Source organism: Frieseomelitta varia, unplaced genomic scaffold (genome assembly GCF_011392965.1).
Source record: "Frieseomelitta varia isolate USP_RPSP 00005682 unplaced genomic scaffold, Fvar_1.2 scaffold_663, whole genome shotgun sequence".
In the NCBI taxonomy this organism is placed as follows: Eukaryota; Metazoa; Arthropoda; class Insecta; order Hymenoptera; family Apidae; genus Frieseomelitta; species Frieseomelitta varia.
Window position 1 is genome coordinate 1 of NW_025110438.1, and position 58082 is coordinate 58082.

The 58082-nt window shown below is 32.4% G+C and overlaps 2 protein-coding genes and 1 long non-coding RNA gene across 6 annotated transcripts; 1 reads left to right on the top strand and 2 right to left on the bottom strand.

The window, feature by feature from the left end:
- Window positions 1–519: 519 nt before the first annotated feature.
- Window positions 520–4861, bottom strand: LOC122535035 (putative fatty acyl-CoA reductase CG5065). The gene is made up of 5 exons (XM_043666195.1): window positions 4719–4861; window positions 3142–3415; window positions 1918–2234; window positions 1542–1789; window positions 520–852 (listed from the first exon to the last, which is right to left on the bottom strand). Exons 2-5 carry the CDS (start codon window positions 3385–3387, stop codon window positions 611–613), a joined length of 1053 nt encoding a protein of 350 aa, XP_043522130.1. The 5' UTR covers window positions 3388–3415; window positions 4719–4861; the 3' UTR covers window positions 520–610.
- Window positions 4862–14268: 9407 nt separating this feature from the next.
- On the top strand, window positions 14269–27500 carry LOC122535034 (putative fatty acyl-CoA reductase CG5065). 4 transcript variants are annotated; one of them, XM_043666190.1, is made up of 8 exons: window positions 14269–14427; window positions 18462–18747; window positions 19677–19993; window positions 20078–20325; window positions 20775–20958; window positions 21994–22179; window positions 25207–25467; window positions 26389–27500. In XM_043666190.1, the coding sequence occupies exons 2-8, from the start codon at window positions 18502–18504 to the stop codon at window positions 26465–26467; spliced, it is 1521 nt and encodes a 506-aa protein (XP_043522125.1). In that variant the 5' UTR covers window positions 14269–14427; window positions 18462–18501; the 3' UTR covers window positions 26468–27500. The 4 variants fall into 4 exon arrangements, with proteins under 4 accessions (XP_043522125.1, XP_043522126.1, XP_043522128.1 ...); XM_043666191.1 differs by having other exon boundaries at window positions 18468–18747; XM_043666193.1 differs by lacking the exon at window positions 26389–27500 and adding an exon at window positions 25543–25658.
- Window positions 27501–39400: 11900 nt separating this feature from the next.
- Window positions 39401–47152, bottom strand: LOC122535036. Its single transcript, XR_006308063.1, has 3 exons — window positions 47058–47152; window positions 46531–46533; window positions 39401–39412 (listed from the first exon to the last, which is right to left on the bottom strand). It is a non-coding gene; the product is annotated as an uncharacterized LOC122535036 (long non-coding RNA).
- Window positions 47153–58082: the final 10930 nt, after the last annotated feature.

A 58082-nucleotide genomic window follows, 5' to 3' on the forward strand; every position in this document is an offset into this window, starting at 1 on the left:
GAAAGATATGTAGAAATATATTTAGAACATCGTAAACATGTCTGTTAGCTACCAGGAAGCAATATGGATACCAGAACACTTTGTTCAACGGCATTTCTCTGTTACATTGCACTGCAATGTTTATCATTTGACCCCATCTTAAACAATGAAACATTTAATTCAATAAAACTTACAGAGTTTACATTACATTCGAAATTGGAAATATTATATTACTGAAAACTTGTACGGGAGTATCAAATAGTATCTATATAGAACTGGTATGATTATAGATTTGATTCGGAAAAAAGTACAGACACTTTTCTAATTTAAATGTACGCACTTTGTTCTCACAATCAGTATCTTTTAATTTTATACATTCATTTCTTAATTTAATTATATGTTTTGTTTCTTAATTAAAATAATCTATCTTTTGTTTGTTAATAAACTAAAGATTCGGGATATACTAACAGATTATGTTTACACTGCGGATTTCTATGCAAATTTATATTTTTGGGAACATAATTAATAAACATTTCATATACTCTTTCATATTATATGTACTCTGGAATTTTGTGCCATTAAGTCTCCCAGAAATGCATAAATATCTGTAGTGAGCTTGATAATAATTTGCTTAAGCATAATCTGCTAATCTGCTTGATAATAATAATGAAATCGATAATAAGTAGTACTTGAGCGGGTGTGCGTTATTCGTACAGTTGTAGATTTTAACTTCATTATTAGGACGTAAAGTGACATGCCATGCTGCACACAGTATCGTGTCAACTACGAAATCAATAGGTACTAGATCCACGCTTGCGTTTTCCTTAGCTGGTATTACCTCTGTAATACCCATGCCGACTGTCATAAAGATAGCTGTAACGGAAATTATTGATGATTTTCGGTTAATTGAAACATGGTTGCAATTATTTAAATTTAGCATATGACGTTTTTCTTATGAAGCAGAAGCGTAAAGAAATCAAAAATAACCCAAATCTACCCTAATTTACACAAAAACTGAATTGGATAAGACGAGTTCTTCATTCGTGGATGCATCACTCCATGATGTACAAATTGAACTTAAAGAAGCTTCGAAGCTCTTCACAAACAGTCGGAAATCGATATCTCGCGTTCATGCCTTATTAAACGTTTAAACTCTTTAAACTTGTATATGTACATATACAGTCCAATCATGCAATCACGCCATCAAAAAGTCAACGACAAGAATTAATAACGAAAACGCTTCAGAAACTAACAAACACCAATAGCTAAAATTTTATATTCGTGGTACTCTCGCTGTCACATTCATATTTCATTTCAAACGATCACTGGGGCCTTCCGAAATTACCCAACAAACAAATAATTTGGATACTGTTAAAAAAATAAAAAAATAAAATGTGGTGAATTACAAAATATATCAAAACATATTAAATAAGTCAGTCATTCTCTTGAAAGAAATAATCAGTTTAAACATATTAAATAAATTAGGGAGATTATATTTATAAAAAACAATTAATTGTTCTGTTCGAATTAATATATCAATATATATTTATCTATAAAAATACCTGTAACTCCATAAATATTGTCCAGCCAACCAAGACACGGTTCTTCTATCGAGGCACCAATTATACTTGGTCGCACTATAGCAATAGGTAAACTATCACTATTACTGCACACAATTTGCTCTGCTAAATTTTTGGAAAACGTGCATGTGTTTGGGTATATTTTTAAAATTTTTTCTTCAAACAGATCGATCAGTGTTTTGTCTCCTCTTACGCATAAATCTATCACCATAGAAGTATTAAAACTTGAGCTGCAAAAATCATTAGTAATAAGTGAACACATCAGTCGCACACCAATCATTACCAATTGCAAATTACAGGCTTTTATGAGGCAGGCATTAACGAAGGATTTGGAAAATAATATGTAATATATTCTTACATGTAAACTTTTTCATCGATCTCTGGCAAATGCGCATTACTATAAGCTGTGCTAACGTAGGTAATGCTAATTACATGCTTCAGTTCCTTGCACAATTGGATAATGCGTGCAGTACCTGCTGTATTTATATTGACAGCCACGTTTAACGGTTCGTTGAATTTCATAGTAGCCGCGATATGAAACACTATGTTCACTCTCTCTATCAACATATTTCTGTCTTGTGAAGAGAGACCCAAATCTGGCAGGCTTACATCACCTTGTACGGGATGAATTCTGCTCAAAACCAAAGGATGCTTTACTCTGATGCTATCATAAATCTGAAGATATAAAATTAATTCTTGTTGTCAGATGTTCATAATATATTATGTTATATTAGTTTATTAATTTTTTCGGACGTTCTATATTTGCATTGCATATCAAGTATGAATTCCACATAAAATAAAAACTTGTATTCAGTTAATTTCCTATCAATTTCCACAATTTATTTAGTGTATTGCTTTATTAGTATTTGTTTCATTTTCCGAAGATAAACTTCTTGAATAATCTCTATTCCTTTTTCTCGTTATATATTCCTTTCTATAACGAAAATAATATTTTAACATCTCAGGTACGAAACAAAAATATAACTTTAGTATCATAAGATTATTTGGTAACGCAGAGATTGAATTTGAAGGTAAACGACTAACGTGCGAGAAATCTTACTTTAATTATTTAGTATTAGCAGTTAGCAATAAGAAAATAAATAGACAATTTTCTCAGAAGCTATATTAATTAATTTCACATATTGAAAAATAGAAAAAACTGTTGCTCTCGACAATTATACATAAAATTAATTGTTAATCTCTTTGGTACATGGCTGTGTAATGATACCTCACAGCCGAGGACAAGTGAACTGCAAAATATCCTCAACAAATACTGTTTTACAATAAAATATTACTCTTCAATATAACATGTTTCTGATGTTTAAACAAGTGTACATTAAAATTCAATCAAAGGAGAGAAGCTATATTTTTGTTTCAACTGCAGTTGTCAACTCGATAGTAGCAACAAGTATAGTCTTGATTACACAGCAAATAAGCTAATAGAAGTTTATGGAAATATGATCGTTTATCGAACTTTTATCATTAAACATAATTACGTAATGAAATGAAGAATTATTTAGAAAATGAAGTTGACTTATAAGAATTCAAAATGTAAATTACAATGACAGAATTATTTACGAACAGGATCATCTATGAGCTTCTTAAATCGTTGGTCTATCGTTTGGTTTTTCTTCGGTCGAATAAGGATAAAAATGGCGGCGATCTTTGGACACACACGTATCAATTTCTCCAAAATTCCTTTGCCTACAAAACCCGTCGCACCAGTTATCAAGATTCCCGTATTGGCGTAGAATCCTTCAATGGAATTCGCCTTATTCAGTTTTCCACCGACAGTGTTTTTATTAATTTTTACGTTCATTGTATACATGCTGTATGATCTTCAGCCGCAACTGTAACTGCACAATAAGAACATAAACGGGAATATTGAGAGGTGAAGAACACAAATTTTTTACTTTAGATTTCTATACAGGGTAAAATTTTCATCATGTTAAATATCTTTGTTGTTGAAGCATTGTAGACGAAAATTGTTTATAGAGAACAGGCTATGAAATGGCGGCAATAATTTTTCTGCAGCATCATTGGACCATAAATATAAAACCGAGTAACATAACTTAGTAGTGTATTACTGCAACATTGAAACATTCGATTCCAACTTAGGACGCTTGTGCTTTTATTGAATACTGTTGAAGTTTCCAAAACAAAAGAAACACATTTACTTAGTCAGTAAATGAGAATTTCTACTTATTCTCAAAATGATTCAATGTTCTCTATTAGAAAGATCTTTTAGTACTAATAGAAAGAAGTTAGTAATTTCTTACTAACATTGTCATTATTTGTATTTCTTATTATTTCTCGGCATCGTATACTAAATACCTACATTTTACAATGGATGCTCTTGGTCGTACAAAAATGTCGTACAGAAAGCCGTAGAAAAATGTTTATGTTCATGGAAATGAAAGAAATTAATATTTTTGAAAGAAATCAACGTTATGGTCATAATTTCTGTCCCTTGTACAAAGAATTCTTCTTCTTAGTTCGGGAACAACATTGTGCAACAACTTACTTCACTCAAAGAATCTTCGATGTCATTATTTTGTGCAAATTGCATTAACTGATACGTATTCTCATCTGTATCTTCCTACAGTAAAATTTTCGTTTATATAGCTTTACCGTTGAATTATGAAGAAAACATACAAAAAGAATGGTGTAGCTTTGAATATAGCAGGTAAAAAAACTGTGAATCGTTAAAAATAGTGCTGTATAATTTGAGACCAACGTGCATATTTAACGACCAACAAAAAGAGAATATTGCAGGACATCAACATTATTTTGAAAATTTATTATAACAGAGTCTGATTCAAATATAAACTGAACAACTTTTGTTGACAAAGATTTTTCAAATCTGGTTGCTTCGTGTAACGTTATTCACATTGAGTACAGGGTATCAAAGAAAGAAGCGGTCAAACAATGAGTATTGTGCTGCTACATGAAAAGGACAAAGTACATGTACAATTCATAACTCTACCTGAAATTTTGCATCTGATAGTTATTCTACTGAATTTTTCATGTAAAGGAGGAACGTCTGTCCCTCGGAAAGAAACACTTTGCGGATCTGAATCAATGTAACCTTCTTCCTTTCTTTGGAGCAGTAAGGTATGGTATCAAAATTTGAACATGAAATCCACGATATTCACTTGCCTGTTATTTCTGATGTATCCAGAGAATGAAGAAGAAAATAAGATGTGCTGTTACGGTAATAGTTCCTCCAACAGATTTCCTTTGAATTATGTTCTCTATACTACTCCTTTGCACATTTATATTGATAGCACCACAACACTACCATTACCATAACCGATCACTAGCAGTACCATTATTATTAATACTACCAAGGTGAAATCAACATATTTACGCATCGATGCTACAAAAATACAAATAAAAACAATTTTGATGAGATGAAACAGAAATAATTATCAAAAATTATTTGTCGTGTGATGTATTTAGGTTTCAAAATTAATTCATACCTCAAAAAATGACATATATATTGTGGTATTAACATAGATAAGTATCTCAACGTATTGATGTTGTTGACGATAGTGTCATTGTTTCTATTTTCATGCTAGTTAGTTACTACTTCATCAGTAGATTTTTCGATATTTGGAAACAATTTGGAAAGGGCGATAGCTTGTTTTGGTCTGGCCAATTTGAATTTGTTTGTATCTATGTGAAATGTTATTGACATCTGTACATGATATTCTAGAAATATATAGCAATGTTTCTCTATATTTTATAGGTTTTATTATATTTTATACGATATTATTGTACTAACGCAAATTTTAATGTTGATATTTTCTTCTGCAACAGAACTTATGGCTTGGCCCTTGGTAGTGTAAGATTCAGATTTAGTAACATTCACATAGGATTTAACCCTCCGACTTGTGAAGTTCGCAGTTCTGTGCCGAGGTCACTTCTGACTCCCACGGATATTCCACTAGTTACATATTTAGGGTCGCCCGAGTTGGCTCACCGGTACTGTACTAACAGTGACGATCGCTCGAGACCGAGATCCTCGCCGATATTATACCATCAACACAATGACAGACACCCGACTCATATAAGAACAAATAATAATCATCCGATACTATACTAACACAGAGTGACAGTCGCTCGAGACCGAGGTCCTCACCGATATTGACCAACACAGTGACAAACACCCGACTCCTATAGGGACATATAGGAGCATATAGGAACAAATAATAGTCACATGAGTAATAAAATTATATTTACTTATATTTATACATTTATGTATTATTGCAGGGATTACATAAAATTTGCCGGTTTTGTGTAGAATGAGCACCGCGATTATATACAAACATAGCGATTACAATTATCGCAAATAGTTACGTATTTATTGTTATTATCTATGCAAAAGCAACACCTAGCTCGCTTTTGCCCCGCAACTTTTATTTTCTTTACGATTATTTTTATTTTCTTTCTGTCGCTTCCATCGCACTTACAGCATTTTTATACAATCTTATATGCTTTTATTTATAATTTCATCATTAATGAACAAATGGAAAGATTCATCTATCGTTTGAATATGTTTACTTTTTGTTGTCAGCGAACATTTTAATTCCTTGTTTTCTAGAACTAGATTATCCACAGTTTCTGATATATTGTCTTCTTGCATTTCGACTTTGGAATCTTGCATTTCGGGTTCAGCGTCACTATTTGATACGTTTCCGTTGTCTGAGGATTGTTCAGTGTCAGGAATGTCTTGTGCAAATTGAGCGAGTAAGAAACAAGCAAACAAAGAAAGATTGCTCGTTGGCAATGAGGACATTGCGTCAACAAATGGAAACAACAAACAGAAACAACGGAAAAAAGTAATAAAAAGAACAATAATAATAATAAAAAACAGTAAATTAATAATAAAAATTGTAAAATATTAAAATAGTGCTGAAAACTAAAATCTAAATAGTAAATACAAAAACTATTAAATACTAAATACTAACATACAATGCTAAAATACTAAAACAATAATAAAAACACTAAAATATAAAATAAACTTTGAAATAAAAAATTGCTTCGATTTGCTGCACACGTCGTTCTTCCTCAGAGCGTTACCAGAAACTGTTATTTTTCCTCTTTAGTCTTCGTCACTTCGGCACTTTGGCAGACAGGTATTACCCACATGACTTTCTTTTGTTAGTGAGATCACATTTCACATTACTGTGTGCGTTATTGCATTCGAGTAGCTCTCAACACGGGTCAAAAATGATTCCGGCACAGTATGCGGAGGGTTAATTTCTCTAACCGAATGCTTGTAATGTATCCAAATAATGTGTAATTAACCGTCACGGATGTCATTTCTAATACAGAGTTGATCCTCACTGGTTCAGAGAACATAATTTTCATGAAAAATTTACAAACAGTTTCTGTTGATTAAACCTAAATTTCTGAAGTCAAAGACATCTAAAGGTCATAGTATAGTAGGTCGTTGAATTCGTTTCTTCAGAAGCAACAATCCTGCGAAGTCAAGAATACACGGTGCTATTTTGAAAAATCAAAGTGACCTTGATTTTTTATCGAAAAAAAAAGTTTTTGGAATTTTTTATATTGTACTTTGTAATCAACTAGATACTGCTTAAAGTTTTGTTCAAAACATTTTTTGTCACACAATCAGAAGTGCCTGAAAAATCGTGGCGATAGTTACGTGCCACATCCTCAATATAAGCTCAATCGTTCCACACATGGAGGGATATGCACACTGCGAAAAAACCAAACGTTTCATTTCTATTCGGGTATCGTCGCAATCTTCCACGCAATGAAAGAAGTAAGAATGAAAAGGTGGTCGTTACATATTGAATACCATTAATCGAAAAATCAAATTTTTAACAGTAATCAACCAACTTGCTGCATCCATTCTGAGAGTACCAAATCAGATTCAAGAAAAATTCAGGAAAGCGCGAAATAAATATCAATCAACTTTCGAATAGTCAAAGATCGAATAGTTCTTATCACATTCAATTAAAATACGCTCCTGTTCCTGTTAATACATGCAAGCAGTTTAAGCCATGATGTTCGTCCATACTTTAACAAATTAGCATTACAACTCTACATTTTATATTATGTATCTACCATCTTTCCTAATGGTAGGAGAGTACCAAAGTTTGGCCACATGTTTCTTTGACTGTTTGTACACAAGGTGAACGATGTTACGTGAAATAAGATAAGATACAAAAAATTCTTGTCAACAGAAGTTGTTCAATTTGATTCTGTATATAATAAACATTCATAATGACATCGACGTTATGTAACATTCTTCTTCTGTTAGTCACTGAATACACATTTGGATCCTATTTTACCCAGCACATTTTTTACACGATCAATAGTTACACTTTTTTTTTTACCTTTTCTATTTACAGTTGTATGATCCTTTTTATGTTCTTTCGTAATTGCTGGATTAAATGATACGAGTTAAATTACAGTAAAATACAGTCGGAGCGACTTCCATAAGCTATAATACTATAATACTAATTAACCTTTGTCACACATCGAATGCGTTCGTGTACTATTGGTCGTTAATTAACGTCGATCAATCACACATGAATTAATAATATCATTTTTTTCTTTTGATTGGGATTTAAAACGTTTCTTTCTTCGGTACAAAAATATATACGTATATGTTATACACATTGATTATATCTTATTAGGAAACGATTTCGCTAGACATTTATCCTAGATATTTCTTGGCTTAGACCTACGTATCAAAGAGTTTAATAATAAACTTTATGATTTCAATATACACATATACAATATATCAACATTAATTTTCTTCACTTTTCCACTTACGACGTTAATCAATGTAGCTTTTGAACGATTAATTCATTATTATTCACTATAAAGAAATATCTTTTACAAGGCAGTAATTTTAAATTGCAGTACTTACCAATTAATCTCATGATATCAAAGTTTTATTTTGTTCTATATTAAAGATACTAAGTATTATGTATCGTAACAATTAAGCTATTTAAGCAGAATCCATTTTTAGAAAATAAAATGAAGATGTATTAAATGGAAAAAATTAATGAAAGGAAATGATTTGAATAAAATAAATACATTATTATGATAAAGTTGATATGAAATGTGAAGATGAAACACTTAAAATGTACTTTTTCGGAATATCTTTTCTTTTTCTCTTTCTTATCTTCTGTTTCAGATTATATATATTTCCGTGTGTAGTTCTTTATCAAGAAATTAGAAGAATGGAATCACTATAATCCAGAAATTAGAAGAATGGAACAATTGACTAAACAATATGTGTACTGACCAAAAATTTCAGGCATACTTTGTCTATCAATAAGATCTTTGCACTTTGGTACAGGAAATCTATGGTCTGCTGTGACGACAAAGTTGATTGTGTCAGCATCATTAATCTGTACTGTAACAAAAGTTTTTACATAATATTTCATCTAAAATTTTATATTTGACATCCCCCCTTTTTCTACCTCTTCAAAATTTCAGTTTATTTGGACCACCATTTTGTAACACCATTTTATAACCAATTATTCTCTGTGATGAATATAGACTGTAGATAACTATGTGACCCGATTGTTATTAGCTGTGGGACCTACGATGATAAAAAGTGTTCCAGAATTGGACGTTGTGGATTGTTCCTCTGATGGGCAATCAAAGTGCTAAGGTATATTTATACTATATTTATCTATAAACAGACAGTCGATGTTAAGTAGGTAATGTGACCGCTACAAAATACGAATTATACATAATAATACAAGTTTATGTAAAGCTTAATTATGAATATACATACATAAATAGTTCCGAGTTACATATAAATAATATAAATGTAGTATTTATGCCCGAGATATGCATGTATGTACATGCGGACTGTGCGGAAGTCTTGGGAATGTAAAGATGTATCTCATGTTAGTAATGCCAAAGACCATAGTTTCAAAAGCATCAGTTGTAGATCACTTACTCCTATTTGTAAGTTCCAAAATATTAATAAAAAAGTTTCGATAAAATACATTGAGTTCTGCCTGTATTAATCAGCAGTGTTCGCTGTAGTTATCATCGCGATGCATTTTCACCGAGTATCGAGTAACTGATGACGTAAAAATCATACCTTATGGCCTTAAAATCTATAGGGTGTCCTACTCAAAAGGATTATATTTTTATTTAGGAATCAACAAAGACTGTACTGTTTGTACGATTGAGTGTGAATTCTGAATATTTAAAGGTGTGTTTAATTTCACAGCACTGAGAACTATGAACTATGAACTTGTCTTGTACAACTGGCTGATGAATTTTACTTGTAAATGAGACTGCTTTATTTTACAATTGATATAATGTAAAAATTCCTTACGTAGTGAAAACTTTGGAGAGTCTGATTCGATGAAAAACTACAGAGATTCTTCTTCGTTGAAAACTGTAACGTTTCTGTACGACGTGAAAATTGTAACGATTCTGAGACGCATCCGCTCGCGAGCCTGTTTTTGTTAAAACAGGCTAGTTCGATCTAGCCAACCAGATTTGAAAAACGTGCTGTGTAATTGCTGTATTATACGTCACCTAAAAACGAAGCGACAAAGTGATTGATGCCAACCGTTTCTAGAGGGCACTACAAACATAACAGCCTCGCGGATCAACGATCGTCTTTACTTGCGTGATGCTTCTGAACTCTGATCTAGTAAATGTTAAGAGAAAATATTCAAAAGAACTTCCAACTGAAATATAAACTAGATCGTGATTCGGCGCAAGAATTTGTAATATTCTCGTGCTAACACCTATGTATGTTGAAGGACAGAAATATATATCACAAGCCCCAATGACACAGTACATAACAAAAAGCTTTCAAGAACGAATACAAAAAGAGTTTCTAGTATGTTCGATAGAATAGTTAAACATTAATATATTCAATGCGTATTAAAAGTATAAAGTATACGACATACTTAAAATTAATGTAAATTGTTCCTTGAAAATAACTTATTTTTATGAGTAGTAAATGTATTCATTGCAAAACAGAAAATGGAAAAAAATTTACATTAATTTACATTAATATATTACAAATTATTATTATAGACTCAATGAATATACATTCGCTGTTTCTTACACTAATTGATTTGTTTAGACAGAGAAAATTGATTGTTTTGACAGAGAAAATTGTTACACAATATGTAAAACTTGATCTAAATAAAAAGTATTGTAGTGTACAGCACATACGTATTGTCTGCCTACTCAAACTTGTAGTACATATGATACGGAATATAACGTACTCAATACGAATGCCAAATATTTTTAGCAGAAATGACAATAACCTACCGAAAATGCAAAACATTGATGAAAATGCAAACGAAAAAAATAAATGATGAGAGCTTCAAACAGATCTCTGTTGAATTTTTTACATTTACAACGCCATAGGTCTCAAATGTCCCATACACATTTCTTTTGGCTTATTCCTTGATTTAAAAATGTTCTTAACTGAATGCTATGTTACTATTTTTTAGGTCTCATCTTTGGACACAAAACGATCATTATGGTTAGTAATGACGCGTCCATTGTTTGAAAGAATATTATATGTTTTTCAAATATCAATATGCATTTCTGTATCCTCAATATGAGCTATAGCGAGTATCAATATTTCATCTTCTAAATTCCTGAGTAATTCACGGCACGAATATCGGCAGGATATTTTCTTCGCCCAATATTCATCAGTACGACCGCGACTGCACTTTCTTTCTCCAAACTTACTTCTATTGCTCGATTTGTAGATTTTTCAATTTTGCAAAGCTTACTAATTTTTCTAGACTGTGAAGGAAATTTTTCTTGATATAGATTGTCAACTATTATAACCAAAACTGTACAAGATGGCAGATCATGCAATCGCTTAGAATTTCTAGAACCTTCTATGGTGATTGGTATGTATGAAAGAGAAGACAAGAAGATGACTGATCAATTAGAAAGAAGAATTTTAAAAACTTATCCCAACACATATACATACGTTCACAAATATGCCAGGGCAAATTATGTCCAGTAATAGCGACAGTTTGTCATTTGCGACCAAGTATAATTGGCTTCTAGATAGAAGAATTGTATAGTGGTTGGGTGGACAATCCTCATGGAGACATTGGTATCTTTATAAATAATTACCAGTGGTTATTTTAATATAAATTAATATATAGTAAGCGCTCGATTAACTAATATAATTAATGGATCAGCAGCCTTGATAAATTGAGGTTCAGCAAGGTACGTCGATAGTCGTAGAGAAATAACTAAGAAAGCTTCTTCTATACAAAATAAGATTTTGTTTTTCTCCTCTGTAGAAATATAAATATGTAGGAATACATACATTTACAATGGTATATTTACATATCCTTATTACTATTGATAACACTATATTTATACTGTTCGTTCTTTTTATTCAGTTAATTTTGCATGTAGAAATTTTTTACTACGCACGTCATAATTCATATTAAATCATGTTTTATTGCATTCGTCTTATTCTAAACGTTATAGAATTTGATATGAAATCTACTATATAGCTTATTTTTCATTTTCCTGAGTTCCATTACTATTGCTCATTGTAAATAACGGTAATAATGACAAGAGTGGTATGTCGATGATTCTTGAATTTTTATTATTTTAGATAACCATTCTTATACGTCTAATTAATCAATTTTTTATATTTTTGGTCATTTCTGAAATTTTATTCTTTTATTTATACTAATCTCATTTGTATCAAAATATTCTGGATTAAAAAGTTCAAGTTTTCAAAGATTTCTTTTTATTTATTAAGTATATTAGCAACTTGAATACAGTTATTATATGTATATGCTAATTTAATCACTTAAGGAGCTGTCGCTCTCAATCGTGTGATGTGACATCTTAGAATTCAAAGGTCTGCCGGCCACTTTCATCGAAGTCTTTTGTTAAATATTTCATTTGTAGCGGGTTCAGTAAATATTTGTACACACTAATTTTTCATGACGTTTTCTGCTTCTATCTTTGATGATATCTTTTGTGTAAGAAACACGTATTCGTAGAGAGTTTGATTTCTGAGGTACCAAGGTGCATTCGTAATTATAAGAAATACATACATTGATCTGACATCTTTGTATGATTTCATTTAGTAGCACATACCCAAAGGCCGATTTCGTATAAACAAATTAGTCTTACATATGATAGCTTTGTATAAAAAGATTTTTTTCTATGAGCATTTTCTAATAGCTAGTACATGTTATTTAGGTGGAGGAAAGAACGAATGAGAGAGTATATGCGAGAACAATTGAGAGCGAGTAACGAAAAATAGTTGTGACCTGGAAGATACCCCAGACGCGAATCGTGAGTGACGATAGCAAGAGTGAATCAATGGGTGACAAATATTATATGCGTTTCATAATTTATATATATATATATATATATATATATATATATATATATATATATATATATATATATATATATTTTTTTTTATTCGATCCATTAACAACGGTAACAATATTTTATCAGTTTGTGTAGATATATATAAATAGGGTAGATATATATAAATAGGGTAATTTGTTTCTCAAAATATAATGAAATAAAATTCAAGTGCAACGCAACAAATTCTTTTGGACAGAAATACAAGATTATAAAGTATACCGATATACTGTCTGTAAATAAGTTTCAATCAAAATAAATAAATTTTTATTAATAAATCTTTGATTTTCTAATAAATCTTTGATTTTCAAACGCAGTGTCTGCTGCTTTAATCGATTCTATTTGCCTTAAGGGTATTACTGCGACATTTTCGACATATCATCAAGAATCAATAAGATACAAAAAATTTATCGATAATCGATTATCAGACGACTAGATTCTTGTTATTATTAATTTTTAGATTCTTATACGTAATCATTAGACCAATAAAACTGTAGTATAGATCAAATATTCTGACTACATATATGTAAGTAACAGTATTAAAGAACCTATAGAAATAATTTATTTGTGAAAAAAATTTTACTATTGCTGAGAGCTGCCAGAGTCCATTTCATAAAACCACACTTAAGCATACAAATATTAAATTTTGCCTCAGTGTGCGATTTTAAATAACATAAGTCTTTAGGACTACAACGAGGAATTGAAAATAAACCAATTACGTATTCATAACAAATTCCACAACGAAAATTATTGCTTAAATAACGTCAATATTTATAATTTTTATAGTCGAGCAAAACACAGAAAGTAGATATATTCTAGAACATAAGCATCGTTATCATTTCCGTGTAGTCTAAATAATGACAACATATAACTGAAATGATACTGCGGGAAAATTAATTAAATAAATTATTTTCAAAATAATAGCATGTGCTGGTTTTACCGAGTATCTGAGTTTAGCTGGATTTCTCCTACGTACCTTACACACAACATATTCCGTACATACATAGATATATGAATATTTGAAAAAAAACCAAAGATTAAAAAATTACTATCTCAGTTTTATAAGAAACTCTGGACAAAGTGAGCTATTTTAATTTAAATTTCTAAGTCGACTGAAGCAAATACATATAATTTACATACAAAATGGATTTATTAATCTTGCTAACAGATAAAGATCAAGAGCTGTTATTATTTGCATATTTATAGCAAAGGTATATTATGAAGATTTATTACTGCTTATATATGTATATGGTTATCTTTGATAGCAATGGTGGGACGAAGCATATAAGTACCACTTCCATAGCTAAAGGAAATTATTATTTGTCTTACTGTCGTGAAATCGCAATTTCTTTGATTTTCATTTAGGGTGTTGTGCGGAAATAGTAACAGACAATTTAAAATCGTAGACTTTCTAGCATTGTATGTTTAGTCGTGTTTTCAATTAATACGATTGGAACTACAATATTTTAAAGTAAGTTGCCAAATTTTCCTATATTTTGATTTTGGGTATAATTATATACTTTATGTACAATTTTCTTTTCCTGTCTATTTTGATGCGTATAGTTCTTTTTCGCTTCATGTTTTATTATATTATTAAAACGAGAAATCAGTTGGGAAGAATGTAGAATGTAATATATTTTTAGTAGATTAGACGATACATTTTTTTTATAACTTTAAGAAGAGAAATTCATTCATGACTAAAATATCTCAGTGGTTAAAACAATCACCTTAAAACGTGCAAGGAAAAAATTGTAAAGTGCATAATTATTTTATTTTGCGTTCTGCATTCGGTAGAAATAGACAATTGTTCCTATCAAGTGAAATTGCAAGAAACGAATTAAAAATGTTAATGCATCGTATATTAATCAATCAATTTTCAATCAAACGACAGAAAACGGTTTAGATTAAATGATAGTAATGATGGAACTGTAAATGTTCTATGCATCTTTCATCATCTGTTTATTTGGTAACAAAAATATTTAATGCATAGTTCAAACATGCATATTATATATACATATGTGTATGTTTTTTTAATATGAACTTGATACCTTGATCAATTCGACGAAATATATATTCGTAAAGTACTGCATTTGGAAAAGAGTAATATATAATAAAATATATTTATATTTTATTTAAAATATTATGTTATACTGTCCTGGCGTATCAAATGCTTATTCGTTGATATCCCCATCAATTTTACAATTCTGACACACGAAACACCCACGGATTCGTCTTGATCTGCATGCTATTAAAATTTTATTTATTTTTCCACTAACAAGAATATGTACGTTAAAAATGTCAGAAATGCCGAATATCGAACAATATTTGCTACTTTCTTAATACTTTACTTATTACTTATGTCTGAACTCGTTATATTCTCTGACTGTAGTACGGTATAAACTCATTTATCAGAATAAAACGAAAGTTTGTTAAGAGAAGGGAGAGGAGATCCTAAGAACGCAGATTTAGATGCAGAGCTTTACTAGTGTCTGAGATATTATTAAAAACTTTTGGTACAATACATTAAATTTTACGTCCAGACGATAATAATAATCAAACTGTCTTCGTTAAATTGGTCAGTGTGATATGATAGTCACTGTAATCGGCACCTTTAACTATCGAGTAGTCAGTTAATGTATATAGGCATAAGTATTGCATTTTCTTCCATGTTCATGAATATATATTGAATATGTGATAGTAATGAACTCAGTGACTGGTTATTAGTAACTGCCACATCCATATTACTTCACTTCAGTGCATCTCATTGTGGAATGGATTCTGACTAGAAACAATCCACCTGTATGCTAGAATACTATTTCGCATCAGAGTCGTGACACAAAATTAATCAAACCAAAGTTTTCTCTCAATCAAAAGTTAATCCTACAACAAATTTCGTATACAACTCTGAATCTCAACATTGTCAGAGCGTTAAAACCAATACGACAGCTGACTTCCCTTTCATTTACCCGTGACATAAATATTTTACTATAAAAAAGCAGTAAGTAGTGAACAATAAGATATTTTCAGACTAAAATACAATAGCATTTAACATTTTAAAACATATTTACCAACAGAGAAAAATTCTAGCATACACTCTGCTTTGCACGTCTAGCAAGAAACATTTGAAAATAATGAATTTTTTTATAATGCAAAATTCAAGATTCCATTTTATCCGTAATCTGTTTGAATATATAGCATTCAAAAACAAATATTCAAGAAAATTTGTTAACATTTATCTTCCTCTTCTTCTGTTCTTTTTCTTTAATGTCACATCGACAGCGAGGCCATTAGTGACGACGGTGCCATTAAAAATGAGTGTAGTAGTTTATGTTTTTGAGATATTTTAGTACTCTTTGTACGTCAGAAGTAAGATATATGTTTGCGTTGATTCTGTATTTTTGTCTTTGGATTTCTGTGGTGTGGCATTCGTGCAGAATATGGGTGACTATAATAGATGGTTATTGCAATGATTGCAGGTAAGAGGTGTAATTTTTTTAATTTTGTGTTCAGTCAGCTTCGTATGATCGGTTCTTAGGCGTGTGATAATTATTCCTGCTTTCCTGTTGCTAGAGTTTGGTGTTTGCTGATGAAAGTCTTGGATATTTTTGTGTAGTTGGGTGCTTAGTTGTTTTCCATGTATTGTTCGCAGGGTATTGGAAGATGGTTGCTATTGTTAGTAAGTGTGACTTCTTACGCTGCTGCGTTGGCTTTTTCATTTCCTTCTATTCCTTGGTGAGCTGGAATCTAGATGACTGTGGCGTTTGTGTTAGGAATTTAGTTCTTGGATGGTGGTTATTAGTTGATTTTCTTGATCATATGATTTCATTAAGGATTTTGTAACGCTTATGGAGTCGGTGAATATGACGATCTGGGCTTCGTTATTTGAGTGTGCATGAAGAAGGGAGATTTTGTGTTTTTTTAGCTTTTTCTGTGATAATGACGTATCCAGCTCCAGTGTCCGTTTTTAACCCATCAGTGCAAATCTTGCTGTGTTGGGAGTAGTTGTTATTTAATTCTAGGAATCGAGTTCTGTGGTCATTTGGACTGAGGATTTTTTTGGAGAGTTTGGCAAGACTGGTGTTTGTTGGGAATGCTTTTATTGTCCATGGAGGGATTTGTGGTGGTTTATGTTCAATTTTGGGGTGGATTTTGAAAGTGATGGATTGAAGGATTTTGGTAAGTCTGATATGGAAAGGGGAGGGAATTTTGGGTTTATTGATGTAGAAACACACAACATTTGTCCACAGACTTGTATGTAAAAAATAAATATTTATAGTTTCAGGAATCCATGCTCGCAACAGTATAGCACTTGTTACGTTAGTTTTCATACTTCATTTTCAAGTCATAATCAGATATGAAATAAATCAGACAAATTCAAATAGCCGGGATAAAGTATCGGTAGTACAAATTATTTCCAAATACGAAGATAAAAAGAACCTGGTGAACCAGCGAGTGAAAAAACAGAGTTAAGGACAAAACTTGCTATATTGACCTCCAATTGTTGAATTAATTAATATTGGTTTATATGCCACAACATATATGTTAATTTATGTATGAACTAATTTGTAAACTTGTCAAAATAAATCCTTGATGACAAATCCTTTACTCATTTCGTCTCATAAATTTGCATATTTGATACACTGAGTTTCTTATTATACAATGGGTATTATGTTGGAATATTATCTGCAACGGATAAGTTGAAGTACGTGAACATGTTTAATGGACTTACTTTACTAGGGGTCACCGATGATCCCCACGGCGCTGAAATGCATATCTTCGACTTTCATTTATTTTACGATGTTTTATTTTCAAGTTCTAGTGAAATTGAGAGTTGCATTTCTTTATGTACAAGCCTATAGAAAGAAACTGTGCCAAAATGAAAAAGAATGGCAAGAAACCCAGGATCGGGTGACGATATTGTAGAAAATGTTATGAAAAAAGTTCAAAATAATTAGAAGTTGAACAAAAGCGAGAAATTGTACCAAGCAATACAGTCGTCACATTGTGAAAACTGTATTAATTTATATTTCTTCGTTTGGCATATATAATACAATATGCGCGAATAATATTTACGCATACATATTATAAATAAAATAATTTTTGTATGCTTTGTACTGCATTGATTTCCTCACACTATCGTAGTAATGAAGCTAATATTGAAAAATTGACAAGTATTAACATTAACTCGAATTATGTGTATTCACTAATCTTCGATTTGCCGGTCACCGGTGATCTTCATGGCCTTCAACGTATTAAGCAGAATTGTGATGTAGTGCACAACTATAAACATTCACTGTGTCATAAACGTTATTACGCGCTCCACTATTCGTGCACTTTACAAAAGAAATTATTGCTGTTACATTGTAGCCCTTTTACACTAAATAATTTTTTTCCACAACTTTCCAAATTTCGACAAAAGTGATTAAAATTACATTGTTTACTCTATACAGAGATCAAAGTGACAAGTTTTTTCTGGTCGTATTGTTCATTTTTTTCATTAATCAGTTGCAGATATTCGCAATATTGAGACTGAAGAGCCTGCAGCATGGACAGAATGAACATAAAAGTTAATGAAAATAATGTTAATGTAAAACCGAGTAAAGCGAATTCCATCGAAGCATTCTACGATAATACTGCGATCTTTGTGACTGGAGCGACAGGTTTTGTAGGGCAAGGCATCTTGGAGAAACTAATGCGTATATGTCCAGGTATAGCAGCCATTTATATTCTCCTTCGTCCGAAGAAGGAGCAAACGATAAAACAACGATTTAAGAAGCTCATTGATGATCCAGTATGTAAATAATATTGTAACTACTTTTTACATCTTAGCCTTTCAGCAGCGATATTGATGAACTTCATTTTTCGTATCCTTACTTCATTTTTTAGTTTCATTACATAGATTATATACAATATATTTACTAGAATAGTGATTAACATTTTCGGTACGAGCATCGATTAAACTCAACAAGCATCAAATACATACTAAACGTAATCCAATTATCAATTAATGCCGAAAATCATAGTTGCAATACAATTTCTTTCTCTTGAGTTTTTCCTTTGTTTTAAGACACATTTTTCCTAAATATTAAAAACATCGAAAAGACAATATTAGAGTATTCGTGTCTTGGACGAACATATTTCCCACTCCACTTGTTCCTAGTCGTGGAACAGTTCTATATGAAGTAGATGAATAATTAACTTTATGTTAATTTTAAAAGTGCTTAGAACAACATCAGCTTTACCACTGTTCAATTTATAGAGAAAATCAATTTAACTTTTGACTACTCGCTCATTTATTCCGTTTTCATTTCATTAAAGATTTTTCGCAAGATAGTTCTAAAATTCAATCTCCACTAGGATTGTCAACTAATCTTGTGATGATAAAGTTATAATTTTATTTCGTACTGCAGATGTTAAAATATGATTTATCTTATCACTCTTATATCAATGTAGAAAGAAATATTTTGAAAATAAGAATATTTCGAGAAGTTCATGTCGAGAAAATGAAGTGAATATAAATGAAAAATGAGTAAATGAAGTGAATATGATTAAAATAAAAAAATAAACAAGAGGAAATGAATTGAATACAATTTTTTATTGTATACCATATTTGATATAAAATGTGAATATGAAACGTCAGAAAATTTAAAAACTAGATGAAAGCAGAACATTATAACAGTATACTTTCAGAGAATTGATTTTATATGTTTTGATCTTCAGATTTATGACAACGTCAGAGTAAAGCATCCTTCGATTTTGAGCAGGATTCATCCCGTAGAGGGTGACGTTAGCCTGCCAGATTTAGGTCTTTCATCGGCAGATAGAACTACGTTGATAAAAAATGTGAATATAGTATTCCATGTTGCTGCCACAGTGAGGTTCAACGAACCTTTGAATGTGGCTGTTAATACAAATACAAAAGGTACTGCTCGTATTATGGAATTGTGTAAGGAACTGAAGCATTTAATTAGCGTCGTTTACATTAGTACAGCTTATAGTAATGCCAATATACTTGAGATCGAGGAAAAAGTTTACACGTAAGAGTACACAAACTATTCTTCAACTTTTCCAATCTGTTACTGCGCATCATTTACTTTCACTTGTCATTAATGATTTTCCAGCACGAGTTTCAAACCATCTACAGTAATCAATATGTGTGAAACAGGAGACCAAAAATCGATCGATTTATTAGAAGACGAAATTCTAAGAATTTATCCCAACATGTATACGTTCAGCAAAAATCTGGCAGAACAAGTTATATCCAACAATGCCGATAGTTTGCCAGTTGCGATAGTGCGACCAAGTGTAATTGGTGCTTCGCTAAAGGAACCATGTCCTGGTTGGGTGAACAATATCTTTGGACTTACAAGTACTTTTATAAATAATTAATAATATATTTTAATCTATTCTAATACATTTAATAGTAATATAGTTAAAAAAGATGAATATATAATAGTTATTATTTATTAAAACATACTAGAATAATTTCTTAATTACTTAAGAGAGAACCCAATTGGTGACAAACTTTACCCAAAAGATCATTAGTTTAGTGTGAAAATGCATGTTTTATTTATTCCAATGTAGCATTTAAATTAGCAATATTGTAATATAAGCAGTGCTTTGTCAGTCTTTATGTACAGTACAATAACTTTTTTGTTAATGGCTTAACTTGTTTAAGATTAGAATCGGTTTTTCTCAACTAATAAGGTGTTATGACGTTTACTATCTTTATTTCTAACTCTTTGCTGACAGAAAGTGAATCATCATTCAAGCATTTCTAAAAATCAGGAATCATTTTTGAATCATTTTGAATTTAAGGTATCTTTATGCTAGTTGGCAATGGTATTATAAGAGCGATGCTAGTCAAAAGGAGTAAAAGACTGAATCTAGTACCTGTTGATTACGTGGTCGACATGATAATATGCGCCGCATGGCACGTAACCTTATACCGAAACAATGAAGTTAAAGTGTATAATTCTACGAGTAATGCACACCCAGTGAGGTAATATCAATACGGATTTTTATTTAACGAGTCTACTAATTAAAGTAGACTCGAAGCTTAAGTTTATGTAATAATATAAAAGACTGCACATATTGAGATCTTCCACAAATAGTGGTATATACGACAAATAACAAATTCCGAAATAATTCTACAAGCAACAATAAGTAAAGAAACAGAAAATAAAATTTTTCCATACGACGCCTGATTTTCTAGAAAATCGAATTTGAATATTCATTTAATACATATGCATTTAAAGAAACACATATTGTGTGGCGTTGCCTCTGCAATGAGTTCTCATTTGTGCCTATAAGGAATGTCAATCAGGATTTCATACAATTGTGAAGAATGCTCAGCCTCGTTTAATTAAATCGAATAATTAATTTAAAAATTTTCCACCCATGTTCTGAATCGAATCTGGCTCTACAAATTTGATAAAACGTGAACCGATGTTAACGTGTTTGAATTTTTCAATTCTTAGAATACCTATATTTTTGAATTGAAGATGATTATCATTACATAGTAATGATGTCTTTTTAATATAGCTCCACAAATAAATATCTATAGAAATACGTTCTGATATTCTCAGGGTCAACCAAATGCTAGTACCGTTGCGTTGGTTCAATAATTTTGTCACATTTCAAAATTGGTTTTTTTGAAATAATAAAGATTGAATTCGTTTCTGTTAACCTATTTTTGCAAGTATAATCCCTCCTCCTAACTAATTGTATCATAATTTAGGGACCGCCTTTAAGATTCACATCTTTTCTGGATACTAGTTTATATTACTGATTTATTTCAGTACGCGTATTTACACTACTTTACGATGAATTCATATAATTTTTAAGTCAGATCCATAACAAAATAAGTTGTTACACGAAATAATTTAAATTATACTGTCATTAATGTTTGTTCTTAATAGCCCGATTTAAAAAAGTAGAAACGTATCTGAAATATGATATAGATAATATTTCTGGAGATATTCTAAACAATATTTTTTATTTAAATCTACTAAGTGTAAATATTTCATTTTTCAAGATGGAATCAAATGAGAGATATTCTCGTGCAGTGTAGTAGAGAAACGCCGATGAACAACATAATGTGGTACCCCTTCTGTATATTGGTACCTAATCAATATGGTTACAATGTTTTGGATATATTTCTGCATATTTTGCCTGCGTTCTTCATGGACATCTTTCTGAAACTTTCCGGTAGAAAACCAATGTGAGTACGTTTTTTGAAAACAATGTAGTCGTAACTACAACAGTTGCAGTTATTAGCGACAACTCGGAAACGACAGTATGTACATTATAATACTTTGTTCTTCTTATTAATTTGATTTCTTTGAAGAAACCTAAGTAGCCAGAAAACACTTTCTGATTTCCACCATTATTCTTTCAATTTACATTTCTTACGGAGAATGTTATGTTTAGAGCGGTGTAAGTTAGTTGATTGCCTATAACTATAATAAATTACTCGTCACATCAAAGAACTGAAGTTTCATGACAAAATGTGAATGTTTTATATGTGAGATTTTTATGCATGGCTAAAACGATATGGTATTAGTTTTATGACTGCTGAAGATTTCTTCAATAATATTTGTGATGTGGAAAGGCTTTTTTCAGCTAGATTCCATGACATTAATTTATTGCTCCTTTTAACAAATTATTTATATATACACTACTGTACTCAATTGTTGTGCTTTGTGAGATTACTTCTTTGACTACTTTTCATTCCTACAAATTATTGGGCCAATTGGTTTGTACAGTGAACTGAGGGATAATCACTCCTCGTATAGGTCAGTTCATTAATATAATCTTTGTAGTGTGTCACAACTACGACGCGGCGTACATTGCTACATACTATCAGTAGTTTTAATTGCTAAGATACTTTCTGCTTCATATTCATTATGTTAAATTCATATTAATAACAATTTGGTGCGTCCAGAATGAAATTAATCGGTGGTCTAGATAAGTTTAAAAAAAATGAAATTTAATTCTTATTGATATTTATAAAGTATTATCTAAAGTATAATGATGACCATCATTGGTGTGCTGTTTGAGTAAATTTATTAAAGACACTAGAAATTTCGATTGCTTCAGTGACACTAAATAATTTTCATGTGGAGTTTGGAGAAGGTATGCTTGAGCTTTTTAATATATTTAAAATGGAATTTGTTTCACCATTAGTCTGCTATTAACGCGATAAATTGCATTTGTTTAGAAATTTTGTAATGTATGTGTGAAATTGAAATGATTTCCTTAAAATTTTAATATAATCCGATATGTTAAATTCAGTGCTTCCAAGATACAGTTTAAACTATCATGGATTATGCTATCTGAAGGAAGTCACGCATTTAATTTTTGTATTCAAAAATTTTAAACGAGGTTTAATTTAAACCATTTCAGCAGAAAAAGTTTTTCTTTGCGTTTTCGTTTATTCTTCTGAATACGATAGTTATAAGTAAATTTTATTGATGGTATAATTTCATTTACTTCGACTAATAGTAAAAGTGTTAGATAATGCATTCTTTTTTCTTACCTTTATGCGTTTTGTTTTAAGCTAGTTTTCTACAAATACAAGAATTTTTTCGAAGTGGAAACTACTTTTTCCAAAATTTCCATTGTAATTAGTCGTTTCTTATATGTCATAGCCTTTTCCAATAATTTTAAAATCATTGATATTAAATTTATGTTGTTTATTAATCAATCTATCACAATGATTCCACATTTATTCACTGGTCCACAATATTGCAGAACACATTGAATCCTAAACCACTTTGATGAAAAAGTATTATATTAACAGATTCGAGTATTTAACACATTAAAGTCTATAGTTAATCATCGTCCATGTTTATGTTATCAGTTGTCGTTTTTAAATAGCCACAGACAAGATATTTCATAGAAGAAATCAGTAAGAATAATGAAAATTTTATAAAATTCAAGTCTAACTCAAACTTTAACCAAGGACTAAAAATTTTAAGAATTTCAAGGTAGATTGTCTCATATCAGATGCTTTTAAGGAATTTAAACCAAATATAATCTATTAAATTTAACATTGAAAATATTTTATCTGCGTATATCTGTATCATATTAATGTAGCTTGGTGGCGATCAAAAATCTAGTGGCGGAAAATCTAGTTCAAACTCTGCTTTCATAAATGATCAGTTCATTTTAAAGAAGGATATCAGTACTGGTTTGTATATAAATCCTCGATGAGAGACACTACCACAATTGTGAAGTAACCCTTAATATCAATAAATTATCTGTAGAATTCAGTAAAGGCAATGCAATATGTTTCAGATGATTGAAATCGACGAGGAAGCTCGTTTTTCTTATAAATACCATATTTCCGATGATCGACTCTGCACTTATGATTTGATACATGTGTACTTTTTGGATAGCTGTGTGATCTCGTCACCTAAAACAACTTAATTTATCACATGTCACAAATATTCTACATTGGATTTTCTCATAAACAGTGATAGGGGATTGAAGTACTTCTTGCAGATCTTCTGGATTGGCGAGTGTTTGTTATCTAAAACTCGTGATATAGAAGAATTTCGGGAAATTCAATCAACTCAGTTTAATTTTGTTGATTGTTTATCAGAAACTATTCAATGGAATTACGTATATGTGGAGATATATTGGATGAAATAACGTGTTACGATGCAATAACTAGTGGTTTTTGTTCTTCATGACTGTTATTGATAGTAATATTTTTTTAGATTGGAAGCTCTATCTACAAGATTAAGATATATAAAAAGTTGTAATTGTAAAATTATAGTTTCAGATTTGTGAAATGAATCAATAGTAGAATTAGTTACTTGGGATTGTATTCGCATATTTCATTATTCAATCATTATCGTTTCATTTTTTTTTTTTTTTTTTTTTAAGACATTACCTGCATACACACAGTTTTTGTCTCTCCCCTGTTAAAAGTCAAAATTGTAATTTATATAGCATACTAACAATAAAATATCTTGTCTCTCTGATGAATGTAGAAATCGTTCATCTATTATGTGGAATAAGTGATCTGAAAATCGCTTGAAACCTAGATAAAAACTGTTTTATATTTGTAACTTTCGATATATATACATGGTAAATAAACATCTTCAAACAGTGCGAACATTCCTACGCTATTTGAATATTATCTACTAAACACTACTCGTAACTATTAGTAATTACTTGAAACAACTATATAAATCTCTGTCTTTATTTGTAGTAATGATATTTTAAAATGGCTTTTCAGGATAATGAAAACTAGTAAGTTCTTCAATCAGGTGGTTAGATCTGTAAAATTCTTTGGCCAGCACGAATGGACTTTCCACCAGGACAACGTCACCGATATGATACAGAAAGTGAAACTATTGAAAGACAGAGATATCGTTAAACTGGATCTATGGGATATGGATTGGAAGAAATACATGACAACATACGTGATGGGAATTGAAAAATTTATTCTAAAAGAGGACTCTAAATCTATAGATGCAGCCCAAAAACGATTATTATTGTACGTCAAAAGTATAATCATATAGAGAACAAGTATAGTAATTACTTGGATTACTTCGATTTCGATGATTTTCAGATATATTGTAAAATTCAACATCTTGAACAAATTTTGTTGAATCCTTACATCGACCACCGATTTTTTGACCGATAAATTTCGATAAATTTTAAATATATTAAGAACGTTGACAATTTGGACAATTTCTTCAATTTACATGAGGAGGATTTACTTTATTATTATATTAAATTAGAATTTATTTATTATTACCGATAGAGTTTTACAAATATCTCGAAAACTAAGAGAGTGATGTAATACATGTACTATAAAAAGAAATTAGGTTATTATTCCTGAGATCACCAGTCGATTTGATCGACACGAAGTTGTAAGGGAATGGACAGGATGCGAACTGGACGTTGAACATAAAATTTTAATTTCTGAATTTTTATTGATATCCGAGATATCGATAAAAAATTTTTGGTGCAATACATTCAATTCTACAGACCCGTGTTACTATATTAATTGTTTTTATTAGATTCAGTAGCTATTTCGCTCAACAATCGTGATCACGGTGTGTCAAGTATTCGAAAACACAATGGCAGTATTGGCCCCAGATTAAACTTCGTTTCCGAATATCACTTTTTTTTTATTTTTATGCATTATTCGACAAAAAAATAATAGTTGACGGTGCTGAAATTTTATATTTCAGGTCTTCTGTCTCCCTCATCCATCTCTTCAAAATTTTATCTATCGGCAAGAATATTCAAATGTTATTCAAAATATTGACTTCTACAATTGCATATTAAAGTCAACCATCCGTAATCTAAATAACTATAAAAATATAATTATTATATTAAAATATTACAATGTTTTACTAGCATACAAGTATTTCTGTAAATTCAGCTAGTGATTTTTTGTCTGTTTCAGTTTATATTGGGTACACCAGATAACTCAGGTGTTTGGTGTAGCTGTCCTTTTAGCAATCATGTTATACGTTGTATACTGACTGCCTGAAAAATATCTTTCTTGCTAAAATTAAAACTAAAGTAAGTAGAATTTTACAAGTCGGCAACAAATCTTTATGTACAGTGGGTGTAGAAAGTATTCGTACATCGATCGATTTCAAACAAAACTTGGTGAAATGGTAGTTTATTAACAATTTTTTTATTAAACAATGAGTTTGTACATATTTTCGGAAATCTCTAGAATAGATTGCAATGCAAAAGAAAATGTTTAATTTGCATAATTTCTGCGAAATTAACAAGGAAAAACAAAATAATGAAGGCAGAAATGTACAAGCAATAAATATTTGTACAGTTTCTATTTCGATCTGCTTACAAGAGAATTTATAACGTAAACATATTTCACCACTGCTTCATAACTGTGATTAATGTTGTCAGTATGTTTGTATACGTTATCGGCATCAAACAAGTTTAAAATTCTGCAGTATTTAAAATTATCGTTAAAAAAAATGGGACGAAAACGTGTGGAAACTACGATAGAAGAAAGAAAAGTGATTGTTAATTTACATAATCATTGTAAAAGTTTATCGGAAATTTCGCGGATTATAAGCAGACCTCACTTATACTATACAAAGTATAATTGATAGGTATGAACAAAAAAACAGACTACAAAATAACTCAAGAAATGAACGTCCACGAAAATTTAATCGGTATACTGGACGAGTTGTTATTAGAATGATAAGGCAAAATACAAAAATAAGTGCAACAAAAATAGTTGACCATCTTAAATATAATTTAGACATTAATGTATCTGTTAGTACTGTGCGTAGTTTTTTACGAAGCCAAGGGTATCACGATCGAGTGACCGGTAATAAATATTTTGTATCTGAAGCGAATAAAAAGAAGAGATCGCAGTTCGCAAATAATAATATCAACACATCACATGGAGTACTGGAATAAAGTAATTTTCACAGACGAGAGTAAATTCAATATTTTCGAATCTGATGGACACTGTACTTTGTTTGGAGAAAAAAAAAAAAAAAAAATGAGGAATTGAAACCAGCAAACTTACGGCCTATAGTAAAACACGGTGGAGTTGGTTCCTGTGGGTTTGGTTTTATATTTGAAGATTTGGTTTGATGATTGTAGATCTGACTTTAGATTGTATGTGCGATTGTGCGTGAGGTGTGAGACAATGGTGAGAGTATTGCGCAGTAAGTATGCCGTTGTCCCAGAACGAGGAAAAAAGTGTCCATACATGCGAGTCAGAGTTACGAGAGTTAAGAGAGTAATACCGACGCGCGAGAGTTGTTATACATATTGTTCTATTTTCTTATATATTATATGTGTTTTCTTATATATTATATATTATACCAAAAGTGTGTATTTCATTTAATTAACCCACAATTGGTAGCAGAGAAGAGTGGTTGAGAAAACGGAGAAAGATACTCACAGTTCCGTAATCGTTTCGTGCTGCACGAGTGCAGCTGGTTTCGGCACATTACAATTTATTGATAAAATAATGATCCACCGAGTTTACATTGACATTTTAAACTCTAATTTTTCTTCCAGTGCAGAAAAAATGGGCATTAAAGATGATTTAATTTTTATGCAAGATAACGATCCAAAACATACTGCGTATAATACCAGAATGTGAATACTACATAATAGTGTGGCATAAATATTCGGACATTTGAAGAACTATAATATTTAAACCTAAAAATTGTTAACATAAACAATAATTAATATTTTGTTGGATAGCCCTTAACTTCAATTACATATCGCAGACGTCTAGGAATATTTCCACTAATTTTCTTTAATTAAATAATTGAGCGGAATATTCTTCCGTTCTTCGATTAATCGTTGTTTTAACTCGTCTTTCGATTTATTGACGTATGACAATTAGTTATTTTTCACCGAGAAAAAGGAAAAACGTATCGAGAAATCGGTCATCTTTTGAAATTAAGTAAAAGAATACCGTGGCTGATATTGTACGGAGATATAATGATGAAGACCGAATTGAATCAATTCCTCAGAAAGGTCGGCCACGAAAACTTAACGACCTAGACGAACGCATTATTCTAAGAAAAATAAAAGTGAATCCTAGTTTAAGTGCTCCTAAGTTAATTTATATATTAATGCGAAATACATTGTATAATATTGGGAGACAGTTGGATATGTTTCGCCAATTTATCATTTGTTCTGTAACATTTACTGGTTTCTGCCTCTGTACATATCTGCACTATGCTTATACTTTAAATGACGACCAGGGGAACTCGTATTGCTGTACTTGATGTAATCGAAGTAATCCTGACATCTATTGATCATGTGAGTGAGTACTATGTACATAGTCTTTTGTTTCTCCGATGTCCTGATTGGTATACATATTCACTTTATGAAGAATTGTATTAAGAATCACTTTATTAATCATTTAATAAATAACTTTATTAAGAATTACTTTATCGCTGCTTTTTTTCTCTTCTCCCATTTCGACACACCGTGACATAAGCATGGCAAAAGCTATATATTTCTGGAAGAGACCACTTATATTGTCTATAAGTCTCTTTCATGTAGTCCTCTAAGAAAAAGAATCCCCATCGATGTAGTGTTTATATCTGAGCTCGGGCGTGAAAGAGAAGAAGAAAATATTGTATAAACATTTGATAAAGACTTTGAAATGTATCGTTCTTTGGTTTTCTGACTTGAAATCTTCTTCTCCATCGTGAAAGTGACGCTTTGCAAGTCACATCGGAGAGTATTGTGTTCAGTGATCATTTCTGTGATCATTTTCATTTTTGTTATCATTATTTTGCAGTGCAATAGTAATTTGGAATCTTTTTACAAATAAAAAGTACGTTTACCACTTGAACTCCCTTTGTTTTTTACATCAAAATAACGTAACCAACGAATTTATGGAAAAAAACAGGTAAGCATTTTTTGCACCGATTTCGTCAAATTTGCGGAACTGGCAAGGGGTTAACGAATATATGTAAATAGTAACGCAATCAAAATTTTCTGGAGTTTATTTTTAAAACGTATTATTTATTATACGCAGTACAGGTATGCGTGATAGTGACAGCACCGAAGATATCGCCGACGCATCTGGTATGAATGTGTGTGACGAAAACATAGAAGCAACGTATGGCAGCATTTTGACGTGAAATAATTCCAAAACTGTATGAAAACTATATTTTCACGTGAAATAATTCCAAAACTGTATGAAAAGATGAAACAAAATCTGAAGGACAAAATATCTATAGACTTGAAAGAAGGTAAATTATACTTTTCTTTAGCATTATTTCATTAAGCATTATTTTTTGATATTATTCTTTTATATGTATCTTCTAACTCCAACGCATATAATTTTCTAACAGGGAATACCGCTGTAGCATTTACTACTGACGGCTAGACGTTATATGTCTCTAACTATACACTATATAAATAAAAATTTTGAACTTTGCCATTATATGTTAAATTTAAAACATCTTCCGGAGAAACATACGTATAAATATATTCAAAACGCTATATTGCACTGTTTACAATTATGGGATACACATACTGAGACGCCAGCCTTTATCACTAATGGACGAAATATTGTTAAAGCCATTGATAATTATAATAAATGGAGCAGAGTTCCTTGTTTCGCTCATTGTCTACAATTAGCAGTTAAGCAAATTTTGAAGAATTTTGAATTATACGATCATCTCCGGAAAATATGCAAGAAAATAATTACGTTCTTTTCACGCTCCACAACCGCAAAACACAAGCTTATAACTGCACAAAAATCTATCAACGAACAACAAGAACCACTGCAATTAATACAGGATATCGATACAAAATGAAATTCAACATACGAAATGTTTAAACGGTTCGTTCTTTTGCAAACAACACTAAATATAATACTGTGTGAAGATAATATGCCGGATAATTTAGATTCAGTAGAATGGAATTTCATTATAGCAATAACAGATGTCTTGAAACCTATTAAAGATATTACAGACAAAATGAGTGGTGAAACATATCCAACTGTCTCCCAATATTATCCAATATATTTCACATTAATAAATATACTTCAGCCACAGCCAACAGCAACTACACTGATAAGAGATATGAGCAATAGCATTCGCGAAGCATTAAAGGTCCGTTCAATTATTTATTTTTAGTTACACAAGAAAGAAAGAAACTATATTAAATAAATTAAATAATTTTATTTTTAGGAACGATTCGAGCCTATTGTACAAAATAATAATCTGTACTTCACTACCATGTTATTGGATCCTCGTTTTAAGGATTACTTATGGCCGACAGAAGAAAGACATAAAGCAATAGAAACATTAAATGCAATTATTTTAGGTATATTTACAAGGAAACATCAAACTCACATGAAAACATATTGGACAAACGCAATACCAGAAAAAGTAATAAGTTTATATAACAATAAATATAATTTTCCTATTATTTAAATATTTCATTATTTATTAATGATTTATCTGCACGTGTTGCAACTTATAGGTACAAACAAATCACAACTGGACCAATTTTTCGACGATACACTAGGATATACAAACGTCGAGGAACCGGAGACCTTTGAGTCGCAGCTACATCGAGAGATACATACGTATTTCGCCGATGGTCTTAATGCCAGAAACATAGATATTATTAGCTGGTGGAAATGCAATACAGCCAGATTCCCCTATTGTCTTTAGCAGCAAAAAAATTTCTTGCTGTACCTGCCACTCAACAAGTGAAAGATTATTTTCCTTATTCGGAAATCTAATAACACCAACTAGAGCGAAATTACTATCACAAAATGTAGAACAATTATCTTTTTTATATTATCATTTAGAATAAATATTATTACATTTGAAGAAAAAAAATATATATATGTTTATTAAATGTTATGAATAATTGACGATAACGCAATATAATCCCTATCCTATTCAGAGTTAGGCATATTTTATTCGAACGAATAACGAATAAAATACTGTCAAATTTATTCGTAAATAACGAATAACGATTTTATTAGAGGAAAAATTATTCGTTCCTTACGAGTAACGATTTTATTCGAAGAAAAATTATTCGAACAACACAGTTGGGCATTATTCAAATAAAATTTTATTCAAAATATTTACTGAAATTATTTAAGAAGAAGAGTCAGGATACATTTTTTTTCAATTTTGGTTTATTTAATAAATTTGCTTTGCTTTTAACATTTAATAAAGTGGAATCTACTTCAACGACCAACATTTACAAACAAATGATAACGTAGAAATTCTTGTACTACAATTTCTTACAGATAATAGAAATGATTACATATCTCTGAACGCATATCCCATAATTAAAAATATATTTTTGAAATGTAACACTCCTTCGCCACCTTCTGCTCCAGTAGAACGTTTGTTTTCATTTGCAACAACAAACTCGCCTAAAGCAAACAGATTAACTAACAAAATGTTCAAGCAAAAAATTGTACTAAAGGCAAATTTATTAAATGAACCATAATTGTGAAGAAAGGACTCTTGATTCTTTTTCTTTACATTATTTCAGTAAATATTTCGAATAAAATGTTATTCGAAGAATTTATCCGAAATTTCATACGAATAAAATTTTATTCGAAGAATTTATTCGAAATGTTATTCGAATAATGCCCACCTCTGATCCTATTCCCCTTGAACATTTTCCAACTCGATTCGAAATCATCAGGCTACCTGAAATCGTCGGGCTACCCGAAATGGTTACATCATATAGTACTAAGTTTAAGGTTAACAAACATATTATAACGTAATTTGGCCATATCTCTCGTTACGAACAGTAAAACTCTATGCCCCTCATTTACGGTATTACGCAGTAATATAATAAATTATGCAACAGTGCAATCAGTAATGACAAATTACATTATATTACGATTTATTACACGATTCGACACTCTTCAGCAACATTCGGTGGTAAGTAAAGTATAATGACGTATTACGCATATTGTATAGTTGTACGCATATTGTATTGTATTGTATAGTTCTACAAGATACTGCACATAAGTGCAGCACACGCGAAATTGCATGATCCGGCTCGGGCATCTCGGGGTCGCTAATCCCGAACTCCGTAGAGTCCCAGAGGGAAGTCGGCGTCCTTTCTCCTCCGAAGACTGAAAAGAGCCCTGTGCTTCTCGAGAAGAACGTCGATGGGGATCACGCCCGCAATGACGCACAGGCTCTCCCGCACGATGCTGTCCTATACGCGTCGGTGACCGCCATCGTCGGAGAGCCTGTCTCTGCACGAAACGGAGCTTTCTCATGTTAGACTTCTAACATATATAGATTAGGTCATCCGGAAGCTGCGTACTCCTCTATGGGAGTGAAGACGCCACGATAGATTGTGGAAAGAGCATCGTAACGAAGTCCCCACCGACTGCCGGCTAATATAGCTAACTTACCAAAAAGCATCCCTACTTTGCTTCCTAAGTGTGAGGAGTGCAGACTCACGCTCATCTGATAACCGAAGAGAACGCCCAGGTATCTGACCTCGTTATTAAATTTTATCGAATGTTGCCGTATTCAGTTTGTCGGTGGCCTACTATCCATGTCCCCTTTCGAAGAGCGGACGGCTTTCCGCTTCCTGTCTGGTCGCGCTCCTCCCCGTCTACCTATCGCTGCCCTTTCTATCATGCCTCTCTTAAGAATAATGCCTTCCGCCTGTGGCATTGATAACTTTAATTTGGCACCCGTGCAACAATTGTCTATCATATTAGCTACCTCTTGGTGCTTTATTTTCAATTATCGTCTACTGTCTCCTTCGGTGACAACGAGGATGTGAAGACGCCTTTGCAAAGCTACCTTCTTATCTTTTGCTGACTCGTATCCGGCCACTGAATCACCCATCCCCACTTTTGTAAAATTTGTCACCATACCTGAACTCTATATAAATACCCAACAAATCTAATAAATAAAGTTCAGTCTGACTTCAGCCGCAGCATATTACTTCATTCACAAGATAAAGAAAGATCCCGTCACAAGGAGATCATCTGCGTAGGCAGCAAAGTTATTTTCTACCGATGACTCTAATGACCTGAGGAGGTCATCAAACATGATGTTTCAGCAGGCTTGAACAAGGACTGATCCTTGCGGGCAGTCCCTCGTTGCATGCTTGGAAACACTAGAGTTCCCTAATTCTAGGACTACGCGGCGGTCACTAAAATAACTAACCATGACCTCAAAAGCGAGGACATTCCCTATCCCTAAGGTTTTTCAAAACTAGGGGCCACCAGTCACTGTCAAATTCTCTCGAGACTTCGAAGAGCAACGCTATGACGTATCGATGCTCGGAAACATCGATCGCGCGCCGAAGCTCGACGATCGCGTCCTCCGTCGACTTTCCGTGTGAAACTGAACTGTCGGGGGGAGATCCGTCCCGGGACAAGTGACGTCCAGTTTAGTCGTAATAAGATGATCTTCTCGAGTAATTTTCCTATAATAGAGAGGTGACAAATCGGTCTATACAATTTCGGGACCTTCTCATTCTTTCCTTTGCTCTTCAGGAAGACTCTGAGCGAGCCGGCCTTCCAGACAACGGGAAAGACGCTCAAGCGAATGCACCTGCTGAAGAGCCGTACCAGCTGGTCGAGGATTACTTTCGACGCGACCTTTAACATGATAACCTCTATCAGGTCGGGGCCGAGTGCTTTGCCGTTCTTCATAGTCTTCAGAGTGGCAAGCACTTTAGGACGGGGGTAGTATCGTTGGTATTGGGAAGAATACGCAAGGATTCACAAATTACGCGCTGTTGGGGGCCATGATCCTCTCGGTCGTCGGAGACGTGAACATTTAGCAGTAAGCTGGCTGTCTCCCGGACATTCTTGGTCGAATCTTCGTTACCACGCCGAACTGTACTTAGCACATCTCTGACTCGGAATTTTTCCGCCTGGAGTTTGTAAACGATACCCCAGGTTTCCGAGTTATAGTTATATATGTATAAATGTATATTTTGAAATACAATGTTTCGGTATGGAATTATTTTGCTTAATCCCATAGAAGGAGTTAGTCTCTAGATATTTTACATATTATGTGCATTCTACGCAGTTTTACATTTATAAATTTCTCACTAATCACTGAAAATCATATATCTTGTCATAATTTAATAAAGGAAGACATATAGTAGTGTCTGGAAATGGAGAATGGATTTTCATTTTGAGGAACACATAAGCCTAGTAATGTAGATAATTGCGATATATTAGTCATTATAGCAACTGTTCAATGAATTTTAAATTTTTATGGTGCTGTAGGAGATGGATAAATTTTAATATATTCTGCATAAACTGCAGAATATGATATCTATCTTCATTCGCAACTCACCTTGTGACGATGTCTTCCCTACTACTTTTTTAGCATGTGGCATTAATGAAAAAACAGTGGAAAGATTTAGAGATATATTTAAGTTAGATAATCGTCTTATGGCATTAGCAGATGTTAAGTATCGTGACTGGAATATGCATCATATGCAATTATGTGAAATTTATAAATACGGAAATTTCAAGTTTTCATATATATGTATGTAAAATATAAAAATCTGTGAAACATTAAAAGTAAAGTATTATACTTCATATAATATTTAATAGTGGAATTAAATTTCTGCTTAACATGTTTTCTAATTGTAGTCATAAAAATTTGAAATTTCAAAAATTCCGCAATCTATTCACGAAACAGACACTACTTCTGAAAAAAAGATGAGAAAAGATGAATGAATAGAATCAATTAGGGATACTACATAAAATTTGTTCAATCATTCACCGATAATATATTTAACCACTTTAATGTATAAAATCATTGTTTTGTTTAATTTTCTATTCAAAGTAATATATCTCCATATCATTTTCGACATGTTGACAATGTTACAAAATATTCTCATACATTTGTAATAGTATGGTGAACAAATGCCAGTGTTTCACTAAGTATTGTTTTATATATTTATTTGATGTAGATGAGCATTTCATGAATGCCGTATTATGGCCTTGAATATACCATTCATAAATATTTGAACACTTCTAAATTATTGCAATATTAAGTACAATTCATACGTCTTTCTTTGATTTAATGTTAACGTACGGTTAATTAATACTGATAAGTAGATAATATTGTAACAATTATAATAATGGAGATTCTGCCGAGTGGTTTTATTTGTATCCGTCCATTGTTGAAATTTTAAATCGATTTGGAATATATACTACTAATCATACTGAAAAAATTTATACAGATTTTACCGAACAGTATTGAAACTTTCCTGCAATGGCAATTCTGTCACATACATCATGTGTTTTTCATCGTACGTCTTTTTGAAGTTGAAGTACAATGCACACCGATAGTCAGTTGTCTCAAGAGTAATAACAATGGACGGTGATTTATGGACTGAGATTATTTTTTAAAATAATACATCGTAAGTAAGCGAACCACATGCTTACGGTATCAATAGAGATATATATTTATTGCAACTTGCTCAATTCTTAATACATTCATAACATAAAATGTAATATATTATATTACAATTATAGCCAGAAAATGTATATAATAAATTTATTAAAGCACCAATTAATCATTAGTTTTCTAACTCTATTCAACAAAGGATAGTAGAAGTAGAATTCGCGTCAAGAATTTTGAGGAGCGGGAATTACTTTTACAGATTTCATTCAAGTATCCTAAACCAATTAAATTGACGAGTCAGCCAAATTTTTGTTCCGTTATTTAAATGTCGCATCAATCACTTTTCCGGTTATTAGTGACTCAGGTAATCGTAACCTCTTGTACACTCTTATTAGTTTCAGGTATTGCAGAAGGTTCTTGATTGTGTTGTTGTCCATTAGGTTGTCATTCAGGATGGATTTTATATTGCACTCTAGGAGTTTTTCAGTGTATTTTCTGCACTCCAAAATAATGTGGTCCACCGTTAGCGGCACTTTGCATAGTTCACAGGTTGGAGGTTTTTCATTGTGGAGGAGATGTTGGTGGGTGAGTTTTGTGTGTCCTGTTATGATTCTTGAGGTTATGACTTGGTCGTGGCTTGGTAGCGTGCAGGCGATGCTCTTCCTGAAGAAATCGTTCTTACCTATTTTTTGACGTGGTTTTAATGTGGATTTCCTGTTTTTATTCCAATTGTCATTTATTTTCATTTTGAGCAGGTGGGGTGTGGTTTTTTCTGGTAGGCTATTTTTGTGGTGGTTGGGGTTAGATGAGTTGGCAGCTTCTTTGGCCAATTTATCGGCTCTTTCGTTTATAACATTGCCAATATGGGCGGGAACCCAGGTTACAGTGACTGTTGTTTCTATTTGTCGGTTTGATGTAAAGCTCTTGGCATTTTTGGATGACTGAGTCATTTGTTCACAGATTCTAGATTGATGAAATTGCGTTTATAGAGACGCCGAAAATAGTAAAGTTCTTGTTTTGATGTATGGACGTAAGTTCGATAGCGTGTTTAATCGCGTTGAGTTCACAGTGGATGATGGGAGTTTTTAGATGGAGCTTAGTTGAGTTGTTTAGTCTATTACCGGTGATAGTATATCCGAATCCGGGTTTGAAATCCATCGAATTGGGGTTTGAAATCCATCTGTATATATATATGTATGTGGTTTGGAAAAGTTTCTTCTAACTCTTCAACCAGTGATTTTAACATGGACGAGTTACTTTTTCTTTGACTGTAGTTGAGTAATGAGGTATTTCAATTGCTGGGATGGTCCATGGGGGTATGTTGTGAATAGATCTTTTCATTGTACAGTGAATTTTCATCTGCAAGTCATTTAGATAATTCCTAATCCTCTAGTAGAATGGAGGGGGTGTTCTTTTTTTGTATGTGTGAGGTCTGTTTAAACGTGTTTTCATATACGGGGTTTAGTGGAGTGGAGGCGATATTGGCTGCAAATTTAATGCTTAGATACTTTCTTCGAGTCTGTAACGGTGGTTCTGATATTTCGCTTAAAAAGAACCGACTATTATTCTGAGTGCACTATTGTGTATGATTTCTAGTTTTTTTAATATGTTGGGAATATTGGTGGAATTGTAGACAATCGATCCGTAGTCTAACCTATATCGTACTGTTGCTTTATATATTGATAGTAATACGTTTATATCTGCTCCCCAGTTATTTGCAGCTATTATTTTTAGGATATTAAGTCGTTAGTTGCTTTTAATTTTGAATTTTTCGATATGAGATTTCTAAGTTAATCGCCAAAGGTGATTCCAAGTAGTTTAATGGAAATAGTTTCTATTAATTGTTGGTTGTTGTTGAGTCTTAAGTTGAGTGTTGAGGGTGGTTATTTTCTGCTTAAAATTATTGTTTCCGATATGGCACTGGAAAATTTGAAGCCTGATGTCTGTATCCATTTTTGTAGTTTGTCCAGAATTTCTTGGAGTAAGATTTGAGTGGTATGTGGATTTTGACCTTTGCATACAATAGTTAAATCATTGGCGAACAGTTGTCCCATGACTGGGTTTGTTATGCAGTTTAATACGTCGTTTATTGCGATCAGGAATAGAGATATACTGGAGCCTTGTGGTACGCCATTTTTCAGGAATTTTGGAGGAGAAAGTGTATTGTTAGGTTTGACTTCGATGACTCTGGTAGATAGGAAGTTGTTGATAAAATTGAGGATATTTCTTTTGAGGCCATTTCCAGACCATGTCGTAGGCCTTCTCAATATCTAGGCATACTGCTATCACGTATTGTTTATTGGCAAAGGTTTCACATATGTTCCAGGTTTATTAGATGGTCGTATGTGGAATGGGATTGTCGGAAGCCACTTTGGAACTTGGAAATCAGTTGTTTGCTTTTAAGGAATCATCGAAGTCTGTAATTTATAGTTTTCTCCATTAATTTGCACACAGTGTTTGTTAATGCTATCAGTAGAAAGTTGTATGGGTTCGTTGGGATTTTTCCTGGTTTCAGAATAGGAACAACTATTGCTTTTTGCCATCTGGTTGGGAAAACATTTTAGGTCCATATACCGTTAAATATTGATAACATATAATTGAGTACTACTTGTGGCAGGTTAACTAGGATTATGTTCGGTATTCCTTCAGGTCCTGGGCTGGTATTCGAGCACTTGTTTAAGAAGTGTTGGAGTTTATTGAGTTGAAGAGGCATATTTAAAGTGGATGTGGTGAGAGGTTTGCTGTTAGGGATTTCGTCTGATTAGTTTCCGTTTCCCTTTTATAGGCCTGGAATTCTTTGGTACAATTGTCATCACTAGAATTTGTTTGGAATGTTATTGCTAGGGCTTCGGAGTTTTCATTCGGATCTGTGGTGAGTGAGTTATGTTTTTTCAAAGGCAGGTGTCGCGGTTTGTGTAGTGGATCCTTTTATGGTTTTTATCTTTTTCCAGATTGATGAGAGTGGTGTAGCTGTGTTCAGAGATGAGACATAGTATATCCATGCCGGTCTTTTGCTGTTTTTCAGAATTTTGCGGGCTATTGCTCTGAGTTTTTTAATGTTGACGAGGTTTTCTGTAGTTTTATGTTTTTTATACCTGTTGAAGGCGTGTTTACTGTCTTTTATAACTTGTGCGCATTGTTCTTTCCACCATAGTGTGAATTTGGATTTGGGGTTATTAGTTTTTTGTTCTCGGTATAGCTACGTTGGCTGCTTCTATTATAGCTTCTGTTAGTTGTTCCACAGCTGTATTTATGGTAGTAGAATTGATAGAATTTAGTACAAATTGGGCATGTCAGTTTGTTAGCGACTCTCGGCACAGTTCCCAGTTTGCTTCTTGAAATTTCCATTTTGGCGGCTTGTAGGATTCGCTGCTTCGGTTCAGATTGTATAATACCTTCATTGGGAAGTGAACACAGTCATATAAATCATCGACTGTGTTCCATGTGATATTTTGGGTTATAGATGGGCTGCAGAGAGTTAAATCTATCGCACTGAACCGGTGGAATGCCAAAAATGGGCAGGTGCGGTAGTATTTCATAGCACGAGATTGGTTGAGTTAATTATATTTTCTCTGATTGCTTCTCATCTATCGGTTTTGTACGATCCCAGAGGGTATTGTAGCTATTTAGGTCTCCGAGAATGATAAACGTATTTGTTTGGTTAGGTGGGCTAATCCGGATTCGTTTAGTTGTTGGCTGTTTGGAAGTTGGATGAGATCGTTATTTCCTCGCTATATATGGTGTTTCTGATAAGGGTGGCTACACCTCCGCTTGTGTGTGTGCAATTGCTGTTTTTGTTGAAGGTTTTGTAGTTTTTAATCTGTCCAGTACCCTGGTGTTTGAATTTCGTTTCTTGTAGACAGATTATTTGAGGAAGGAAATTGCCAATTAAAAGTTGTAGGTGATCAAGTCGACTGTAGAAGCCATTAAGGTTCCATTGAATTACTTGGAGTGATGATTTTTTTTATGTGCATTGCTTAGTCCTTATACTTCATTATAATCTTTATACGTTGTAGTTTAAGGGTAATGTTATTAGTGTTGATTTTGTAGAAGATTAGGTTGTAAAGATATATTTATTGAAGTGTCAGTTATTAGTTTTTTTATAAGGCGGTGCAGTCGATTTTTTATACTCAGGTCTTGTAGGGAGAGATGTATTTATTTAAGCATATGGATTATTGCATTTGTGTCGGAAGTGTAGCTATTGGTGATGTCGATTGGGTCTTCGTTGCCAATGGCGTCTTCCAGAAAACTTCTGAGTTGTTTGTAGTTGAGCACAAAGCTATTAGTGGGATTTTCTAGGATTTGTTTGATTGGCTTGAGTGGATTATCTATTTGATCTATGATTCTGATTAGCGATTGGCTACGTTTGGGTTTCTTTTTTATGTTGGTGGTTGTGGAATTTCTTTTCGGATTTGGGTCATTGTTTGTCATTTTTTCTGAATTTCGTTCATCATCTGACTGGCTTTCAGTTGAGGTTGATAGTTGTCTTTTGTAAGTGGCGGGAGATCAAAATATTTCTGTGTTCTGTGGTGGGTCGTTGATTGTGTTGTTTGTATTAATTGTAGGTAGGTCGGTAGTGGTGGTGTTGAAATTTTTGCTTTTCATTGGTTTTCTATTTCGGTTTGGTTTTTGTGTGGAATACTTGTGGTTTCTTGTGTGCTACTGAAGGATAATGTTTGTTCCATTTCTCTTGGTATATCGCTGCTGTTGGTTTCTCTATTATTTGTTAAGTTGGACATTGTTGGTTGGGTGTGTAAGGTACATTGTTTTGCAATATGTCTCTCTTGTTTGCAAAAAACAACTGACTTTGTCGGTGGAAATGAATATTTGGTCCTGTGTGTCGTCATGTGTTATTAAGAACGATTCAGGGATTTTTTGAGCATCTTCTGGATCTACGAAAATTTGCCTTCTAAAGCTCATTATGTGGGCGAAGAAGGGCGGAGAAAGGTGAGTTTGGATGTTGCTTTTATGTTTTTATCTATTAGAAATTTTTCAATGAACTCGTGCAGTGTAGGAAAAACGTTAGATAAAATTTTTCGTTGTGATGAATTTAACAAGGGTCTGACTGTGGTGTTCGTATTGTTGATGTTAATCGTTTTGTAGTTGTTAGTAAATTATTTTGTTGTAGTTTTACTGCCGAAATAGATACAAATTCTGTCGTTGGATATACGGGATGGCGTTGGGTTTAATGGTTTTTGCTACGGCTATTACATAATCCTTCACGGTTGTACCGTCTATGGCATCAATTACAATTGCCTATTCTTTACTGGGAAATGAACTATCGGTTGTAGCTGATGCGTAAGATTTTTCAGGTTGTATGTTTAAAGATTTCGGTTAGTTTCGAATCGGTGTAGTTTTTGTTTCTATGGTTAGGCATAGGAACCTTCTCTGGTCGAGATATTCGTCGGTGTACTTACACACACTGTGTATTATTCTATTGTCAAGGCGGAGTACCGCGATATATCATCACGCTCACTTACAACAAAAGTCACCTAGCAATCAAAACAATTAGATTGGCACTCGCGAGCGACAAAACACGTCCGATTCGCTAGACTGCTCGGGAAAAACTTCTTATAGAAAATTGTTTTTAAAGTGACACAGTTTAAAAATTAAATAAAGTCTATATGTAGCAGAATGCGCAGTAGAAAAATCGATTAGAGCCTGGAGGAAAGAAAAGTGTTCACTGTTATCTAGAATAACACAATTGCGTGGCTCACGGCGGAGAACATCGAGAATCTACAAACAAATATCTGTTATAGCCGTTCCATTTGACAATGGAAGTATTTTCTTTCCTTCTATTCGTTAAATTGTTAGCGTTTTAGAACAGAGATAGATCTGGTAAGCAGGTTCCTAATCCTAAACGAGATTGGATATTAAAAATTTACACATTAAATGCTTTCACATTAAATGCTAATTAACTTTCATTTTATTTTTGTCAAATCGTATTATTTACTTATAATATTAAACCATTTTCTATAGAATAAATAAATGAATACGTAAACAAATAAATAAATAGAGAAATAAGTAGATATATAGGTATAAATATATTGAAAGTGCATAGAAATATGAGCCTAAAATTAAAATAACATATCGAAATGTCTAATAAATTAGTTTTGTCACATTTCGGCATTCCGCTTGACTCCTTAGAATGAACTTATAGTGATAATATTAGTTTTAAAAATATTTAAAACATATTTTCTTAATAATTAAGTTATTCTACTGAATGATAAAAACCTGTTTGTTGGTGATAAATGGGAGAATGATAAATAACTTATTTTAGAACGAATATAATTTTTCTAATTCATTTCATATATCTGTAGCGGCCTAGAGTCCCTCGAGTACGAGTTTCGAACACCGACTTGTACAAGCCGCAAGTGGCTGTGCGCCTAGCGTCGAAGTCTAGCGATATTCGATGTTTAAGCAAACAGAGTGCGAAACACCGCTGGGATGGAAGCCTAGCGAGTAATTATAACAATAAGCGTCTGGGGTAAGTGGTCGCTGCCATCAGCCCCACTGATGAGTAGGCAGCGACTCTGAGACGAAACGCACAATCTTTCCTCACCTTACCCATCACCAAAATCCTATCCATCTCATTCCTTCATTCTCGCACTAACTGTAAAATATGTAAATATATAAATACCATAGCTACTGCCTCCCAAGAATTAGACTGCTCTTGATATATCCTATAATGTTTAGCCGTTTAAATAAAAATATATTGATAAATATTTTACAGTATTTTATTCATTTTTCTCCTTTTTTTTTCTAAAGAAAAATGAATGCATGAATTTTTTTAGCGAATCTCTTTAATGAAAAGTCATCAGACCAGCCCGCATTGTCGAAATATAATTTACATAAGGTTATTTTTTATAGCATTATGTATTTCTTGTAGGTTGAAACATCGTTTTCAAAGTACAAAAACTTTCAAAAACATATTTTCTACTGGTAATGAGATTTTACGAATTCTCCTTTTAACCAAAATTTTCTTTCGAACAAAAAACACACCAGATGCTGTTCCATAAATATTCAGATAAATAAATTCTCGATTTTCGAAAAACTGTTGATATTTGAATTGAGATAATATTAAGAAAAAATGTCGACTGGGCTTTATTTTAAATCATGAAACTCCTCTTTTTACAATTCTAGATATATTTTGGGAAACTGAATTATTCTTTCTCAAAAATGATATAAATTCAAACATCTCCAAAGAAGTTACGAAATTTTTTATGACTGTACCTCGATTTCAACGATTTTTTTTGCTACGATCTCTTGAATCTTCTTATTCTAATTGTCATTCAACTTTGATTACTAAACGTAGTTGGCAAAATGAGGTTTTCTTGATTTCTTGTTGCCGTATATTCATAACTTAACGAGACGGTAATAAAAGAAAGTACCTGAAGTTTTTAGGGTTTCAGTTATCAATTTGTAGTAACTTACATTCATGGAAATAAGTATTCAATGTTTCTACAAATGTTTGAATTTACATCATTTTTGAGAAAAAAATACAGTTTCACTGTTCTACTGGCAACACTACGTACGTATCTTCGAAGAAGTTAGTTATGGTTTGTGAAAGTGAAGGCTTTAAAGTTATCAAACAGTCAGATGCATTTTCTTTTAGAACTTTATAGGACTCTGAATATTTATCGAACTGAACCTTATAAAGTCATTACGTTGTGAGACATCTCGTACATGATTACAAAATAATCAAATATTGCTTCCCGTTACTGATTGGTACATATTTCACACATATACAAAAATCTACAAAGTTACGAAAAAAGGTAAAAAATTAAATAGATAGCTCTTTAGAAGTAGCAAATTACAACAAAAGTTGAAATTATAGATATCAATAGAAGCTACATTTGAATTGGTGACTATAGTAGTCGTCAAAAGTACTGTAGTAGTCGTCATTCTCTTATATATAGGGTGATTTAAAATTGGGTCAGAACAATCATGTGATTCTAGCCTCTTAACTTGGTGGAGATACATACAAAGTTTGCTGCAAAATTGACATGTATCTTCAATTTTGTGGTTGAATTATTTATATATTTACATAGCATTCTATTTATTTTCTACTAATCTGAGGAATAGAAAACCATTTGACATTTAACAATTGACAAGAATAAAATTGAATGAAATAAGAAATTAAGCAAACGATTTCAAATCTGAATAACTACAATACTGCAGTAATTAAAATAATATACTAATCAAAATATGGTTGGAACTAGTTGTCTTCTGGTAAAATGTTTTAATGGATAATATCAAGCTGAATAGATTAATGTACTGAAAAACATAAAATTACTTTCAAAATAACAGACTTGTGATCGGCAAATGCTTTCTGTGAATCTACATATATAAAAAAATGTCTCTTCAAATAATATCTCTTCTGAAATCATTCAACATTTGAATATAATTAGTTCAGTTTAGAAAATGTTTTGCATGTAGCCTTACATGAATCACTTGAAACATTTTATGTTATGTATATAACAAATATGTCTTCATTTTATGTTATGTATATAACAAATATGTATAATACAAGATTTAATAAGAGAAACGTTTCAAATTGACACAAGGAACGGTTAAGAGTTCTTTTGTATAATCTAAATTACAATATAACTCCGTTTGCATGAGTTTATTATGAATTTTTCATGAAATTGGAGTTTATACAAATATCAGAAATTTAATTTACGCGCAAATCGTGTGATATGAGTACAGAAGTTGAGTTGGGAAACGGCTTTTCAAATTAATCACAACTCCACAGCTTGATCGCACGCTATCTGTAAATAGATACGGCTGCAAAAATTTATTCGTCGGAGAGAAATAGGATCATTTTTCAAAGCTCCATCATCGAATCAGTATGACACAGTTTAAACAGTTGCTCACATATGTCTCTCTCCAACTACATTTAACAAGCATTCGCCTCTCAACCTACTATTTCCCTCAGTTGGGGAACTAGTAAGGAATATTACTGCCTGTCCTCCTGGCGAAAGTCATCGATGAGATTTTCACTTCCAGGTTAATCCTTGTAATTTCTATCACTAGCAAGATATCTAGGAATTCATAATAGAGACATTCACAGAGCTCGAACCGAGCTCTGTTATTCCCTTTTGAAGGAAATATTTCATAGCAATCCACTAATTCGCTTTTGATTAAAGAATATTTGATTTAAAGTTCATATTCAAATAAATGTATTTAATTAGATTCGATTGGCGGCAATATATATAGAGAAATAGACCAGAATGATATTGAATTGAGAATATGTATCAAAATCAGTGATTTGCAATGATATCGAGTAATCACTATAATTTTTTTATATAGCGAATATTGAATATATTGACAATAGATTAAAAAATACATAAGATTTGTATTGAAATCTTCAAAATTCCCCAACTAAAAAAATCGTTACTTATATATATAATAATCTTCTCTGTATTGAATATCTTACTTTTACAAGCTTTTTTCGTATATTCAAACAGAAATATTTGAGGTGATTGGTTCAGCAATGAACTTCAATATATCACCTCAATAAATTAAAGAGTAATAGTTTTACTATATAAACGTTCTGTTTTTCGAATAAAGTATATATGTAGAGCCAGATTTTCAAGTGACATTTTATTATTACATGTTTCATTGAGTTTTAAGTTGCAAAACTTAATAAAGTATGAATAATAAGATTTCATTAGCAAGAAGGAAACAACATCAATGGAATATAATGTTTGCCGCAAATTTGTAATAAATCAACGTATTTATTTATCATCTTACATAAAATAATATAACATTTCCATTAAGGGAAGTAATAAACGAAAATGATGAGCATGGACTTGATATTCAAAACACGAAAGAATTCTAAGGCAAAAGATGTTAATTGATTCAACAATCGAAAAATGTAGTTCTTAAATCTCAAAAATATTATGTGATCACAAGTAATTACAGTCAGTTAAATTATATATTATAATTATATTACAAATATAACTTGATTAACTTAATTTTATGTTTAATTTGACTAAATATGTTTCTAATAACGATTAGTAGTGTAATTGAAGAAATTTAAATATTTCAAGACTAAGCTACATAAATTGTAAATTTGTATATCTCACAATGTTAACACCATAGAAGTTGAACATTGAAATCTTTTCGATTCCCACTTGGGCACGTGCAATTTTTAATATTAGAAAAATAATTCTTTTATTTATTGAAAATTTCTTCAAATCAACATTTTTGTCTCTACATTGGGTTGCATATGGAATGGTCCATTATATTTATTATACTTTGTGTAACTACTAAATACTCTGCAAGTACTTACTTCCTTGTCTTTCCTTTTTCCTTTTGATTTTACAAATTCGAACTGCTCTATGGGTATTCAAATAGTTCTTTTCGATATTCATTTTAATATGATTACATAAAAGAAAATCTCCGATATGCAGTGACTCTTCTAAAGTGAAACAATTTCTTTTACAGTATTATTCTACCTTAAAAAAAATTGTGAAGGAGACTTTATGGTCGCGTTTACACTTCAAATATGTATAATTATTTAGTGTGAGTGTCTTGTGTGTTTAAATATATTAAATTAATTCATTTTTAATTTATTCTAAATTTTAATTTAATTTAACTTAGTCGATATTTAATTGGTATTCAATTCTTCTACAGTCCTCCCTTACAGAGCCGAGAATATTTAAGGTGGCGGCAATTCTTCGTTGAACGTACACAACCTTTCTGTTTATACACTGCATAGGAATTATTTCATTTTCAAATGCATCAAGATTCTTTCCTTGAAACTATTTCTTGTATCTTTTCTTATGTTCTAATAGGCATCAGATAGGAACTAGAAAAAAAGGGAAACAAAACTAGAAGGAAAGAAGTACATATTATATTAATNTCACTAATGCTAAATGAAAACTATATTCATAGCTATTATATTCATTATTATATATATTTATACATAGTTATTATATATACTTATATTTTTTGATTATCAAAAGCTGGACACTGAACAATCTACGATTACATATAAAGATTGAAGCAATTGAGTAGTGATGGTAATGATATTTAGGGATACAATCGATTTAGGTAGGTGAAGAAAGTGAAGGTAATGCGTTTCTTCTCAGGATCGCTGCCTAAATTCATCAGTGGGGCTGATGCCGCCCATCCCTTACCCCAGCCGCTTATTGTTATAACTATCCGCCAGGCTGGATGGTCACCAATCCTATCGTGTTCCGCATTCAGTTCGTTCGACGTTGAAGATCGCCGGTACTTCGACGCTAGGCGCACCGCCACTTCCGGCTTGTACTAGTCGGTGTTCGATTCTCGTACTTCAGGGACCATAGGCCGCTACAAGATCAACATCCAAGTGCAATAACTTTAGTTGTTGAGTTACGAAAGTGAATGAGAATGAAAGTGGATGTGAACTGAAACTGAAAACGGGTTAACGTAGTATAAGAACAAATTATAAGTAGGAACATAAAAATATTCGACATTTCAATGAGAAAGCTTGTCATTGTTTTTCAAAAATATCAAAATGTTATTTGAGGCAAAAGATCTTCTGTAGCGTAAATACAAGAATAACTGTACCAATAGTAGTAGATTTTGTATAACTCAATTTTCAGTGCCGTTAATATTAAATGTATTAGATTGATACAACACATTCCTTGTATCATTTTAACATGTGCACGAATAACAACATATAACATATATTTTTGATATATTTGACAAAATAATTTATTGCTAGAACAATATTTATGAAGCAAAGGATACGTGTTGTTTTCTGGTCGCTCAAACGGGCAACGCATTTTACTTCAAGAATTATTCAGCCAATGTACCTTCAGATACGCCTAGTCATTTATAATTCTGCTACATAACTGTTGCTGAAAAAAAAAACAGTTAAGTAGATCTGAAGGGACTATGATCACATTTTACACATACTGACTAAAATGAAATGGATACGAGACAGTGGTATTGAAATCTAGATATAAATTCGTTTTATCTTCTTTTACTGGAATATCCATGAATAGATAACTCTTAAAGTAAGCATAATAAATTTTAAATTGTTTATATATTTTTGCATACCACTTTTATGCTAAGCGTTTTATATATTCTTCAAAAATCTATAAATGCACAGAAATTTATTTATGAGTTGCAAGAACTTTGTGCTGTTGGTTAGCATGGACACGTCGTTCCACAGGGAACAAAAGTATGCAGGTGTTAATAAAAATATTACACCTCAATATCTTTTATTAATATTTTATTATATTATATTACCTTGCTCCTGGAACATCATCACTGAAACATTTGTTGTATTACCACTTTGTGTAATAAATATTTTTATTTTAATTTCCTGTATTTCATGGTAGCCTAATTTCTAATTATATCGTTCCAACGTGTAATATAAAACGATATTAAATATATATATACTTATATACTTATATTAAATTCGTGAAACTCTGAATGAAACATGTAAAAGTACCGTAACAACGTAGTGAATGTGCAAGAGTTATATATATATCATACTTTTTAATGTTATCAATGAATACAAGTTATTAATAATTAGTAACGATTGACATTATTTACACACATCACTTCAACTACGAAAAAAACTTCGATTACAAGCAAACACAAATATGAGTGAGGGAACATTTTTCATACTGTTTGTTCGGTCTTACCGAACACAATGAGGGTCAAAATGTGATGCGACAAATAAATTCATCGTGCCAGGGACAATAAACTCCTGTCTTGTAACTTTTCTACGGCAGGGACCTCCCGCGTATTTCATATTTCAAACTGACATTTCCGTATTGTAGTCATATTTGACTCTTAATTCCAAGGCTCGATGAGTTTCTTTATCGCATCGGTCTCCACCATAAACAGGACACTAATAAACCGGCAGGACACGGAAGATATAACCGTTAGTTCCAAGAAGCAATTGTCAAATTTACTTCTTGGAACTGACCCTGAAAATGTTTGGAAAAACCCACCTTTCCGATCACAGGATCGGAAAGGAAACAAAGAGGGCTCGGATATATAAAAGCCGATTCCAAAACAAAAAAAAAACAGTCTTATTCACACTTTTAAATCAGCAAGAAAACCTCCCGCGTTTTTGCCGGTTCGCGTCCTCAAACCCAGTGCATTCCAGGAATTCAATTCACACTCTTTAATCAATACCACAAATCAAACTTTACTTTAAACTAGCTGAACTTCATTAACGTTGAAGGCAGCGAGCCACCGATCGGCTCGTACGCCAAAGAAAAGAAAATACGTAGAACCAGATCGGCACGCTACACTGTTCTTGTACTGCGCTATTTATGCAATTTTTGACAGGAAGCATTACATGTCAAATAGACCAAAATAGGATGTGAGACGCTTGTGGGTTGCAAGTCATGCATATTTCTCCGTTATTGTAGTGTGCAGAACTATACCGACTAGACTACGGAATCATGTGTTTTACTACAATATATCCCTTGCTTTCCTGAATAATTTTAGTTCTATATCTCAATCGGTCAACTTTCATCACTTTTTTCAAATGACAATCTCACAAAATAATTTGCAAATTAGAAACTTTTTATGAATATTCAGTCGTGTGGGTGATCCTATGACAAATAAAGTCGCTTCAGAATCTAATTCATTACCGCAATTGTAAAATGTATACAGGGTAGTACATTTAAGTGGAACCATCTAAATATCTTTTCGAATTGTGACGATGTAAAAATACTTTTTGTCCAATATGAATGATAAATGCAGGTCTAATAACTGAGAATAATTTCAGAATAAATTAGAATCCTTTTAACTAAGAATATTTGTTTTAAAGACTTTTCAAAGTTATTAATGTATTTTTGCATATAATTATTAATTTTCTTTTACTGTATTGTGTCGCTGGTGAGGAAATAGATGCAGATATATAACGTGATTTTGAAAATTTTAGATCTACGTACACATTTACCTCTATCAGAATCGCTTACTTCGCCCAAAACAAGACAATCGAGAGCTTTACAATAAATGTAAATACAGATGTGCGATTTATTACATAATCAACGATAATCTCTTCCAATTGTCAGTAATTCTTAATGAAATACTCCATGCAAGAAATAATCGATAATATGTTTTCTTGAAGTAAAAGTGAATAGTGTTTGAGGGAAGCGATCCGAGTGTATAAAGATGCATTTCATGAATCATAATTATTCGTCGAGAAATACATACGCAATCGTGGCAAAAAAATTTTGTCAAACTGGCGAACTATTCGTAAAGCTGTTAATAACGAAACAAATTATTTTATTTGCAGTTAACGAAAATTCATATGAATGTAAGACAACCTGAGTGTTAGAGTCACATCTTCAAAACTAGCATAATACGAAAATAGAAAAATAATTTCAACCGAATCGTTTATCTTTACATTGAGATTTTCATGGAACAGATTGAGTATTGTGACACTATTCCATTATGAAATATTGACAAGTTTCGATAATCTGATCAAAGATTAGAAATATTGACAAGTTTCGATAATCTGATCAAAGATTAGACTAATAAATTATAAAACATAATTATTTACATTTACTATACGCTTTCGATTGTCACGTCTTAGCTGTAATCCAGAAAGAAATAAATTTATACGGAAAGCCATTGACTAACAGGATAAACCAGATTTTTGTTTTTAGTTGTGTTGTTCCATTCATTTCTTGTGACTTCTTTGCAGTGGATTATTTGGTCTTTGCAGTAGATTGTGAGATGTTTGCGATTGTTAGTAAGGATAAAATTGTGGCTTCTTTCGCTGCTGCGTTGGCTTTTTCATTTCCTTCTATTCCTTGATAAGCTGGAATCCAGATGACTGTATGTTTTATGTTAGGTTGGTTGTGATTTAGTTCATTGATGGTGGTTATCAATTGGTTATCTTGATTGTATGATTTATTAAGGATTTAGTAACGCTCATGGTCGTCGGTGTATATGAAGACCTGGGCTTCGTTATTTGAGTTTGCATATTGTAAGGCTTACAAAACAGCATAAGTTTCGGCTGTGAAGATGGATTATGAAGAGGAGAAATTTTGTTTTTTTTTTTGGTTTCTTCTGTAATAATGACGTATCCAGCTCGTTTTCCGTCAGTATAAATTTTGCTGTGGTGGGCGTAGCTGTTGTTTAACTCTAGAAATTGGGCCCTGTGGTCAGTTGGATTGAGGATTCTTTTGGGGAGTTCGACAAGAGTATTGTTTGTTGGGAATTCTTCTATTATCCATGGAGAGATTTGTTGCGGTTTACGTTCGATGATGGGATGGATTCTGACACTGGTGTTTTGGTAAGTCTGACATGAAAAGGGGAGGGTATTTTGGGTTTATTGATGTGGAGAACTTTGTATCTATTGGAATACATTGCAATATATTGTTATTGGTAGGATTATTTGGAGTGGATGAGATTTTTATTGCGTAGGAAATTCCTTCTGATTTCAAGAGACATTTCTTTGGTTTTGAATAATAGGCTGTTTACGAGGCATGCACGGTATGCACCTGTGTCTAGTCTTAGAGCCGAGACTTGTTCTATTATTTTTTTGGCGGAGATTTTAGCTGAGTTATAAACGGTAGAGCCGTAACGTAGTTTAGATCTAATCATCTCTCTGGATGTTTCTGAAAGTGTCTTTATCGGCTCCCCACTTGTTATTGGAAAGAGTTTGTATAATGTTAAGACGTTTTATGCAGGACTCATTTAAGGTTCTTAGATATGGCGTCCACGATACTTTTTTGTCGAAAATAAGGCCTAATATTTTGATGATGTCTGTAAACTTTATTTCAAGATTACTCAGATATAGTTTAGGTGGGAGTTTGCATTTGAGTTTCCTGGTGAATAGGATGCCTTGGGTTTCCTTGGGAGAAAATTCTAAGCCATTTGTTTTTGACCAGTCCTGTATGGTATTAATGCTGTTTGTAAATGTTCGTTCATGAAATGTACATTTTTCCTGCTGCATGTGATTGTAATGTCATCCGCAAATAACAGGGCTTTTGTTGGTGGCCTGAGGTTGATGGTGATGTCGTTCCTGTTAAAGTAGTGTAGTGCTCATTACTGATACTTGTGGGACTCTGTTTTTGATTATAACTGGATGTGACAGAGCTCCATTTGCTCTGACATAGATGGATCTATTGGATAAGAAGTTGGTTATGAAGCATATCATACTGCCATTTACTTCTGGCCCTATGAGGGAACTTGTAATTTTGGATCTCCAGATTGTGTCAAAGGTTTTTCCAATATCGAGAATGCGTCGCAGATGTTTTTTTCTGATGTTCGTTAGGACGTCTATGGCTGAACGATAGCGTCGAAAACTGTATAGGTTTGGATTTAGAACGTTTTTTAGTTCAAAGTCCATCGAATTCTACTGTTTACGATTTTTTCTAGTAGTTTGCAAATATTGTTAGTCAATGCAACTAAGCGATAACTGTTAGGGTTCTGTTTACTTTTGTTTCGCATAGTAATAGGAAATACTATTGCTTTCTGTCAATTTTTGGAGAAGAATTTATGGATGCATATACAGATGAAGATTTTTAAAAGGTAGTTCATTCCAGTTTTTGGGAACATTATTAGTAGTGTATTGGGGATATTGTCTGATCCTGGGGCGAATCCTTCTTTGTTGATCTAAGGATAGAGCTTATTTCTTTGAGTGTTAAAAGTGAGTTTAGAAATGAGTTATCATTGAATCAAATTATGGTGTACATTGTTGTTGATTTTTGTAGGGTGTGGTGAGTTTATGTTGTCTGAATTTCCTTGGAATTTTTTAGCTAATGTGGCTGGCAATGTCGTGGGCTTGAGTTACAGTCTTGCCATCATCAGATTCCAGGAAATAAATATTCGTAGGGGATTTGGATCCATTTATGCAACTGATTTTTTTCGATACTACAGATGCTGGTGTTTGTGGATATGTAGTTTCTCCATTACTGTTTTTTATTTTCTTTAATTATTCTACGAAAGTTGGCGTGTTTTATTTTAAACTCAGTTAGGTTTTAGTTTGTGGAATGTTTTTTTGCTCTACTGAAATCGTGATGATTCCCTTGCATGGCGATTTTGCATTCTTCGCTCCACCACGGTACCGGTCTTATCCTGTTTTTTTTTTTTTTTTTTCTTTGCAGTCTTGGAATTCCAAAGTATTTGTCTGCGGCTGAGATTACGATTTGTTGAAATTTGTTTATTGTTTCGTCAATCCTGGCTGGGTCAAGTTCAGGTTCTGTTTCTTTCTCGGTTAGGTGAAGCATTATGTTTTTCTGATATGCTGGCCAGTTTGTCTTATTATCGATTTCGGTTGGAAGTAATTTTGTGTTGTTGTACTATTGTCTCCAGAGGGATGTGATCGCTGTAGTATAATTCTATTATCATATCCCATTTAAGGTGTTGACCTATCTGTGGACTAGGAAAGGTCTGTTGCACTTGATTTGCCATTACTTGTGCTGTTGTCCGCTGGGGAACCTGTGTTTAGCAAGATTAAATTCAGGCTATTTAATTGATTTTCAATAGTCTTTCCTCTTCTGTCAGTTCTGGTCGATCCCCAGTGAGCGTGATGGGCATTAAAGTCTCCGGACAGGATCAGTAGAGCTGAAAATGAAGCTATTAAATATTCAAGGTCTTGCAAATCAAGGGAGAAACTATTAGGAAAATAGATATTGCAGATGTGGATTCTTTTTGGAAATGAAATAGATATTGCGACGGCTTCTAGTTTCAAATTTGTATTTAATGGGATATCCGTAGTATCATATTTGTTCGAAATTACATTGTTTACCCGGTGTTTGACGAATGTGTTAAAATGTTTTAGTGAAGACTGGTGATTTCTTTCGAAATTCGTTTCTCGAAGGCAGATAATACCAGGGCCGAAATTATTTACAAGAATTTTAACTTGTTCCTAGTAGGTATAGTAACAGTTTATGTTTCACTGAGTTACTGTTTTCATAATGAATTTGGGGAGCTTTGGATTTGGAATTTGCTGCAATTACGGCTCTTATGAAAATTCGTTTTCGGATTCAGGTGAGCAGCTGAATGATGATTCAGATGTGTTAGTCGGTTTAGTGAGCTTTTTGCAAAGATGATATATTCTGTTTTTTGTACTTCTTTCGCTTAGGTGTGGGCAGATTTCTTCAAGAGATTGTACAATAGTCGGAATATTATCGGTGCTGTTTCTTGAAATTTCCAATGGGTGAGCTGAGCCAAAGGTGCCTTGGAGGAGGCTATTGATCTGAGAATAATTTAATTGATTATGAAGGATTTTTTTGTCTATTATTTCTTCTGCCGGGGCCAACATTTCTTCTAGTTTGACGGAATCGAAAACTGGATTAGGAAGTAGGTGGTTTTAGATTCGTTGGTGCATTTTCTTTAATGTGGGTTGGTTCGTGGAAGCATGGATTCTATGTCGTTTAAACTAACGTAGTCCGGTTTGACATCAGCTTATGATTATGAAAGTGGTCTTTTGGAACTGAAAATGTTTGGTGTTTGCTCTGTAGGTAATTTATGCGTCGTTTATTAAGGATTGTCGATGTTTATCTTGGTAGTGATGGAAATCTTCTTTACCAGCAATTTGGAGGATTGAGTTGGTGTTGGAATCATTGAATTTGTATTTTGGATTGTCGTATTGGTTATGTTTGAATTTTGGGCTAGCTGGCAATCTTTCATTGAGCAAACTTCTTGTTTACATCGGAAGCAGAGAAAGCAGTCGATGGAGGTGAAAATACGGTATGATGTATCCTCAAAAGTTATTTACAAGCTGGATCGGATTTTTCCAATACCGTCAGGATCAATGTATGCCTGTCCTCTGATACTGAGAATGTGAGCGTATTCTGGGTTGGTCATTCCTGCTTTCAGAGTTACTCTGCAGCATAGCTTCACGTTGTTTCTTTTGAAAATTTTTTCAAATTTTGAGTTAGGTATGATCGGGGAAACGTTTGATAGAATTACTCTTTGGGACGGAGTTATCATTGGTCTTAAGTTTAACGTATTATTGTTGACGTATTATTGTTGTTTTATACAGATTTGTTAGGTGAGACAGAGTTTCTTTTTCATCAAGGTATGCGCAAGCTCGATTGTTCGAGATTTTGGAGGTACTTTATTGCTTTGGGACCGATTAGTTTCGCTACTACAAGGGCACAGTCTTGGAGGCTTGTGGCGTCTATTGCATGGATGATGATGGCTTCGGTTTTTGTAGGTGATGCATTAAGTTCTGCTGCGCAGGAGTATAATATAATGGAGTTGTTTGTTCCCGTTTCGTTAGAAAGTTAGAAACGCCTGTTCTCAAAGGTCCCTGCAGGTTAGTGTTGATATATCGGTGTATTCATTCCTGTGGTATACATTTGAGTTGAGAATTGACGGAATTGGCGTTCGTTTTCACAAACACTAACACTATATGTGTGAATTGGAATTCGTATGCGAGACTGTATCGGACGTCCGTACGGTACGACGGCTGAACTGATACTGAAACATATTTCATAAATGAGAAAATGTCAATTATGGTAGGACTTGACCGATCTCAGTCAAAAATTTTTGGGAGAACGTATTATCTACAAAAATGTAAGACAATATGACAGCGTTGACCTGAACAATCAACTAAATGGCGGAATGGTTATTGGTCTCTCAGGGATATAGATTTCTATATGAACAAATTGGAGTAAAATCCATAAATCGCTTTAAGTCAAATGATTCAGGCAAGAGAAAATAAATGTGTAATACTAATTTTCATGTAAAATGTTATCATGAACATATGTCACGTTTGACACCATTCAATTTTTATTTGAAACATTTCCTTACTAAGATATTTTGAGTAAATGAAATTAAGAATAAATGAAGTTTATAAAATGATTGGCTGCTGTATTCTATTTGGAGAATTTTTGTAGGGTATTTCATTTTTAGCGAAAAATTATTTCTTGATTTATCCTTAATGGCGTGATATTTATAATGTATCTACTAATGTAATATGTACATTTCAGAAAATTAATTAAATTTTTAGTATATTTACCGAAATAATAGATTATTTGAGATCGATTCCTTTGATAAATTTTCTTTTGTGGAATGTTAATAATACCATAATTAATACAAAGCGAACATAAAAAAATTCGACTTGTTAATTCATGATCAATCTCAGAGTTTCTTACTTTGATAATTCTTCCGAAAAATCATGCTATGGTGGTAGTAACGTATAATAAAATATTTTGGTCATCTCCTACTGATTACTGTACTGATTACTTCATTAAAAATTTGGAAGTTAATCAATCCTGTTATAAGTAAACAGGAAAAGGAAACTAAATATTTTACATTCATTTTAGAGTAGTTCTTGTCGGGATCACAAAAATTTCCGAAGTTCTCATGTTGTAGCAATGTACACATCAAACATTAGATTTCAAAATACGTGGATCGAACGATCGAAATGGAAAAAGATTTAGCAGCACCTTTGATGTACCAACTTACCGTTTCGATCTTATATTTTTATCTTTCCACATTTTTTATGCGACCATCCGTTATTCTACCTGTATATATACCATCGTCGATTACGTGTAATATATATATGCGGATGATTACTCACCGTACTTGGAAAAAGCAAAATGAACATTCCAATGGCAACCACTATTATAGATGTGATATTTTGCACATGTACTTCAATTCGTGAGCTTCAACCTAAATTTCTAATCTAAATTTTCTCTTTGGCCAGTTTCTATCCAGAGTCGGTCAGAAATCAATTTTTTTGTAATAAATGTAATCACCAAACAGTTTCCGAAGTCAACGTAATAAAAGTAAATTAATGATAGTTATTACGGCGCAACGCGACGACAATAGTTGCTACTCGCTTCGTTGATCTCTCATCGTGCCTTTTATAGCTATCGGAGAGATGTTTTTATGAATGAACGGCGTGATGTAGAATAAATACTTATAATACACTATTATACAAATATTGATTGTAATGAATGTGGGTGTGTTATGATTCGGGAGAGGGCACGATAGCTTTCCTCATGACTGATGCGGAGTGACTGCATGTGACTGATTGACCGCTGAACGTGACTTCCTAGAATGGTCTACGATTTTATGGCTACAGCCAAGTATCTTTCTTAGGCGGGGCTTTGTTTCTGCCCCACCGAACCTTTCTACATCCTGTCTCTTCCTCCCAGGCCAAAGAAAGTGTCCTTAGGTGAGAATATGACAGGACATCTTGCAATTCTCGGCAGGGTCGAGGTTTCTTAGGACCTGGCTAACCGCCTCGGAGGGTTCTGTTCTGCGCCAGAATAATAGTTAAAATAAATTAGTAATCTTGACTAATTTCTGTAATTTATAATCATGAAGTTGTGAATTTTCATGCATTTATTGAGAAATTTAATGGTATAAAATTGCACAGAGTGTGTACAATATGAAAAAAATATATGATATATTCTAAAAGTATAGTGCCTTTTAGACATTTGATTTTCTATCTAGAGTCTGATTTTTAACTACATTTCTGAAAATATGGTTTTATATAAAATTCTGCAGTCTAGTAATCATAGTCACCAATTATTATACCATTAAACGATTAACGTATGTTTTACTACCGTAATATGTTTTTCTTCACATTGCCACGTAATTTGTCAATGTCGTGCTATTCAATGTAATTAAATGTTAAACTATTGAAAATTGTTTGCTGTTTGAGTAACATATTCTTTGCTGCATAATGGTATCTGCATAAAATGTGTAATAATTTGTTACAGTTTATGATTCTGATATATTTTTGGTACAAGATTGAATGCGTATCATAGTGAAGAATCTCATAATCTTGATAATTTGGCGAGTTCATCATTAAAATTCATCTTCATCAATATAGAAATATTGTGCTAATAAACAGATAAAAGTTATACAATTAAGATTTTCCATTATAGTTGATGAAATATAGTTGAATTTTAATACAGTTCATTATAAATACAGTTCAATACATGAACGTAATTAAATCATACTTTTACTTCTTAAATATTTGGATTAAATCCAGATAATAATATTATGCACATTGCAAAACAATGTAAATAATAAATGTATACAGCATTCTTAGTAAAAGTAAACAGCTAGTAATATCACAAACAAAAGATGTGATTGATGATTATTAAATTAATCATAACTTTCGGTTACAATGATTACTTCTATCACGATTGAAAATATGATTCAACATTAATCATTAACCAAATCACGATTTGTCAAACACAGCCAGCGGACCACATATTTGACTATTTATTAATTCTTTTTATAATATATCTGTGATTATATGGAAAAGTACCGCACATCTAATATGTCATTATAATCATTTACT

Excerpts from the sequence above, each read along its gene's own strand:
- LOC122535035 (XM_043666195.1), bottom strand. The coding sequence starts at position 3,387 with ATGTATACAATGAACGTAAAAATTAATAAAAACACTGTCGGTGGAAAA. Across the intron at positions 2,235-3,141 it reads AGAAGCTCATAGATGATCCT|ATTTATGATAGCATCAGAGT; the intron begins GTTCGTAAATAA and ends TTATATCTTCAG. Across the intron at positions 853-1,541 it reads CAATATTTATGGAGTTACAG|CTATCTTTATGACAGTCGGC; the intron begins GTATTTTTATAG and ends TTTCCGTTACAG.
- LOC122535034 (XM_043666190.1), top strand. The coding sequence starts at position 18,502 with ATGGACAGAATGAACATAAAAGTTAATGAAAATAATGTTAATGTAAAA. Across the intron at positions 19,994-20,077 it reads ATCGAGGAAAAAGTTTACAC|CACGAGTTTCAAACCATCTA; the intron begins GTAAGAGTACAC and ends ATGATTTTCCAG. Across the intron at positions 20,959-21,993 it reads AGTAATGCACACCCAGTGAG|ATGGAATCAAATGAGAGATA; the intron begins GTAATATCAATA and ends TCATTTTTCAAG.